Source organism: Peromyscus leucopus, chromosome 19 (genome assembly GCF_004664715.2).
Source record: "Peromyscus leucopus breed LL Stock chromosome 19, UCI_PerLeu_2.1, whole genome shotgun sequence".
Lineage (NCBI taxonomy): Eukaryota > Metazoa > Chordata > Mammalia > Rodentia > Cricetidae > Peromyscus > Peromyscus leucopus.
The window spans coordinates 34,366,842-34,438,930 of record NC_051079.1 but is presented as its reverse complement, the minus strand read 5'-3'; the positions used below and the strand labels follow the sequence as shown (position 1 = coordinate 34,438,930).

The 72,089-nt window shown below is 42.9% G+C and overlaps 2 protein-coding genes and 1 long non-coding RNA gene across 4 annotated transcripts; 2 read left to right on the top strand and 1 right to left on the bottom strand.

Moving 5' to 3' along the window:
- Positions 1 to 26,598: 26,598 nt before the first annotated feature.
- On the bottom strand, positions 26,599 to 36,932 carry LOC114710058 (eukaryotic translation initiation factor 1A-like). Of its 2 annotated transcripts, none has more exons than XM_028894126.2 (2): positions 36,817 to 36,932; positions 26,599 to 28,370 (listed from the first exon to the last, which is right to left on the bottom strand). In XM_028894126.2, the coding sequence occupies exon 2, from the start codon at positions 28,319 to 28,321 to the stop codon at positions 27,725 to 27,727; it is 597 nt and encodes a 198-aa protein (XP_028749959.1). In that variant the 5' UTR covers positions 28,322 to 28,370; positions 36,817 to 36,932; the 3' UTR covers positions 26,599 to 27,724. The 2 variants fall into 2 exon arrangements, with proteins under 2 accessions (XP_028749959.1, XP_028749961.1); XM_028894128.2 differs by lacking the exon at positions 36,817 to 36,932 and adding an exon at positions 35,739 to 36,097.
- Positions 34,366 to 35,404, top strand: LOC119086264. Its single transcript, XR_005089506.1, has 2 exons — positions 34,366 to 34,488; positions 34,901 to 35,404. It is a non-coding gene; the product is annotated as an uncharacterized LOC119086264 (long non-coding RNA).
- A 121-nt stretch (positions 36,933 to 37,053) lies between the features above and the next one.
- LOC114710056 (TIR domain-containing adapter molecule 2-like) lies at positions 37,054 to 69,553 on the top strand. The gene is given in 4 exon segments (XM_028894124.2): positions 37,054 to 37,544; positions 39,474 to 39,719; positions 42,633 to 42,760; positions 68,597 to 69,553. Coding segments are annotated over 4 exon segments (1,230 nt in total). The 5' UTR covers positions 37,054 to 37,337; the 3' UTR covers positions 69,246 to 69,553.
- The last annotated feature ends 2,536 nt before the right edge of the window (positions 69,554 to 72,089 follow it).

Here is a 72,089-nt window from a genome sequence, read left to right as displayed (position 1 = left end):
AAGCAAGAGACTGTGTGTTTGTCTTTTGGGCAACATTTGCTGGTTGGTATGGCACTGCCAGCTAAAGTGTCCTCACTGATGAGGTCAGGAGATTTGTGACCTTTGCTGTTTGGTCCTGTGCTTGTTTGTGATAACTCTTTCCAACCACCTTGCTTTGGAGTAAGATAAAAATGAGCAGAAGGGCTTTGGAGGTCATTCCTTCTCCTTTCAACAGAATCTACGTAATGGGGTTCTGCTCTCGATGGCAACACACAGGACACAGTGAACCTGGGGAAGTACCAAGGCCAGGCCATCGTGTCTCCTTCCTGTGTAGTCAAGCTTCTCCAGAGAAGCAAAACCCAGAGGGGCATGTGTGAGAGAGCAGAGTGGGTAGTCATTGGTTCGTGAGGATGTTGTTCTGCAAGCCCAAATTCTGCAATGAAGGGCAAGAAGGATCATCCAGGAGGAGTTCAGATAACTGTGTGGAGTTAAACGGCAGTCTAGAGATAGAATTGCTTCATCATTGGAAGGAACCCTGCCTGGTTCTTTTGTTGTCTCTCTCTTAAAGCTTAGAGTTTATTAGATGGGGCATACCTATGCTATGGGCAACTGGCCATCAAACTCTCTCATTCCACTGGGCTCCCAGGAGGAGCAGGGACCCCTCCATTGCAGTTTGAAGTATTGTCCAGGCTGTCTATAAGCACTGCCTATGAGGCAAACCCAGGAAGGAGCACCTGGGTTAGTAGTTTGATGACACAGACCAGTGACTGGGAACATAATTCCCTTCTAAGCACTGGCTCTTGGCCCAAGACCATACTGATGACCTGGACACATGAGACCTCGCACAACTTGTGTCCTGGTAGATGAAGAGTTTCAAAGTCTACAGAACAAAATCAGCTATGTGCCACAGAAGGGGAAGTCACCAATGACGAAAGAGGGGAGCTTTGAGCCAGGCCTTTAGAGCACACTCAACACTGGCAAATTCTGGGGTTTGCTTAAAGTACAAATTGGAGACTTAATGGATCCTGTTGAGCTACTTCCTAGAAAATAATAGCAAAAAAAAAAATTCTTTTTGCAATCAATTCTTAGAATAATTGTTATGGTTTTCTCTTTTGTTCTAAGACAATCCCACGTCTTGATCTCCTCATATTTTACAAGTATTTTGTTTCTCTTTTTTGCTTAGTTTTTTTTTTCTTTTAATGAGTGGTGTGTGTGTGTGTGTGTGTGTGTGTGTGTGTGTGTGTGTGTATACCATATGTGTTCCTAGTGCCAAAGGAAGCCAAAAGGGGGCATTAGACCCCCCTGAAACTGGAATTACAGACAGCTGCAAGTTGGTATGTGGGTTCTGGGAAGCAAACCTGGGCCCTCGGAAAGAGCAGCAAGCACTCTTAGCTACTAAACCTGCTTTCCAATCCCAAGTACTTAATTTTGTTAAAAGCTACCAACAAGAATACTTGTATAAAATGCACAGTTATATGTCCTGAGTTTTAAAGTATCTAACAGAAGAATATAAAATTGAAAAGACCTAGAAGATAAGAATAAACCATTACAGCCGGGCAGTGCAGTGGTGGTGCACACCTTTAATCCCAGCACTTGGGAGGCAGAGCCAGGCAGATCTCTGTGAGTTTGAGGCCAGCCTGGTTTACAGAGAGTACCAGGACAGGCTCTAAAACTACACAGAAAAACCCTGTCTCAAAAAACAAAACAAAACAAACAAACTATATATATAACAGTGGTATTGATTCTATATGCAGACTCTCCAAATTAACTGGAAACTTAATCAAAATAATTGGTAGTAGTTACTTTTTTGACACTTTGTAGTTTATTTTAATGTATATACATCATGATACACATTCACAAGATTTACAGTTTATGTCACACCAAACTGGGACATTGCACACACAGGTAACAGGTACTTTAATGATTCTTTTTCCCTCTCTTCCATTTTAAAGACACACTTAACGCCTACCCACTCATATCCCCAGCCACTCTGAACAAATAAACTCTCCAATCAATGGCTTCCCTTGGGAGAATCCTATTGTTGCCTCAAGAACACTGTTTCTCTATCAGCTGCTAATTAACTTGATGTTTTGAGGTTTCAAGCAGGAATTATTCAAGACAAAGCACAGGTCTGATACAGCCAAGCCCATAGTAGCCAGAGGACAATGAAGAATACAAGTAAATATCATGAGTCTCAGCATGGCAAGCTCTTGCACACTGCATGTTGGTAACACAGACGGCCTGTGAGTAGCTCAACATCTGGTTTGAGTTCTGCAGCACTTTGCCTTTAGTTAAAAATAGATGCAATATGGCTGAAGTCTTCCCACAGAGGCAAATGTAACAAGATTCACTCAGCTGGAGGAAACAGCAAGCTGCCTTGACACAATGCCTTCTTTACTTTATCAGCACATTCAAACATGGAGTCTAGTACTTTGAAACCTGAGAGTAGCCAAATAATATGAATTGCAAGGCTCTGCTCTTCTTTCAAGGAACACTAACAACTCTTGCCTCATCCTGTCTTTCAAATTACTTATGAAAATGACATTTGTGGGTTGTTCTGAGTATGTCTCTGAGACAAATATCTCAGTCAGGGTCATGTGACCCCACAGAGGAAGTTCCAACTGTCAAATGGTAAAGTGTTAGGTGGAAAAGGCTGAGCTGGGATGAGAGGAGTTTAACCCCTATTCTACAAGTTCTTCCACACCTAAATACTCAGTGAGTCTTGTATGGCAGGAACCTTAGAGTTCTAGAGTTCCCCTTCCTGTAGGTGCTTGTCTTAGCTACTTTTCTATTGCTATGATGAAATGCCATGACTAAGACAACTTAGAGGAGAAAGGGTTTATTGGGGGCTTGCTTATAGTTTCAGAGGTTGAGACCATGACCACCATGGCAGGGAGCATGGCAGCAGGCAAGCAAGCATGGCATTGGAGCAATGGCTGAGAGCTTACATATTGAGCCAACTGAAATGGTGTGGGGCTTATGAAACCTCAAAGCCTACCCTCAGAGACACCTTCTCCAACAAGGTCACACCTACTAATCCTTCCCAAACAGTTCCACTAGTTCCAATGGGGAGCAAGCATTCAAACATATGAGTTATGGGAACATTCTCATTCAATCCACCACAGTGGTATTTTTTTTTTTTTGTAAGTTTTCATTATCTTGATAACCAGCCTACAATCCACAGCCCCAGAGAAGCTAGGCAACAAAGAGGACCCCAAAGGAACACATGGATCTCCCTGGGAAGGGGAAATAGATGAGATCTCCTGGATAAACTGGGGGCAGGGGGGGGTGGGAACATGAGGGATTAGGTTTGTCGGATTGTGGGCAGGACAGAGGGGGAGAGTAATGAAAGAGATATCTTGATGCGGGGCGGGGGGGGGCGTTTTGGGGCTTAGGGAGAAACCTGGTGCCAGGGTAACTCCCAGGAATCCATAAGGATGACCCCAGCTAAGACTCCTAGCAATAAACAGTGGAGAGGATGCCTGAACTGGACTTCTGTAATCCGATTGGTGACTACCCTAATTGTCATCAGAGAGTCTTCATCTAGTAACTTACAGAAGCAGATACAGAGATCCACAGCCGAGCACTGGGCCGAGCTCCAGGAATCCAGTTGACGAGAGGGAGGAGGGATTGTATGAGCAAAGAGGTGGGGGTCAAGATCATGATGGGGGAACCCACAGAGACAGCTGACCCGAGCTCGTGGGAGCTCATGACTCTGGACTGACAGCTAAGGAGCCTGCATGGGACCAACTTTGGCCTTCTGCATGTGGCCGACAGTTGTGTAGCTTGGTCTGTTTGTGGGGCCCCTAGCAGTGGGACCAGGATTTGTCCTTGGTGCATGAGCTGGCTTTTGGGAACCTATTTCCCATGCTGGGATGTATCATTCAGTCTTGATGCAGGGGGAGGAGCTTGGTCCTGCCTCAACTTGATATGCCATGCTTTGTTGACCTCCATGGGAGGTCTGCCCCTTTCTGAACAGAGGAGGAGTGGATGCGGGGGGGGGGGGGGGGGGGGGGGGGCCGGCAGACAGGAGATGGGGGTAAAGAACAGGAGGAGGAGGAAGGGAAACTGTGGTTGGTATGTAAAATAAATGAAAAAATTTAATAAAAAATAAAGTTTCCCTTATCTCACCATGTCCCACTTCCTTGGTAGAAGTTGCCAGGAGGCCTTAAACTACACAAGCAACAGTATTTCATTACATGTGGTGATATTTTATTTGTGCTCTAATAAATAAAGCTTGCCTGGAGATCAGAGGAAAAACCAAGCCATTAGAAGTAAACACAAAAGTCATGCACTGTTAGCATATGCCTTTAATCCTATCACTTGGGATCTGTCTGGATCTCTGTGAGTTCAAGGCCACACTGAGGACAGAGACAGGCATGATAGCACATGCCTTAAATTCCAACACTATGGAATGTTAACTATGGAGGTCTGGAGGTCTGTATAGACAGACAGGAAGTGACAGAGCTGGGCAGGAAGAGGAAATGATGTAGCTGGACAGAGAGAGTAAACCAGATGGCAGAACAGCAAAGCATGTAAGTGTGGGTAGATATTTGGAAGCTGCAGAGTTGGTGAGGTGAGGTTAGCTATGGCTTTCTCTATTTCCCTGATCTCTCAGGTTTTCACCCCTATATCTGGCTCTGTATTTTTTTATTTAATAAGACCATTTAGCAATTCATCTATAATTACATGTATGGGGGGTGGGTCAAGAGACTGATTTGTTTTGGTGCTTCAAATGATGTAACTCTTTATATTTCGGAATTCTTATTTCATCCTCAGTAAAATTATAAATTGAGACCAAAATCTTACTCAGTGCACTATCATTTTTAACATGCTGTCACTCAGGACTCCAAAAGATGAGGATGAGAGTCTAGCACAGAATATAGATGAGAGGGTTAATTTCATGTGTCAGAGTCACTGAGGATGCCCTTAGAGACGGTAAAACATCTGAGACGTGCCTGAGAGTTCTCCTGCAAGGCCTTAACATTTGAATTGGTAAACAAAGTAAAGAAGTTCCCTCCTGACTACAGATGAACATCATCCAGTCCATCAGGGGCCTGATGTCTCTCTGCGTAAGAGAGGACAGCCAGCTGTGTGGTGGTGGCGCATGCCTTTAATCCCAGCACTCGGAAGGCAGAGGCAGGCAGATCTCTGTGAGTTCGAGGCCAGCCTGGGCTACCAAGTGAGTTCCAGGAAAGACGCAAAGCTACACAGAGAAACCCTGTCTCAAAAAAAAAAACAAAACAAAAGAGAGAGAGAGAGAGAGAGAGAGAGAGAGAGAGAGAGAGAGAGAGAGAGAGAACAGCCATCTTTGCCTGCCCACAAGCACTGATGTTCCTGATTCTGGGGCCTTTAGTCTTACGGAGGAAATCTCAGATCTCTGGTTCTCAGGCCTTTGACTCACACTGAATTATCCTACACTACAGGCCTTATTGGATCTCTAGCTTGTAGCCCCATAATCAGGTGAGCCAATCTCCAGATTAAGTCCTCTTCCATCTCTTCCATCTCTGTGTGTGTGTGTGTGTGTCTGTGTGTGTGTGTGTGTGTGTGTGTGTGTGTGTGTCCTAATGGTCTTGTTTCTCTGAAAAAATACAGATTCTTAGGCAGATAAAGGTAGAATCCATCAGTCCCTTCTCTTCTTTTCCCCAACTAGAATACAAATTAAATCCAAGAGGAAAAAAAAAAATCAACAAGATGCTAGCAAGTCAAATGCCACAGCCTATCATAAGGATTATTCACAGTGACTAGGTGGAATTTGTTTCTGAAATGTAAATACACATAATTTAGAATTATGTACATTGGCCGTTCAGTTCTTTATTAGACCATCAGGTGTTTTACACAGGCACAGTAACACAGCTTCACAGGGTTAAACAAATGCAACATAAACAAAAGTAACACATCTTAAAATAATAGTCTACAACAGTATTAAGTACTTTTCTGTTGCTATGATACAACATCATGACCAAGGCAACCTAAAGAAGAAAGTTTATTATGGCTTGTGGTTCCAGACGACTGCAGTCCCGGATGGCAAGGAAGCAGGGCAGCAGGGAGCAGGCTACGGGCAAACATGGCAGCATGAAAATGTAGGATTGTACATATATACATATATACATATATAACAAGAATAATTAATAGATCGTGAAGTTTTTGAGAGGGAGGGGGGACAGGGGAGGCACTGGGAGGGAGAGTGTGGGTCAAAATTATGTAAATATTGTACTCATGTATGAAATTCTCAAAAAAAAAACAGTAATAGAACAAATGTTATAAATATAAAATTTGTCAGATATCAAGAGAATAAAGAACAACTATGTGATCATTTCAATTGAGGCAAAAATGGCAAATATTCTCTAATGATATATAAAAAAAAAACCACCCAATGTTCTAGGACTAGGGGATTATCGTGACATAATGACAGGCTATATGAGAAACTGCAGCAAAGACATCCAGTGGTGTCAGACTGGCATCTCTTCTTCCATTGGCACTTCTGTCTAGTAGAGCACTTAAAGTTCTAGGCAGACTAATTAGGCAAGAAAAAGAAATAAAAGCCTCTAAATCGGAAAGAAGAAGCAAGCAGCTTTTTGCACAAATGATGTGACCCCCCCCCCATAACCCAAGGTAATCACGAACTCTGTAAAATCCTAGGATACGAAGAAAATCCACAAAACTCAGTTACATTTCTATCTGCTAACAGTGAGCATTCTGTGATGGAATTTACAAAGCAGTTTCGTCCATAGCAGCCTCCAAGGGAATGAAGCCCGATGTGGTGATACATCTGCATAACCCAGTACTTGGGTAGCTGAGGCAGGGAGATTCCAAGTTTGAAACACACAGTCTGGGCTACATGGTGAGATCACACAGTCTGGGCTACATGGTGAGATCCTGTCTCTCTCTCTCTCTCTCTCTCTCTCTCTCTCTCTCTCTCTCTCTCTCTCTCTCTCTCTCTCTCTCGCACTCACGCACACAGAGTTCAGTTGACAAACAATCCATATGTATATGGCTAAGTGACTTTTGACAACCATACCAAGATCATTCAGCATGGAAAAATGGTCCTTACAATGAATGCGGCAGAGAAAATGGATGTCCCCATGCAAAAGAGTAAAATCGGGCCCTAACCAAACACAACGTGCAAAAATAATGAACTTAAAATGGATCAAAGAAAGACCTAATTTAAAAACTTGAAAACTCTTGGAAGAAAATACTGGACTGGATTTTGCAATGGTTTCTTAAATGTGATAGAAAGGGCACAAGAATTTTAAAAAATGGGAAAATTATACTTGATATAGTTATATATTATAATCCTTATAGTTTATGCAATTAGACTTTATATAATTTATAGATTTTAACATTTTGTACATCAAAAATAATACAGGCAGGGTAAAAGAGGAAAGACACAAAGTAGTAGATATTCACAAAGCATATACCTGATAGGAGGTTCATATTCAAAATATGTAGCGAACTCTTACAACTCAACATCAGAAAAAGAAAGAATCCAATAAAATCGGGCAAAAACTTGAATAGATAGTTATCAAAAGGTGTACAAATGACCAACAAAATGTGAAGATATGCTCACTGACTCAAAAAGGCATTTGGGAAAAGTCACTTAAAATGCTAAACTATACCACACCATACCCATTAGGGTGCGCCATCACAACAAACAGCAGACTCAAAGAGTGACATGAGTTGGTAAGGAGGGGAATCCTTACAAATGTAAAATGGTACAGAACATAAAACGACAGGGCTGTTATCACAGTGTGGAAGAGTATGGCGGTTCCTACAGACTTCACACAGAATTACCGTATGTATCAGCAAGCTGCTTTTTGCTATCAGAACAACTGAGAGAATTAACTTATAAGAGAAACATGTTATTAACTCACAATTCTGTAAGTCCCAATCCAAGATCAGATGGTCACGTTGCTTTGGACCTCTGCGGGGCGGTGTTCCATGTTTGGGGAGCAAACTGTTCACCTCAGAGCCAGGAAGCCAAAGTGAAGAGAAAGAGGCAAGAGTCCCAGCGACCTAAAGAACTCCCACCAAGCCTGTCTCCTAAAGGACCCATCGCCTCCATGGTGGTTTGAATGAGAAATGCATCCCTCCCTCCAGCCTTGGGGGTTTGAACATGGTAATGCTGTTTGGGGAAGTTTAGGTGGTGTAGTCTTGCTGTAGGAAGCATGTCACTGGGGTCAGGCTTTGACACTAAAAGCCTCTCACCATTTCTAGTTCGCCCTCTCTGCTTTGTGCCTTGGTTCAAGGTGTGAGTTCGCAGCCTCCTGCCTGTAGCCTGCTCCCTGCTTCCTTACCACCCGGGACTGCAGTCGTCTGGAACCACAAGCCAAAATAAACTTTCTTCTTTAAGTCGCCTTTGGTCATGATGTTGTATCATAGCAACAGAAAAGTACCTAATACTGTTGTAGACTATTATTTTAAGATGTGTTGCTTTTGTTTATGTTGCATTTGTTTAACCCTGTGAAGCTGTGTTACTGTGCCTGTGTAAAACACCTGATGGTCTAATAAAGAACTGAATGGCCAAGAGTGAAGCAGGAGAAAGGACAGGCGGGGCTGGCAGACAGAGAGGATAAATGGAAGGAGAGATCTGGGAGGAGAGAAAAAGAGATGGAGGAGAAAAGGAGCTAGCAGCCAGAGAAGAGGAGGACTCCAGGGGCCAGCCACCCAGCTAGGCACACAGCAAGCCGGAGTAAAATACAGAAGAGAACAGGAAAAGTCCAGAGGCAAAAGGTAGATGGGAGAAGTTAAGTTAAGGAAAGCTGGTTAGAAACTGAGCCAAGCTAAGCCTGGGCATTCATAAGTAATAATAAGCCTCCGTGTGTGAATTTATTTGGGAGCAGGGTGGTGCCCCCCCCCCCAAAAAAAAAGAGTGAAAACAACAACAGCAATTTGGTGCCCAACGTGGCGCTTGAATTTCCATAGTGCCTGAAAAAGCTTAAACAACAATAAAAAAGAAAAAGGACACGGTTCCTATAAGAGGCACTGCTGTTCATCCAGCTCGGGCGGCGGCGCTAAATAAAAATGGCAAGCTAAGTAAAAGCCGCCGGTGGTAGCTCAGGTACAGGCTTCCATAGCTAGGAAGGTTTAAGGCAGGTTTTGGTCACCTACCTGGACTGGAACATGGGATTTAGGTGTGACTTTCATGACCTGAGAAGTGGGCGCCGGAGTCAGCCAAGAAAGCCACGTGGAGAATCCAGGTGTAACTTAGCAGTCTAAAGTTTGCTCATGGGCTCAAAAAGAGAGTAGAGATACACAGTAAAAGAGATCCAGGTGTAAAAAAAAAAACAAAAAACCCTCTAAACAGGTTACAGTGTGTTTAACAACGTGCGTAGGCTTAAGAAAAAGAAAAGGGTATAGTTATAGAAAAAATGAATAGTTTATAAAATTGTCTTTAAAGAGAGAAGGAAAGTAATATATAAAAGAAAAAAGCCATGTAAGATAGAGAATACACAGATCCTGTATGTTATTGTGTTGATTTTGAATTTTTTGATTTTTGAAAAGCAAAGGATAGCTACAAAGAGACTTGGAATTGAAAGATGGACTGTTGAAATAAATCAACCTATATGCTTTAGGAATGCCTTAAACGTTTAAAAAGACAAAAAATACGGTTGTCAAATGGAAATCAAAAATGCTTTGGAGTTTTGTTCCCACAGGAGATGAGAAGCTATGGATTCCTTCAGGGTTAATTTGAATCAGGTTTGATCAGGTGAGACCTCCTGAAATTTGACAGGAGATATCTATCAGCAAAGTTAGTGCTAGTCTTCCCAGGACTTGGTCATTATCTCAAAATTTTCTTTCTGAGACCCTAAAGATACTTTGTCCACAGACAGCAGGAAGAAATATGGAGAAAACTACGTCCACATTTCCAAGAATTGGGGGTTGTGGGTGGCTGTTGGTTATTTGGTGGGTGATAGACGTTTGTTATCATTTAGGGAAATATACAATATTGACACAAATTTAAAGTTATTGTTACACTGTATATATGTTCCTCTTTTTGTTTGAGGTATTGTGCCTATGCAGTTCATTTGGAAATGTAGGGTGAAGTTCTAGTTTTTGAAAGTGATTATTATAAACGATATAGGATAATCAGGAAACATAGTTTAGTGATTAGTCATTTATAACAATCAAAATTGTAGATATGTTAGGTATGTTTTCTAGGTTAAATAGATATATTTTAGATAGATGGTCTGCAAATACTTCAAAGATCCATAGAATATGGCATTTAAAATGTTTTGTTAATTTAAAGTTTTTCATGACAATGAGACACATCTGCTCCTGGCAGCACCAATTTACTTCAGAGAAGATGATGGACATTGAAGAAACTCCTTATGGAGCTTGCCTTCATTGTGGCAAGGTTAGCCACTGGGCAAAGAAACTGTTCTTGCCTTTGACTGCTGATAATATGGTGTGCAGACTGGACATGTAGGACACACGGGAGAAAGAACTGTTGAAATTTGTCAAAACAAGGAAGGACAGCCCTACAAAATTCTTGCCTCACAGAAGAGTCTGCCAGATATTCTGCAGGACACAGAGGAAAGTGACGGATGAATTTTGCTAAAACAAGGCAGGACAGTCCAAAATTTCTGCTTCATAGCAAAGTCTGCCAGATACTCTAGACCTGTAGGCTGAAGATGAATGCCCCAAGGTTGCAGAGGAACTCTGGGTAACTGTCCAAGCAGTCAAATGTCTCTGTTGTTAGATAATATTACATTCTTCTGGGTCTTTGATGGAGTTGAAGACTAAATAGTTATAGTTACAGTTTTTCTTTGTTATAAGAGAAAGTAAGTTAGATGTAAAACTTTAGATTAAGATAAGATAGATAATGCATTGTTTTCTCTGAATATGCTAACTACAAATGGACAGAATATTGTGAATGTAATCCTTACTTGATAATTGTTATTGTAGATAGTCTTACTATATTTAAGTTAAAACCGTTTCATTTTTATTTAGACAAAAAGGGGGAAATGCATTATTTTAAGGTGTGTTACTTTTGTTGATGTTGCATTTGTTTGTCTAACTCTGTGAAGCTGTGTTACTGTGCCTGTGTAAAACACCTGATGGTCTGATAAAGAGCTGAACGGCCAATAGCGAGGCAGGAGAAAGGATGGGTGGGGCCAGCAGGCAGAGAGACTATATAGAGGGAGAAATCTGGGAGAGGGGGGAAGAAAAAAGATGGAGGAGTGAAAGGAAGTAGTAGCCATAGAAGGAGGAGGACTCCAGGGGCCAGCCACCCAGCTACACAGCCAGCCATGGAGTAAGAGTGAGATTTACGGAAGTAAGAGAACAGGAAAAGCCCAGAGGCAAAAGGTAGAAGAGATCATTTAAGTTGAGGAAAGCTGGCTAGAAACTAAGCCATGCTAAGGCCAGGCATTCATAAATAAGAATAAGCCTCCGTGGTGTGTGTGTGTGTGTGTGTGTGTGTGTGTGTGTGATTTATTTGGGAGCTGGCGGACAGGCCCCCCAAAAAAAGAAAAAAACCCAACAACGTAATACACCCTCTCAATAGAGCCCCCCTCAGAGACAAGTCTTTACCACATGGACCTTGGGAGGACAGTTATAGAAACCACAGCACTGTGTGGTCTGCAGATTCTATTTCTGGACATGCTTGAAAGATTCAAAGAGGCTCACAAAGAGATGTTCTACACTCACAAGCATAGCATCCTTATTCATAATAGACAATGGACCGACAATGGACCGACTATCCCAGTCACCCATCTACAAATGAGAAAGCAAAATATGAAACATGCCCGTAATGCAATATCATTTAGTATTAAAAAGGAAGGAAATTCTGGTGTGTTCTATAACATATCTGGGTCTTGGGACATTACACTAAGCAATACAAGCCAATCATAAATAGACAAATACTGTATGATTCCATTTATAGGCGAGTACTGAGATATTCATGTGAATTCAACCAAGGACTACTAGCATCTAGAATATATAAAAAGAACAACCCAATTAGGACATGGGAAAAAGACACAAATAGCATTTCACTGGAGGAAGGATCTCCAAACGAAAACTAGCACATGAAAAGACCTTCGACATCATTAGCCATAATAAAAATTAAAACCACAGTTACATGTCATTACACGTTCATCAGAATGGCTAGAATAAAGACTAGTGAAAATACTGAAAGGATGTTGAAATTGGGCCGGCTGCTGGCAGGAATATGAAATGGCCCAACTACACTGAAAGATATTTTGATAATTTCCTACAAATTAAACCTTATGACCCAGCAATTGTACTCTTGGGCATTTATTTTGAAAGAATGGCAACTTGTGTTTACACACACACACACACACACACACACACACACACACACACAAGATGAGTATGTGCAGCATTCTTTCTTCCAAAAAGCCAGAAAACTGGATGTGTGGATAGTTAAATAAACCATGGGATATTTACACCAGGGAGTTAGTTCTATGCATATACACAGTCACTTGGATGACTCCATGAAATTACACTGAATGAAGACAGGCCAACTCCAAAACATTAGTCATCATGTATTTCCACTTACATAACATTTTTTAAATGGCTAGGTTTTAGGAATGGAAGACAGATTAGTCATTACCAAAGCCAGAGGACAGGGAGGGACTCAGAGAAGAAAAATATTTGGGGAGTACAAACCTTTCTTGTGCCTAGTTCAAGCTTTGCTCAGTACTAGGTTTCCTGAAGACTCTGGGACCTCTGTAGGGTGCTGGGCAACCTCTGGGAGGTGAGTGTTGCCATGACGATTAATTTCAGCACCTCCAGAGCAGAAAAGAGGTTGGGATTGTTTTTCTCCGCAGCACCTCTCTTCAGAGGTTCCTCAGATTTCCAAATGTTGTCCGAGAAGGTTTAAGAGGATGCACTTAACAGCTCCTGTACACAATAACATCCTATAATCACTACCTTGGGAAGGGAAACTGAGCTATCAAACAATTGCTACCTGATGATAGCATAAGTACTGCAAGGATTTCTCCAATGACCCAAACAAATTCAGACGCAAATGAAAGCCAAGCAGAGGAATCACAGCATTCTGGCCGTCCACCCTTCAGTGTTATTTATGAAATCCAGACATGATCTTCATGAGTCTAGAGATCTGCTATGTTGGTTTCGCCCTCGGCACAACTGCATTCCATCAGTTCACAGCTGTCACCGTTTTGAGACTATCTGGAGGCCGCTGCTAAGGGTCTGTGAAATGCTCTCTTTCTCAAAGGCCACAGGCTACTTGACCCTGGACTTGGGTGTTTACAGAACCCTGAGTGCAGCTATTAAAGCCCATTGCTGTCCATTTATACACTGACATTGTTTTGATTTTTTGCCCACATACATATTTAACCTCTGTTCGCTGTGCAGGGAAGAAAGAGATTATTCTCTCTCCTTTTTCTTATTGAAATTTCAATTGCTCCCTCAGAGAGATCTCTCTGAGAAGTCACAGGAAATAAAGGCACAGTAACTCATACCCAGTTGCTCTTACTGTCTGTGCTGAATGTACATGAATTCTTCTCTTTCCTCTCTAATCTCGATTGACTGAAAGTAATGAGCAGTTACGAGGTAACAGGAAAGCTACGTGGAAACCAGAGGCTTCAGCCCCTTACACCTCTCCTACCCCTTGGATCAAAGATACTCAGAGCTTAAAACTTAAAAACAAACAAACAAAAAAAACCCTAAAATTCAAGATCAGATTTAAAATACTGAAATCAATATCATACTGCTGTTTTGTTCAGAGCTATTTAACCATTTATTTTTCTACCTTTTTAATTTTTTAGATAGAGTTTTACTATGTAACCCTGGCTAGCCTGTTTTTATATAATCATTTAACACATGGCTCATGGCTTTCTTTGAAAACAAGTATTACTGGCCTGTGCCCTAGGAAAATGTGTATGTTTACAGATACATAATATTTTGCTTTATGGTTTCAGGGAGTCTCAGACCAGCTAGACTGCCTCAGCTAGCCTAGGGACAGGAGCTGTGAGATAGAATTAAAGTATTAGGTGATCAAGAGAAGGAAATATGTAAAACAAAGAAGTTTCTGTCTTGTGCTCGATTTCTAGACACAACAAAAGATGATTTCAAAATATTGTACCCCAATGTAGAAATAAAAGATTAATTTCAAGCTGGGCATGGTGGCACACGCCTTTAATCCCTGCACTTGGGAGGCAGAGGCAAGCAATCTCTGTGAGTTCGAGGCCAGCCTGGGCTATGGAGTCAGTTCCAGGACAGCCAAGGTTGCACACAAAAAACCCTGTCTCAAAAAATTAAAAAAAAAAAAAAAAAAAAAAAAGGAAAAAAAAGATTAATTTCAGTGAACTACAGACTGGATTTTTTTCAGAAAGTTGAAGAGCCATATTCCAAATGACCTGGGTTGCTGTAAAATGCATTCATTTTCAGCTGGGTGAGAGTTACTAAGTACCAGCGGGTAACATGTATATATTCTCTCTGTTCTCATGACCAGCCAGCCTGAGATGAACATTGTTACCTCACCCTGCTTGGTAGGGCTAGATCTCTGCTTATGATAGTGGTGACTGTTTTTATCTGCTGGCCTAGGAATACATCGAGTTCAAAGTGGCCTACCATTTGGATCAATGGAACTCTTGGTGTATATATACCTTTACAAAATACTTTGATTATCCTTTAGTTATCAGGAAACTTAACACTTGAGAGCCCTGAGTTCCCTGGAAGAAGACCCCTGTGTGTCATTGGGGGTGATGGTAAGTGGAGTCACCTTTCTTCTAACCTGCTATGGTTTGGAAATATCTTAAGGATACCCCTCTAAGTATTCATGTGTTCAAAACATCCTCAACGTGTGATGTAAGAGGTAGTGAGACAGCCTTGCAGGAGGTCTTCAAGTCATCAGGAATGTATCTTTGATGGGATTAATGGAGTCTTTGTGGGACCTCAGTCATGCCCTGGCTTCTATTCTCTCCATGTGAAACCTCTCACGTGAGCTCACACCATGATGCTACCTGCCACGAGCTCCTCATAACAACTGTGCCATGTTCTTTGAACTTTCAGCCTCCGGAACTGCTAACTAACTAAGCATCTTTTCTTCATAAGGTTTACGGTTTCTGATATTTTGTTATAGTAATGGAAATGGATGAACACACACACCTTAGGCATCAGAAGCGTATGCTTCTTACAGGGGAACAGATGGCACTGTAGAAAGACCTCTGGTTTAGTCTTTACACCGTGTCTTTCAGGATGGCAGCATTTCTAGGGCAGTGTGTCCGGAATGGCACCTCAATTGTATCTGTATCTGATGATAGCAATATTGTGTAATGTAGGGAACTTTGAGATGGTGCTACCTATGATACGGTATGAGTGGATTGCCCCGTCATCAGTCCACACTCACACCTACTTTTCTGTGAAATGGGTTCAGGCTGGATACTATGTTCTGTGAACTTATGCAAGTCACGCATTCCGTAAGTTCCCAGAAGGTGGTGCTGGCTGAGAAGTTCAACAGAAAAAAAGTAATTCTATACTCTAAACAGATCTTTTCCCTACAAAGCTTAACTGCTGACCCGTCTAGAATGGAAAGGGCCCTGCTTAGTTTTCTTTCCATCAAGTGATGGGTTGACCTCAAGGTAGAGTGTCTTTCAGCCTGGCCTCTGATGACGGCGGGTTAGACATTAGTAAAGGGCAATGACTTAAATCAGCTTTGATGATAGAAACAACATTAGTGAGCCAGTGCATAGCCTCTGTCTCAGCTACAATTCTCTCCTCTCTTCTGGTCGTATTGATTGCCATATGGGCTGTGAGAGATGTGAGGGACACCACTATAAACATGAGGGAGGCCCCAGGGACACCAGAGTGGGAGAGTTAGCCCTGCCCCTCACCAGCTGCAGCACATCCGACCTTCCCCTGTCTGCCATGTGGTGGCGTGGATGAGGGAAAGATGTCCTCCCACTTTTGCCCCTTGCTAGCCGTGGCAGTGAGAGAGCTAGTCCCAGGGTCGTGAGAATGGGAGAACTAGCCCTGGTCCTCTCCAGCTGCAGCACCCAGGAAAGCAGGCTCTGCACCCCACCTGGAGAGCACACTAGAGCTGACCCTGTTGCCAGGGGGTGCAGGTGAATCAGCCCAGAGGGTGTGAGAGCAAACCCTGCCCCGCCCTGTATGCTCCCCCCCCCCACCAATCAGGAGAGAGGGCCCCGCAGCTCCCCTGGGAAAGACAGTGGAGCTGGTCCTGGTGGTGTGACTGTGGGTGAGCTGGACCTGAGGGTCCGAGAGCAGGAGCACTGGCCCAGCTCCTTGCTGTAAGGCTGCATTGGGTGAGCTAGCTGATGCGGTGCTGGAGAGCTCAGCCAGGTAGTGATGATGAGGGAAAGCTAGCCAGCTGACCAACCCAGCTACCAGCCAGGCCCAGAACCTGGGCTAGGAGTTAGCCCACCTCAACATCCACCTATCTGTGAATTGATGGAGGATGTGAAGGGGACAAACCTACAGATCTAAAACAGCAGGGTCTCCATGACACAGGACAATGGGATATCCCCACAGAGAGCCCATGATTGGTGGTGTAGCAGAAGCCAGAGGCCTCAGGCCAACCAATGACTCATGGCAATGAACACTTGCAAGACTAAAGGGTTAACTGTGTAACTCAACAGGCCATACTACAGCTTCCATGACAAGATTCTCCTCTCTCTCTCTCTCTCTCTCTCTCTCTCTCTCTCTCTCTCTCTCTCTCTCATTCAGTTGGTTGGTATTTGGCTTTTCTTTTATATTTGGTTTTGTTTGGGGAGTTGGTTGTAAGGGCAGAGGGCAGATGCAAGGGTTTGGGGGAGATACATGGGATTGTAATGCATGATGTAAAATCCACAAAGAACCAATAAAAGTTAAAAGAATTAAAAACAAACAAACACTGGGGAGCCGCAGGCACTGGGGCTCTGGCATCTTACTCATGGTCTCTGATCTGACTAGGTTTTGTCTGAGGTATCGATTACGATGCTGGTGTATTCTGTTTAATGATTTGGGTGGTTCTAAGAAATCCCAGCTCATAACGGGCAATCCTAGATGCATGGTCACTTGGTGCTCTGTGATCAAGCTTTCTCCCTCTAATGAAGCCCATGAACATTCCGGAAATCAAGTTCTCATGAGGATTCAAAATCTCTGCTGCAAATGTTCCAGACATCCAAAGGCTTATAACTTTCCCACGTTGGCTGGCCACATTGCAGTGTCCCCATCAATGACATCTTCAACACCACAGGGCCTCCTGTATCACATGGCCATGGCATCAGAGCTCTGTCACTTCCATTAACACTCTGAGCCCCAGTCAGAGCTGGCAGTGTTCGGCATCACCCTGTGGACTAGAGAAGGTTTACTAGATGGGGAATGGACTGCTTCAGGGCCCTAAATGGCTCACCAAGTACACGTGCCTCTACTTTTGTAGAAAGAAAACAAGAATCGCAAACTTGTCTTTTCCTTCGGAGAGGATGCCCTAGCTGTCTCCTGACCACTTCTGCAACTTTACTCAAGTGCTGATCGCTGGGTTTGTCTCTCATGCCGGGTGTGCCAAGGCTCTACCTATCTCGTACCCAGTGTCCGTTCAGTGTGGTATCTTCAGTGTAAATGGATCAGCGCCGTTTCCCATTCAATGTCTACATCTAAGAGCATGATCGAGGATAAAAGGATAGAGCTGAGTGAAAGGTGCAAGTGAAGATTTGGGGCATTTCCCACCAGGCAGAAACGGTGTGGTACTAGCCAGGCAGAGGCTGGGAATGCTGAAGGGTGTGGCCTCTGGGGCAAGCTGGGGTAACTCTCTTGGGGTGACAGCTGGAGGCTGTCAGTTACAACCTCTGCCCACAGTAACAGAGGTCTACCCCTCCCATGGCTGCCTCCGTAAGTTTCATAGAGGGGTGCTATGTATCCCGTTCTATGTGCTTTTCTGTACTCTCCAGATTTCCTGAAGTAAACATACATTATCTCTGATTTAGAAAAGAACAATCTAAAAATCATACACCTGTATTTCAACAATGGTTTTGGGAACCACACTATTTCACAGTGGCATTCTGTTGGTGTGTTAGTTTGGAACTGGGGATTGGACACAAGACCTTGAACATGATAGGCAAGTGCAGTATCACTGCTGTTACATCTTAGTCCTGAAGTGTCTGTAACAGACTGTTCAACAAGTCTGACAATTAAGTCTTTTTTTATTTTTAATTAATTAATTTATTTATTTTGTTTGTTTGTTTGGGTTTTTTGTTTTGTTTTGTTTTGTTTTTTAGAGACAGGGTTTCTCTGTGTAGCTTTGTGCCTTTCCTGGAACATGCTTTGGAGACCAGGCTGGCCTGGAACTCACAGTGGTCAGCCTGGCTCTGCCTCCCAAGTGCTGGGATAAAGGCGTGCGCCGCCGCCGCCACCACCTGGCTTTTTTAAATGTTTTATCTAGCTTTTAAATGTATGGGTGTTTTGCCTGCATGTATGTCTATGTGCCATGTGTGTGCAGTGCCCACAGAGGCCAGAAGAGGGTGCTGGATCCCCAGTAACTGGAGTTAACAGTTGGCTGTGAGCTGACATGTGAGTGCTGGGAATGGAACTCTGGTCCTCTGGAAGAGCAGCTGGTGCTCTTAACCACTGAGCCACCTCTCCAGGCCTAACTCTTAAGTCATATAAAATGATTTTGTACTATTTTAATCTTGTTTACAATTTCTAGTGCTGTGGTTTGGGAGAGGTTTTAGTGTTTCGTCTCATTTTTCCCCCAGATTGTGTAAATACTTCGGGCAGTGAGGTGCTCAGTGGGTGCCTGCTGCTGAGACTGACAAGGGAGTTGGATTGATGGACCCCACATGATGGGAGAACTGGTCCTGAGCTCTGTGTCCTCTGAGCTCTACAGGTACCTCCTCCTAGAATAAACTAAAAAGAGAAAATATGGAATATTGGATATTTTATGAAGAAATAATTAAGAATGATGTCCTTAACCCTAACACCCTTGGTCAAATGTTGCTAGTATTTTGGAATACTTCCTGTCAGGTTTCCACCCCTTAACTACTCTCCCCCATTCCCCCTCAAAATGTTAAGATCAGGGGAATTCTGCTTGGTCCAACATTCCTTCTCAACCTATTGCACTGAATGGGGTACTTTTATTTAGAAGAAGTGCCACTAGCCTGGAAAAGGAAACAGGTATGGGCCTAGAAGTTATGAACAGACATTGAGGCCGGAGGGTAGATCTGTTAAGCAGTGCAAACGTTGAGATGGGAATCGTGTGTTCAGGGGACAGTCAATGGGAACAGGTGACTCACAGAGGAGAAAACAGTGACAGCCCACAGTTACACTGAAGTCCTTCCTGTTTAAACAAAGGACATGCTCACCACAGTGGATGGAATGTGAGGGTCTGTGTCCGTGTACATATCACACATATATGTCTATGCGTTTAGAGAGGTTTTTTTTTCCAACATTCATTTCTGAGAGCCAGGATCATGTTATGGCTGGTGGTGCTGTGTACTAACAGCAGAACATGGTCTACTCAGACTCTTTCAGACCCTCAGTACAGGGCTGGTGAGTGAGCCCTGGACACCCCCAGGCTTTCTGAAGGAGGCTAGCCTACTGAGAACAAAAACTAAACTATTCTCACCATGCCAACACTGGAAAAATTAAGGGCTCTGCTTCCTTCCTTCCTTCCTTCCTTTCCTTTCTTTCTTTCTTTCTTTCTTTCTTTCTTTCTTTCTTTCTTTCTTTCTTTATTTATTTATTTATTTATTTATTTTTAATAACCACCAATCAGAGGAGGGAGTTCTCCAAGCCAAAGTCAAAGCATTTGACTGTGCCTTCAAGCAGTTCTGAAGTATGGGAGTTACAGACTGAATAACTTTGGCCTTGTGTCAATAATTGTTGGACTGAGCGATAAAAATATTGTGGGTTTTTCCCATGCTTTGTAAGCTTAACAATTGCATAATTAAGACCGTTCCATCTGTTTGTAGCAATTTTATCAGCTCATAACTCGTGAGCTCTGGGCCATTTTATCTGTTTGGATCAGCAGCTCATGTCCAGTGTCTAGAACAATCCCTCCCTATGCCGTGCCTGTTTGTCAGCCTGGTATACATTAATGTCTTTAAACAGAGATTCCAGCTTTCCGCTTCCTCCTGCTCAGCGTATGCGTGAACCTCGATGGATTGGAAGGTGAAGTGCTTCTGTTGTGGTGAGTTCTCCATTCCTCGTGAGAAACCTTAGTGTAGCAAGTGCCCCATAGGCACCGCAGTGGCAGGAGAGGGCAGGGTCAGGGACACTGGAGAGGAGCAGAGCACAGCGAGTACACTGGACTCACCCTGGGCTCACCCCCAGCCTCCTCTTCACCGAGGGCTGCCAACGTCTTTTGTGCACGGATCACCACCTGTACTCTTGACCAAGTATCTCAAGTCCTTAAAAGAATGCTGTTTCCCAGCCGGGGCTCTCTGAAACATGTGTGGTTCTCATGGATTAGGGCACAAGTATGGCACTGAGTTACTCTGGGGTTAATAATTATCATCTCAAGGGAAAGACACTAGTACTTCAATGTCCCTTAGGCAAGTATAAATAATATCCATTGTTCTCATTTGCTGAGTATTTACTAATATGAAAAGCATTCACATAAAATGTCTCACAGCACTCTTTGTCTTTTTTTTTTTCCAGAGCTGAGGACCGAACCCAGGGCCTTGCGCTTGCTAGGCAAGCGCTCTACCACTGAGCTAAATTCCCGACCCCTCACAGCACTCTTATATTCCCATTTAAAAATGAGAATCTTGGGTTAGGGATGTAGCTCCGTTGGTGGAATTCTACCTAGCGAAGACTCTCTAGAAGTTAGGAGTGGACACTGATTCCTAAGTCCCTGGGTGCGACAAATGAAAATACTGAGCTATTTTGCTGTGGAAAACAGGATAGCGGTGTGCTACCTAAGACATGCCTATGCTCCACCCGACCTCCGCCATTCCTTCGTTAAAGCCCCTTTCCCAGTCGAACATGGGCATTTAGAAGGTAGGTCGTGGGGCTGGACCCCTCTTGAACCGAGTTAGTACCCTTGTAAGGAGAGCCATGAGAGAGGGTTCCTCTTTGGGCATCTGAAGACACAGCTAAGCAGCTTGTCTGCAAACCAAAGGAAGGCTCTCAGCAGGAACAGACTAGCCAAGCATTGATCTTGGAATTGACAGCCTCAGGGGCTGTGAGAAGTGCATTTCTGACGTGTAAACTACCCACTTTATCATATTCTTAAGAACAGCCCGAAGTGATTGAAGGGGAAGGAGAGCAGTGAGTATTTCTGTTGACTGACTCAGTTCTATGGGCCTCTTTCCTCTCTACCTGTCTTGAAGAACCAATGACCACCTCTGTTCTGGACTCTCCAAGAACGTTTGTGACGAATAATCTTGGATGACAGAGATCATAGTTTTCCTTAAATCAAAAGATGGATTTATTTACTCTCCAGTAAACAAGATGTCTCCATCTAGAACAAAGGTCAGGTGGACTTACTGGGCCTTTACAAAGATGTGGGTTCCCCAAGCTTGGGGTTCTTTTCCTACAGCACTCTGCTGCCACCTCTGCAGGCATGGGCAGGCTCTCTCTCTATCGTCTTGCGGGAATTGAGATAAGTATGCTGATGCGCATGTGTGCTGTAAATGATAAAGTTTATTGTCTTTAAAAAAAAGAATCAAACAGCTTAGCCAATCAACAGGAGACCTGAACAACACTGGACTCTGGCTAGACCTATCTCACAGTAGGGCAACATACATTCTTAAGCACCCATGAAGATTCTTTTACTAGAAGCCATTTTTGGCACCACAAACACACTCCAATACAGTCAAAAGGATGGAAAAATTTAATTTCTTAATCAGGATATAATGAACTTAGAAATGACCAGCAGGGGGACCCAGGTGTGGTGGTGTACCCTCTTAATCCCAGCACTTGGGAGGCAGAGACAGGAGAATCTGTGAGTTCGTGGCCAGTGGGTTAAAATGGGAAATCATTAAGGGAACTCTTCCATATGATTAAAATGATGATATAACACATCAAAACTTGTAGAAGACCACCACAGTAATCCTTTGAGGGGAATTTGTTGCTGTAAATGCCTGCATTAATAATAAAATCTCATCTACACAACCAGAAACACTCAAACCACCTCCCATCAGTACAGTACTTTAAGGCATGTAAGAGAAACTGAACTTACAATACAAGAAACAGTAAAAGGTGGAAGTGGAAATTAATGAAGCTGAGAATGGAAACCCCACTCATCTAAAAGTTGGTTCTGTGAAAAGATTCCCAAGAATTGCCAATTCTTTACCTGATAAAGGTAAAAGAAAGAAAAAAGACTCAAATGGCTAAAACCAAGAGTGAGCCAGTGGCCATCACCTGTTAACCCTAGAGACCACAAGAAAGTTCCACCGGACCGGAATGAGGTCGCCGGTTTTTCCAGACTCAGACTGAACACAGCCTTCCCATCCTAGCATCCACTGGGCTATGTGAAAGACACATTAAAAGGCTAACAACAGCATTACCAAAATGCCCGCACTTAGCTCTTTTCAACCGCTAACCCTTTGGCACGGAAGCCTAACCATGCCTCACCAAGCTGTTTCCATCTCCACAGGAGGAACAAAATTGGTGCTAAGAGACTAGAGAGAGCCACAAGAAACACAGTGACAATGCGGCAACTCTACGGAACACAGGCACACACGTCTACAAAGGTGGCATCACACCGATCAAGAACGGAGGAACTAAAACACGATCCACTCAGGCCGGGGCTGATGATGCAGACCGGTTCAGCCTCTGAGAAGGAGGAAAATTCTGGTCTTTCTGCGCATGGCACTTTGGGAATTTTGTAGCACTCTGCAGCAGCTAGACGCCTTATTTAAAGTCTCTCCAGTAAACTCTGGCAAGCGACTAATTTTAGATTATGAGCACTCCATTTAGGGACCCTTGGGTATTTACTTAGAAAAATACGGCTGTAAAATCGTACATTAGGGACCTGTAGGGATGAAAGAACTCCTGCCTTGAAAAGGATCCTCAGGTGCCATTAGTGCTTGGCAGCCTTATTTTAAGTGTTAAGGGGTGCCTGTGGTCCATCATTGACTGCTTGAGAGTACAACACTGTCAAGGGGCTACTTTCTGTCCTTTTATGAATTTTAGGAATGGCAAAATCAACCTAACCCCCTGTGCTGACTATCTTTAGGTCAACTTGACGCAAGCTAGTTGTCTGAAAGGAGGGAACCTTAACTGAGAACATGCTTCTCACAGATCTAACTGTAGGGCACTTAGTTAGTAATTAATGGGGGAAGGCCCAGCTCACCATGGGTGGGGCTACCCCTGGGCTGTGGTCCTGGGTTCTTCAAGGAAGCAGGCTGAGCAAGCCAGTAAGCAGCACTCCTCCATCGCCTCTACATCAGCTCCTGCCTCCAGGTTCTAGCCCAGCTTGAGTTCCTATCCTGACTTCCTTCAGTGATGGACTGCAATGTGGAAGGGTAACCAGACCCTTTTCTCCCCAACTTACCTTTGGTTGTGGTGTTTCATCACATCAATCGAAACCCTAACTAGCAGAGTCCCACTCGATGTCTTCTGGAAACCCAAACTCTACCTCTAATGCCTGTGCACTCAGGGGCTGTATGCAGGCGCTCACCTTCAGTCTCCCCAATGCGTTCTTCCTGGGATGAGATCATCAGGCAATGCAGACGTGAGGATCCCCACAGAAAGTCTTGTGCAGACGTGTGAGACGACAGAGGAGTGGCACCAAGTGACACACACACACGCTGGCTAACGAAGAAGCTTCCTACTTACCAATGTCCTTCCCTTGAGTCTCTTCTTTCCACCTGCCCCCCACCCCAGTCTCAGGGTCTACTTTCTGCCCAAGTTTCAACTATCCTCCATTCTTCTTGCCCCTTACTGAGTGTCAAGTGTTCTTCTCACAGCTGTTTGGAATAACCCTAGTTCAGGGGAAGAGCCTTAGCTCTTCTGGAGACAGGGCACCTGTGAATGACTCTCAGGCCCTTGGGGTCCAGCCTTCAACTCATCCCATGTGATGCAGGATTTCTGCCTTGAAAAACACCTGTGACTGGCACATAAGCTTTATTAAGAGATGATGCTGAGTCAACCGTTGTCTTTCCAGGGACAGCGATTCCCTGAAGGTGCACAGGATGTGGTTTCGTATATTTATATAAATGCTCATTAAATATTCACTAAAGGGGCTGCTCGGTGGTGCACGCCTTTGATCCCAGCACTTGGGAGGCAGAGGCAGGCAGATCTCAGTGAGTTTGAGGCCAGCCTGGTCCACAATGCAAGTTCCAGGACAGCCAGGACTGTTAACAGAGAAGCCCTTTTATGAGGAATGGCATAATTAATACCATTCAAATTTATATTTTGCCATTCCTCATAAAAGGATTATATGGATTACATAAGAAATAAATGTATATTCACTAAGGATGAACCAACAAAAAGCAAGTTATGGGAATGAGGATAATGAATAAAGATCTTCAGGTTGGGTGGTGGAAAAGTGAGGACAAACAGCCCTTTTTAGGAAGGAGGACGCCTCTTCCTGGGATAGTACAAGTGACAGAGATGCAGCTGGGCACTTGTAGGAGGCTGGGGGAGGGGTCAGTAAGAGGTTTGCTCACGCAATGACTCCCATTTGCTCAGTAAAATCAGAAACAAAGTCCTTTGCTGAACAAAGGCAGGGTTAGGAAGCCCCTCTGCGATGTGGTTGGGGGCCTTCATTCCGTGTTCCCAAACTGCATGTGGTCTTTTCCACCACTTCACTTGCCTTTGATCAGAGAAATGGGCTGGTGTGGATCCTAGACTGTGGCTCTGTGAACAGAACAGAACAGACATGAAGACAGAAAATTCAACTGACAGAGTCAGAGGGGGAGATAAGGACTGGAGTATTCCACAAATTTGCACATACATGTTGTTCACAGCTTAGTGTCTGGACACTAATGTTTTGTTTTGTTTTTTTTCCTGCAATGCTCCCTGCCCCCCAGATCCAAATGGTCTTGGAGGAGCTCAAGGCTGACACTAGCAGACACCAAACTCAGCGTTTCAAGAGGTGTGTCAGCCTGGATGTTCAGATGAGGGGAAAGAACAGGTGAGGAAGAAGGGAATCAATTCCACAACAAAGGACATGGCTGGTCACCTGACCAGTGGGGAGGTCAGCTCTGAAATGATCGACGGCCGTTATGTCCAGCTCTCCCGTTAACATGTGGTTCTTTTAAGGTCTTCATTTACTTCCTTCTCAGACTGCCAGCTCTGAGTAAAACACAACCTTCTACTCGTGTCTGTCTATTCCATTGGTATTTGTAATGACAGCACAAACCCCAGTATTTTCATTAAACAGGAGTAGAACGATGTACCACCTAAGGGGAGGTGGAAAATAGAAGGGGCACTTCAAAGTGCACAAGCATAAAACTGGAGGTATTGGGTATAAAATATTACACAAGTACAAAAAAATGGCCGACTAAGGGCATACTGTTCATGTTTAAGCTACGACTTAGAAATAAGCTTTAAATCATGTGTGAGCAGGGCAGGGTGATGCTAAGGCAGGAGCATTGCTATTTCAAGGCAAGCCTGGGATAAATAAGTGAAGATATTTCATCCTAGGTAATGATCCACAGAAATTGTTTCTGTGATCTGATAAAAAAAACACTGGCACTGAGGGTGGGGAACCCTGAAGCTAGAATATCTAATCAGTGATCTATCTACAGGGAGAGTTTGGTGTTTTCATTGTGGCCAGCTAGGGAAACTGAGGAAAGCTAAGAGCCACAGGCTTCTTGAGAGAGTGACCTCCAGGAGGCTGGAATGTGGTGTAACAAAGTTGTGGGAAAGGAGTACTTAATTTTAATTCTAACACTGAAGTCAACATCAATTATAATAAACAGCACAAATCACTCATTATTAAAAAATGTAGTATAACAACCAGGAGACAGGAAATGTGAACACAAGCTCAGTGTTTGCCTCTGATGGTTCCAAACGAACAAGGTATGAGACTAAAGCCTCAAGTCCAGATTTTGTGTGTGTGCTGGGTCAGTGGACAGTGTGTCATGGACAGTTGTGGGGGTTAAAGGACACCTTCAGGTGCTAGTCCTCACCTCCTAACTGGAGACAGGGTCTCTTGTTTGCTACTGAATACATCAGGCTAGCTGGCCCATGATCAAGTTTCCTTCCTGTATTAAAAATGTACAGTGGCCATGGGATAAATCTCAGTTAACAGCATATTTAGATATGCTGTGTAGAACAACACAAAGCTTCAGCAACGTGTTCTCTTTCTAGAAGACACACTGTCCTTCTGGGGAGAAGGACAATGCCTCTTATCTGGCACTGTGTCTAGCTTCATTTTACAAAATTAGCCTTTACAAAGAACAGCATATCTATCTAGAAGAGATCCACCCATCAATGACCAACAAAATTGTGTTTGCTTTTCTTTCTTTCTGACTGGGGAATTTTCTTAAGCTACATTATGGGATAACTGGAAAAAAAAAGTGAATACTGTTATTTTCATGTTTACAGGTGTCTGGAACAAAGAAAAGGAACTATTCTTTAAAAATAAGACATCCTAAGACGGATAGACAAGGTTTACACTTACTTCCCAAGCAGCAAGGGCTGAACTGCAGACTACCAATACCAACATCACTTAAATGAGCAAACAGTAAGTATATCTTAAATGCCAGAGTCTAATTTAAAAGAAACAAAAGCCTCTCATGATGAACTAGAAATCATCCAGTCATTTATTTTGTTCCATACCAGGGATATAATGAACATATTAAAGAGAAAAAATGTTTTTATATCAATATATTTTTATTGTGTTTCTACTTCTGGACCCCTCCACTCAGAAAGCAGGAACTGACTTTTCATTAAGCTGTGGCTCCTTTCCCTTTAACATAAGCTTAGTTTAAGGAAGGCTTCATTTATACAATTATCTAATTAATTTTAATCTATACACAGCAATTAAATCAAAGCCTCAATACAGTAGCTAACTTTTTGAAAATAACTTTTTTACACAATCTACTTTGCAAAGTAAAAAAATGTTTTGTGTTATTAACAACCACCTTCTTTGAAAATTTCTCTATGTAAGTATCAGAACATATTTATTTATTTCTCTTTATTTCCTATTTTGGGGAATGCCTTAGAAAAGTAGAAATTACATATAAACATTGTCAACTATTGTATTTCTAAAGTCAAGATGATTATCTCCTAAGTGTTTAATTTCTGCAATGACTAATTTTTAAAACTCAAAATTGCTACCCATGTAATTTAAAAACTGCACCGTGAAATGCCTGTTTATGGTGGCAACAACATAAAGGCTAAAATCAATGTACAGAACAGGAAAAGTATAAAATGGCACGGCTCCATAAATACAAAAATAGCTGCATTCTGTCTGACTCCAAATGCAGGCTTACACTACCTGTAAATCTTTCTGAAGTCTCAAAGCACAGCCAGATGATTAGAACAGAAAGGCCTGAAGCAGATGTGCTGGAAGTAGGGCAGACTTCGGCCCATGATGCTCAGCAGCTCACGATGCTGACACAGAACACTCATGTGTTAGCAATGAAGCGTCACAAATGGAAAGGCAGCCTCAACAGTGCACACTGCTGTACCCCTAAGTTCAATTACATCTATCAGAACAAAGTGTTAACATGTCACTTAGGATAACTCAACATCTTTGGTTTTCAAAGAAATATAATACTTTAAAAAATAGAAATACATCAATCTACTTTAACAAGTCATACTCATGCTAGAAGTTTTACTTAACAGCTGAAGGTCAAGATCCCAATTGTGCAGAACTAGCTTCAGAAAACTTGGAGTGTAACATGCTTAGTTCAGCTTAGATATCATCAATGTCTTCATCATCATCTCCAATATCATCAAACTGGATTTCGTCATCATCCCCGGGACCAAATGTGTCCGTCTCATTGATTTTCGCATGCTCTGGAAGTTCTCCATACGCCTTCAGACTTCTCGCTTCATCTGCATTGTACTTCAAGATGACATCAGCTTTGTTGTCTTGATAGTCTCGGAGACCGATCAATATAATGTCTGAGGTATTTATCCAAACCTTTTTTCTCAGCTTGCCTCTGATGTGGCACAGCCTCCGTACGCCGTCGAAACACATGGCTTCCAACCGTCCGTTCCCCAGCATTTTGATCACCTGTGCATACTCTTGCCCGTCTTCTTTAAACACCAACTCTCTTTTTTCAGATTCATTTTCATTTTTACCTCTGCGCCGGTTTTTGCCTCCTTTGCCTTTATTCTTCGGCATGGTGGTAAGGGCAAGCACAGGAGTTGGGGTGGGGGAGTCCTTGCTGGTGCGGGCTGACTCCTCTCCACGGGCTGCTCCTAGGATGGGCAGCAGGAAGTGTCTTAACAGTGGTAGATCTGAAGCAACTGTAGCTGCTGGAGCTTCCTGGTCAACTGTAAGCATAGAAGATCCACAAGCAGCAAACAGTGTTCCAGAGTCTGGGTTCTGCTAGCTGCAAAAACAAAACCAGTGTTACTGTGTTGCCTGGAGTATTAACTTTCAAGCTCTGCCCAGCCACGGCCTGCTCTAACTAATGAAGCAACAGCCCTGACCTGAGCTACTCCATTTTCAGTCAAAGTGCCCAGAAAGAATGGCTCCACATCTTGTTTACACAAGTAAACATCACCACTGCCAGCACATCAGGAGACACAAACTGGTATTTTGTGCCAACAAATAATGAAATCTATCAGAAAACAAGACACATGAACACATGAACTTACCAAGCATATAGACAGGACCACTCCCCCCCCCCGCCCCCCGTACCTGGGACTGTACCAGAAGGTGCACCCCAAAGCCAAATGCAGCAGCATGCTGACTAATCCCTTGGTCACTTGTCTCAAGTTCATCCAGGAATCCTGGCACATACATAGCAAAGGCCCCCAGCTCCAGTACAGCTTCTCCAAGCTGACACTCGGCCCCTTCAAACTGCCTCTCCAATGGTCTGCCACCCAGAGCTGTACTAGATGGATGTCTTCCCACTTGAACAGCTATGGTCTGGTGCCCTACAGGCCTGCCTCTGCTCTTGCAGTAGGTCTTTGCCTTTAGGACAGCTCCTCTACAATCTGAACACAGGCAGGCAGCCTGTTTGACCCTTTTTAATGAAGATTCTGCAACCCACTTATATACAGGAGGTGCAGTGTATGATCTGGGAGTTAATACTAGTAATTAAGGTTGGAATAAAAGAACCTATGATTCTTTTATTCATTCAGTGATCAGCTATCAAGCAAACCTGGATTTCTTACATCAAATAGAACTAATGTGAGTTTATGAATTTATTGTATTCAATAAATTCTGACATTGTATAAAGACACAAACATGTCCATCTACGCTTCTGACAAAACACAACAGATACTCTTGACAGAAAGATTGTTACTAAAAAAACTCAAATACCATACTTTATGCTTGTTTCAAATTTGAATTACTCGTGTGTAGAGGCAACACATGACCATACAAGCATGTTCACGTGGAGGCGAGAGGCCACCACTGGGTATCTTCCTCAATCACTCTCCATCTTGTTTTTGAGGCAGGGTCTCTCACTGACCCAAAGTTCATGGATTCAGCTAGAACATGTGTGAGCAAGTCCTGGGGATCCTCTTCTTGTCTCTGCTCCCCAGGGCTAGGCATGCTGGTAGAGTAAGCCCAGAGTGCTGGCATCAAGCTCAGGCCCTTATGCTTGCCCAGCAAGTACTTTACCAACTGACCCATCTCCCCAGCCTATTGTTCAGTTCTTTAGGGGACTTCAAATATAATGCCTTTGTTTTTGTTTGTTTTGTTTTGAGCCTGGGTCTTGCTATGTAGCTAAGGCTTGCCTGGAACTTGTGATCCTCTTGCCTCCATCTCTTTAACACTAGTTTATAGGTATGATAGAGTGTTCAAGTGTCATTTTATTCTCCATACTGATTTCAAACTGATCTAACACCATTTATCACAAAATATCTGAAACATAATCCTTCCAGTAAATTGCAATGGTATTCCTTTTTCAGTCTGTTTCTTGACTAATTTGTCCCCATGCCAGACTATTTGAATGAAAGCTTTGTGGTATATTTTGGAATGTGTAGTCTGTGTCCTCAGGACCGTTTTTCTTCTGTGAGATTGATTTGGCTAGTTTAGAATTCTGCATCACAATAAGCATTTTAAAATCAGCTTGCCAATTTCCACAAACAAAAAAACCTACTAGAATATTGACTGGAATTATATACCATCCACAGACCAATCAGATAGAAATAACATTTGAGTCTAAATGCCTTTAAATGTCTTATTACTCCTCTTACGTACATATATATTTTAAATTTCTCATCAACTTTTTTTTGCAGAATTAATTTCTAGATTTTTTAATCTCTCGAATTACCCAAAAATTGTCATTTAAATATTTGAGTATTCTGCTATTTACATAGAGATGTCCAGTGCTTTCACTAAACTCAAAATTCCTATCAGTAGTGGGCCTTTTGGGGGGAGAGCGGGGCAAAGAGTTTGGGTTTTACAAATAAACATCTACAGATAATAATCTTCTCACTGGCTTTTCAAGCTCTGTACTTTTACTCTTCTTGCCAGTGATATGCTAATGACTTTTCTGTCATTTGTTTTTAATACCAAACGAGTTTTTCTGCTTTCTTTTTATGGTTTACAACTGCTGAAAAAACCAACTGTATTAGCAATTCCTAGTAATTTATTAAGTCTTACTTTATGGCCTAGTACATTTCTGCAAACACATTTGTTTTGTTACTAGATTAATTTAGCTGCTCATTTAAGGTACATACCACAATGTATGAAATAGCCTATGAGCATGCTTTCTTAGAATTAGGTTATCAATGGGCTATTGCATTTTCAGCAATCCAACTGCTTTATGGAGATGGAACACGTGAGACTAGTGAAATCTGGGGGCGATGCACTGGCAACTTCCTTTGGTATTAGGTATGCCTCCATTCTTGATTCAGTATCCCACTCATTTCCTCTAAGTGTCCTTACATTACCATAAGCAACCACACGGATGTGATGGTTAACTGGTGCTACAATCCTTACAACCCCACAGCTAGATCCTAAGCACAGTGCTCAGCCATATTGTCCTGCAACTACAGGCAATAAAATACATTTATAGCCATGGCTGCTCATGAAGTCTGGCTATTTCATGTCTCCTTTTCTCTACTTATTTTCTCTTGGGTGCCATCAAAATAACCCACATGACAGGATATTTTAAAAATAACCCACCGAGACAATGTTTTAAAAAGCATTATCACTGCAGTGATCAAGTTCCACAGCTACTTGATTTCTTAAGACCTTGTCATTCCAGGTCATCAGTAACGACAGTTGAGCAACAGTGCCCATTTCTCCTGTACTCCTCCAACATTACACAACACAGCCTGGGGTCTGATGCTGGTTCAAAGATTCAGCTTTGATTTCTGGGACTAGTCACAGCATCACAACACTGTGCCAATCAGGGGTGCACTGGGGGAAAGTTGGTGCCGTCAAGTTGGGTAACTGAAGAGACAGAAGCAAACCACACCTTTATGTTCTTTATGAACAGTGCAATGCCCTGTCAGGCGGTAGTGGCGCACACCTTTAATCCCAGCACTCGGGAGGCAGAGCCAAGCGGATCTCTGTGAGTTCGAGGCCAGCCTGGGCTACAGAGCAAGTTCAAAGACAGCCAAGGTTACAGAGAAACCCTGTCTCGAACACCCCCCTACTCCCCACACAAAAGAACAGTGCAGTTCTCCAGGACTATAAGCAATAGTTTTGTATTTCATGAAGAGGAACAGTAACTGGTGCAAGGTTAAGACATTTGGGCAAGAAACCCCGACACCCTTGCTGACACTTGTTTCTTGGCACAACTGCCTGTAGCTATGAGGCTTCGAGTCCAGCCTCTCAATTCTGGGCTCTCTGTGGATCTATAAGTCTATCCTAATGCCAGTAACAAATGCTGTGTAAATTTCTGCAGTAAGTTTAAAAATTATGAGGTGGCCGGGCAGTGGTGGCACACACCTTAAATCCCAGCACTCGGGAGGCAGAGCCAAGCAGATCTCTGTGAGTTCGAGGCCAGCCTGGGCTACAGAGTGAGATCCAGGAAAGGCGCAAAACTACACAGAGAAACCTTGTCTAGAAACAACAACAAAAAACTATGAGGTGTGACTCACTAAACTTTGTGCTTTGGCTTTTCTTTTTTCCCCTCCTTTCTGGCTGTTTGAAGTCTTTCTATGTCCATATGATCCTTCTGTCAATTTCTACAAAGATAACTGAAATCTTGGTAGAAAATGCTAATAAATTAAACTTTTTCATATATACAAAATATGTAGGTCTCCAGGGCCCACAAATATAAGGTTATGTCTAACATTATTTACATTATTATTTGTGACATTATTAACAAAATTTCCTAGTATCACATTGTTGGAAAATGACTACTGTAACACAAATGTTAAAATGGTCTTATTAATAAAAAACTTGGAGCCAGAATATTAGAGTAAATGCTGAAAGATGAGAGAGACAAAGGAACAAGCCACAGCCACCACCTCTGACCACACCAACTCCTCAGCCTGAAAAACCTCTAGTTCCTGTCTCCCCATGCCTTATATACCTTTCTCCGCCCAGCCAGCACTTCTTGGGACTAAAGGCGTATGTGCTTCCCAAGCAGAGGCATGAGATCCTAAGTGCTGGGATTACAGGTGTGTGCCACCACTGCCTGGCATCTATGTTAGGTCTAGTGGCTTGTTCTGTTCTTCAGGCAGTTTACTGGGGAACACAGTAAATCACCACAGACTACTACAACGGAAAACCAGCTTTGGTATGTCATGCTCATGTCCCCGTTTTCACAGTATCACACTACCTATCTTTATTAAAACCCTGTTTTCTTACATACTCTCTTCACGTAGCAAAGGCTGTGTCCATCAGGAGTGTAAACTTACTGTCTCTGACCTGATGTCATAGCACCCCGTACATTGTAGCTCTTACTACATGCCTGGGTATCTGCCTGATGTAATGAGAGCTTACATCCTTAACTTGACTCTAGAAGCAGTTAGTGGTTTTTGTCCACTGCCCAATCACTCTTCATCCTCCCTTTTGTTAGTCTGCTGTCTTTAGCAAGTTCTGCTCAAATGTTTCAGCTGTGTTACTTCTGTGAGCCTCAGAAAGCAGACAGTGCGGCTTCTGGGCCAGCGGAGAAATCTGAAAAGTGAACAGCACCACCTGGTGGTCACAGGCTCTTGGGGCGATGAGGTTTTCTGAAAAGAAAGGCACGACCTTCAATTTCCACTGTGTTACACAAAGCCTTCCAAATGTGGATTTAAAATACTGGCCCCAAACATCAGGCTTGTAACCCCAAATCTTGTGTTGAGGAACTTGCACAGGGAGATGAGCAACATGGTCTACTATACTTTCTGACGAGTTAACCATCCAGTAACTGACTGGATTCCCAGACTCTTTCTTCCACAGCTTCCATTTCAGGCATTGGTTGGTAGCTTCTGAAAAGTAATGGCTTCCTTGAGACAAACGTGACGTGTGTGACAAAGCAATGTCTGACAAAGCAATGTCGGGGTTTCCTTGTAGCTTTGTTCTCTATTCAGTATCAGGCTGTCACACTCTCATATCACACTTTTAATTTCAAATATATTGTAGCGAAATTACAGGCTGTAGAAGCACTCAGAGATTTAAGAATTCAGACTCCAAGCGTCTGTCTTGTGTGCGTGCATGCCTGTCTGTCTGTCTGGCTCATAAGCCAGAAATTATGAAAAGGGGCTGGGTTGGTGGCCCCATTGGTAAAGTGCATGCTGCACACGCGTGAGGAGCCGAGTTCAGCTCTGCAGAACCATAGAAAAGCCAAAGGGTGGCCTGTGCCTAACCCCAGAGCTGGGAGACAGGCAGGAAGAGCCCTGGGGCCTGCTAACCAGCCTATCTAGCCCACTCTGAGATCCTAGATAACATGTTTCAAAAACCCGAGTGGAGAGCAAGAGGAGGCGGCACCGGATATCAACTGTTGTCCTCATGTCTGCATAAGTGATAAATATTGGATCCATTTGATAGTCTCATAATTATGAGATATTTGACAAGTTTACTAAAGAACAATCCACCAAATTCAAGAAATATGTTCATGTCTTTTACACCTTGTAACAAAAAACTACAAACTCAGTGACTTAAAAATAATATAAACTTATTTTCTGACAGCCGAAATGAAAGCACTGACTCACTCTGTCTGGAGGACGACTATGGACAAGCTTTGGTGTTCCCCGGCTTGTGCACACATCTCTCCAATCTATGTGCATGCCTTTATGTTCTTCTATGTGTCTTTAACCTTCTCTTCTACCAGGTCACCATTCACTGCATTTAGGGTTCACTCTAAATTTAGGATAATCTCTTCTGAGGATTGCTGTGGGATGTCCTGTGTGTTGTGAATATACGTTGCTATGATTGATTAATAAATAAAATATTGACTGGTCAGTAGCCAGGCAGGAAGTATAGGCGGGACTAGCAGAGAAGAGAATTCTGGGAAGTGGAAGGCTGAGTCAGAGAAGACACTGCCAGACGCCAGCGGCCGCCATGACAAGGGAGATAGAAGATACTGGTAAGCCGCGAGCCACCGTAGCAAGGTATAGATTTATAGAAATGGGTTAATTTAAGATATAAAAATTAGATAACAGCCGGGTGGTGGTGACACATGCCTTTAATCCCAGTATTTGGGAGGCAGAGGCAGGTGGATTTTTGTGAGTTAGAGGCCAGCCTGACCTATAGAGCGAGATCCAGGAAAGGCACAAAGCTACACAGAGAAACTGTCTTGAAAAACAAAACAAAACAAACAAACAAAAAAATTATATAACAAGAAGCCTGCTGTGGTCATACAGTTTGTGAGCAATATAAGTCTCTGTGTTTACTCGGTTGGGTCTGAGCGGCTGTGGGAACGGTGGGTGAGAGAGATTTGTCCTGACTGTGGGCCAGGGTAGAACTGGAGAAAACTCCTGTTATAGGGCAGGAAAGACACTGCTGTATATTTTATAAATCTAGATTCATCCTTCAATCTGCTACAATATGATGTTTTGACTGAAACACATCATGAAAAATCCAGCCACAAACAACTACAAACCCTCTGAAAGATTTTCAGAAGCCTCCAGGTGTCTTCAGAAGATTCTCTGAGAATCACTACTTCAAAATAAATAGTCTAAGGTATATGTACAGTATGGTATAAAGTTTCAGAGGTTAAGAGGTTTCAGAGGTCCTGAGCTCTATTCCCATCAACATGGAGGCTCACAATCAACTACACTGAGAACATTGTATACATAATAAATAAATCTTTTTTAAAAAATTATGGAAAGTGAAACTGCCAGGCCATAAAGATATATATTACATAATATATATGTATCTTTCATTCTATTACATATTAGGTTTTCTCCAAAGTTGTTGCCCCCTTCTACATCTCCACAAGCAGCATACAACAACGTCTAGCATTGTTATACTTTTAAAATGCTGCCTGTTTGGTGACAGTTTTGATTAAAAGTGATACTGCACTGATTTTTTTATTATTTTATTTTTGAGATTATAGTTATATCATTTCCCTTTTCCCTTTCCTCCCTCACAAACCCCTCATACTGTAGTGAGATTTTTAATCTTATTCCTTCTTTCCTGTTTATTTGTATTGTCATGAAGAAAGAAGGTGATCTGTCCCCCTGCCCTCCACCCCTACATTGCTAAGGATTCAACGCTGGGCCTTGGACATGCTCTGCGGGTGAGCTACATTCCCAGCTCAGAGGCTGGTTTAAAAGAGTTGCTATTACCTGCCTAAGATCACAGTCAGAAAACAGAACTTACATTTTTCACCGTCAAATTCAGTTTTACTTTCACTCACCAACAAAATAGTTCTGTTTCTAAGGAAGGTGTAGTCTCTCCCCAGTCTAGATGAAACCAAGGCTGTGACCTCTGGCCTCCATTCCTTAGGCCACTGCAGAAGCTCAGGGCGCCCCAGGGCAGGGAGTAGACTTCCGGCTCTTCCTCTACAGGCCCTACCGCATGCTCACTCAAGGCCGGGCCTCACTCCTACCTGCCTGCTATTTCTTTCTCATAAAAACCCGGTACTAATTCTCGGCAGCCTAAAGCCCACCTCTGCCTTTTTCTTTTTTTAAAAAAGGAAACAAAACAAAAACACCTGACTGTAACACGGAAAATATATTATGAGAGCCCTTTAAGAAACGCCATCTTGGCGGGGCGGTGGTGGCGCACGGCTTTAATCCCAGTACGCCGGAGGCAGAGCCAGGCGGATCTCACCGAGTTCGAGGCCAACCTGGTCTACAGAGCGAGATCCAGGACAGGCACGAAATCTACACAGAGAAACCCAGTCTCGAGAAATAAGAGCAAAATAAACAAAAAAGAAGAAGAAAAAAAAAACCACGCCATGTTGACCACAGGCAAATTAGTAACTTGGCTGTTGTTGGCTCCTTCACTCCCTAATCAATCAGTACAAGAGACATAATGGCCACTTGGCCACTTACTGGTGGAAGGAGCCTGATAAGGGGTATACAATAATAGAGGCTTGCTTTTATTTAACCGAAACTTAAACGAGAGCGGACCACGTGCGGGCCACTCTTCTAGACGCCTTTCCCAGATCATGGACTCCTGTAGCAATCCGCATTTATCTTAGGCAGTACTGTTAGCACTCTTTAGACTAAGGCAGGGTTTCAGCATCCAGGCTGAGGTCAGAGGGGCCGGGAGGTAAAGAGCAGGGACTGGAAATTCTAGCCTTGTATTCAACTCCGAGAACACGCGCTTTCCGCCTCAGCGGCCTCCTCCCATGACTATTATAATCTGAGTCCTGCAAACTAGACACCTCTCTGCCACCGGCGATTAGTAAACTCCCCCCTCCCCGCCCGCCCCGCCGCCAAAACGAGCTCTCCAGAGTCCCTCGGGGAGTCCCCAAACTCCGTACTCACGGTGACAAATCACAGCGGAACCCCTCCACCGCCGCAGCCCGGCGAGCAGCAAGACGACGCGCCCCTCCTAGGCAACGGCCGGCCACGCCCCTTCCTGCGGAGCGCCCCCGTACGTGCCCCGCCCCTCGCCCTCGGAGGTCCGCCCACGTGACGCCGGGGCCTCGCGCGCTTCCACGTCCCCACTCCAACGCCTCGCCCCCCCCCCCGGATGTCACATCCGGGGCGCGGGCGCCGGTCCCGCCCCGCCCCTTCCGCTTCGGCTCTCGCCGCACTTCCGGTCAGCGAGGCCTCTTCCTCCGCTGGTCCGCCGGCTGGACCGCCACCCCCCCCTCCTGCACCTCCCCGGTTCTTCAGGTCTGGTCGGAGCCCGCCGGTCGGGCCCTCAGCGCGTCTCTTCGGAAGCCCGCGCTCGCTCCTCGTCCGCACGCGTCGCTGAGGCTCGCGGGGCCGGTGGGGGCCGGGCCTGCTGTGCGTGCGCGTCGAAGGCCCCGCAGCTCCGTTGAGGCCGCCGCGCCGCCGGGATGCCGCGGCCGGGGTCGGCGCCGCGCTGGGCGGCCGCCGCGGGCCGTTGGGGATGCAGGCTGCTGCCGCCGCCGCTGCTGATGCTACTGCTGCTGCTGCCGGGCCCGAGCGGCGCTTCCGAGATCACCTTCGAGCTGCCCGACAACGCCAAGCAATGCTTCTACGAGGACATCACTCAGGGCACCAAGTGCACCCTGGAGTTCCAGGTACCACGGGTGTCTCTCCCCCCCCCCCCCCCCCCCAGCCACTGTGGTTGGCTAACCTAAGAGTCGCCTCGGTTGCGGAGGCAGGGCATTTGGCTTTTCTTTTAGGAGCTTAGAGAAAAAACAAAAAAACTAATTTGTGAATTCCAGAAACACTTCCTGTGGCTGTGACATTCTCCGGTGTCATTCATTGAATTTAAGCCCTATTAAATAACTTTCTTCTTTAAGAAATCATGATTTTTTTTTTCTTTTAAAGCACACAAATGCCCAGCTCCGTATTCCTGTAATCCACAACTCCAGTTAAATCGGGTTTTTATATAACTCCATGATCCTTTCGGGTCTTTGAGGGTTTGGGTTTGGGGTTTCTGTTTTTGTTTTTGTGTGACACCGGGACTCTTGGTTACTGCAGGATTTTTAAATACCATTTGTCAAAGGTGTTGTAAAAAAAAAAAAAAAGTGATTAAGGCGTTGGTGGCACACACCTTTAATCCCAGCACTTGGGAGGCAGAGCCAGGCGGATCTCTGAGTTTGAGGCCAGCCTGAGCTACAGAGTGAGTTCCAGGAAAGGCGCAAAGCTACACAAAACAAAACGATTAAACAAGAGTGCCAGTTTTGGGACAACGTAAAACAGGAACTTTTTTCATCAGTGTGATTTCTTTAGTCTAACACAGTCTACCGGTTTTGTTAATAGGCTCATTTAAAATTCCAGCAACTCTTGAATGGTAGGTGGCTCGGACACCTGTAACTGGAGCTACAGGGAGATCCAACACCTCTGGCCTCTGCAGGCATCCTCACTCATATGCACATACCCTCTCCCAGACACACCCATACACATAATTGAAAATAAGGAAAATATTTTTTTAAGAAGCAATAATAGCTTAGACTAGGTTAGTATTATTAGTGCAGAAGGAGAAAACGCCTTTAATCCCAGCACTTGGAAGGCAGAGCCAGGCAGATCTCTGTGAGTTCGAGGTCAGCCTGCTTTACAGAATGAGATCCAGGACAGGCACCAAAACAGAGAAATCCTATCTCGAAAAACAGGAAAAAAAGAAAAGAAAAAGAGAGAAAGTGTTGTGATCATGTGAACAGATGGTGAAAGCTGAGTTTGAGATGATAGCCAATCCCAGTTGTAGGTGACCAGACAGGTTTAGAAGAGGTACTATTAATTAAAATGAGGTTGCTGGTTTAAATTTAGAAGAGCTACTATTAACTAAAATCAGGTTGCTTGTTTTAAGTTTTGATGCTAATATGGCTGGTGATACATTCTGGATTTTTTCCATTTGTTTTATTCAGAGTACTGTGGTAAGGTATGGAATACCTAGATATATTAGAATGAAGGCATTTTTCTCTTGGAAGAAAGGGTATTTAGAGAAGGGTAAATGCCTAGATTATTAAATGCTTTTTAAAATTGTAGCTTCAAAATGTTTTATCTGGCCATGTGTGCTAGCACACACGTAGCCCCAGCTCTTATGGATTACAGATTTGTGGTGGGTTACAGATTTGTAGTTGGCCAGGCAATGGTGGTAAAAGCCTTTAATCCCAACACTTGGGAGTCAGAGTCAGGCACATCTTGTGAGTTTGAGGACAGCCCAGGCTACAGATCTGAGATTCAGGACAGCCAAGTGCTACAGAGAAATCCTGTTAGGGGTGCCTTTTTTTTTTTTTTTTTAACTTTATCAAAAAGTACAGTTGTCTGAATGGTAGATGTGATTGTATTTCCTCTCTGCTGTTAGGAAGAAACCTCTTCACTTTCTATAAAGCTTTAGTTGAGCTGAAATTTTAACTCCATGTTTAATCCACTGGTGAAAATCAAGGTGTGTGAAGTTGTGATAGGAAGACCTCTGTATACAGTCTTATTGTCATTTTAGCAAGAAACTTGGTTGATATTTTTTCAAATTTGTTTGCTGCAGTAATCTCTGAACTCTCTTACAGGTGATCACTGGTGGTCACTATGATGTAGATTGTCGATTGGAAGATCCTGATGGTAAAGTCTTATACAAGGAGATGAAGAAACAGTATGACAGTTTCACCTTCACAGCCTCCAGAAATGGGACATACAAATTCTGCTTCAGCAATGAGTTTTCTACTTTCACACACAAAACGGTGTATTTCGATTTTCAAGTTGGAGAAGACCCACCTTTGTTTCCCAGTGAGAACCGAGTCAGTGCCCTTACCCAGGTAAATAAAAAGAGCAGATGAGCATTGATTAAGAGGGGGAGGAGTACATAATTTAACATTATGTGTTTACTCTTTAATGAACATTGAATTTTGAGACTATTTAAAAATCTAAATTCTTGCAGATTAGACATTTGAAAGATAACTTGAGACTTCTGTGATGAAACCCAGGGATAAAAGATTTTATGAACCCCCTAAGTGTAAAGAAAGGAAGAAGCGTTGACTTAGGTGGGAACTCACAGCTCGGTTTCCATTGCTGGGACAGAGAGCTTAAGAGAGTCAACTTAGCAGGGGGGAAGGTTTATTTTGTTAATGTTTCAGAGGTTCCCAGCTCTGGTCAGCTAGCCTGTGGAGAAGTAGAAGACTCATGGCTGGGAATGCTCAGTAGAGGAAGGTTGCTCACATTCACACCAGCAAAGAGAGAGGAGGGGCCCAGGATCCTAGTGTGCCCTCAAGGCCCTGCCCCCTGTGGCATAACTCCTTTCCAGTAAGCAGTGTCACCTAACGACCTCTCCTCCCATCAGTGCTGTAGGCTTGTGGCCAGTGCTTTAGCGTGTGGCCCCAAAGGGACACTGAGGATCCATACCACAGCAGCCAATGAGGTGGAAGCATTAGTTGTACAGAAAAGTGGAAAGGCTAAGCAGTTCAGGTGTTCTAAAGCATTTTCTGTCAGCTGTGGAAGAATGTTGCTGCTGTGTCATGGAATGGCTTTAAATATGGGTGGAGAGTTGGTTTATCAGTTAAGAGCACTTGCTGGTCTGTAGAGGACTCAAGTTTGGTTCCCAGCATCCAGATGATGGCTCATAACCATCAGTAACTCTAGTTCCCCAGGATCTGATGCCCTCTTCTGGCCTTGGGCAAAAAACACCATGGTGGGCATATGTACATGCAGAAAAAAAAAATCTTAAAAAAGAATTGCTCTAAATCATAGAAAAATAGAAATAAAGATGAAACAAGATCAGCTTGTAGTTGGAAGTCTTCCTGTGTCCCGCCTGGCGCACGATTGGGACAAATCTTTCACCCACAGTTCCACAGCCTTTTATAAAATAATCACACAGAGGCTTAATATTAATTATAACTGCTCAGCCATTAGCTTAGGCTTATTACTGACTAGCTCTTATACTTAAATTAACCCATAATTCTTACCTATATTTAGCCACGTGGCTTGTTACCTTGTCTCAGTTCTGCCTTGTCATCTTACTTCCTCTGTATCTGGCTGGTGACTCCTGACTCAGCCCTTCTTCTTCCCAGCATTCTCCTCGTCTGCTTACCCAGCCTGTACTTCCTGCCTAGCTACTGGCCAATCAGCATTTTATTTATCAACCAATCAGAGCAACACATATTCACAGCATGCAGAATGACATCCCACAGCATCAGCCCATACATTAATAAATATTGATATGGGACTCAGTTTTATTCTTTGGATAGATGTGAAAATTTTCACTTTAAGGGCTTAAAAAATTAAACCTACATCTCAAAAATTCTAGGAATGAATTTTACTTAATTTCAGTAATTTTCTCCATTATAACAGTTCCCTTTTTTTGGTTGTTTTGAGGCAGCGTTTCTCTGTGCAGCATAGGCTGTCCTGGAACTCACTTTGTAGCCCAGGCTGGCCTTGAACTCAACAGCAATCTGCCTGTGTCTGCCTCCTGAGTGCTGGGATTGAGGGTGTGAGCTACCACGTCCATTCGAGTATAACAGTTCTTACTTCATACTCCCACGTATTAATTGCTTATCTTGCCTATCAAAATGTCTTGTTCTGTAGTCCAAGCTAGCCTGCAACTCATCACATAGTCCAGGTTTGTCTACTTGAACTTGGATCTTGCCATAACTCGCCCAGGACTCATATTACAGGCATGTTATTAACTAGGTTATTTCCTAATGTCTGTGTACCTTAATTACATTTAAGACAGAGTTAAATGTGTCCTTTAAATTTTTCCTCCATGGTTTGTGAGATAAAATAGTAATGAATCATGTATTTCTTCTTCAGGGTTAGGTTTTCAACAGTATAATATTAAACCCTGCTATATTTTTTTAAAATGTATAACCATTTTAAGTCAGATGATAACAATCATACAAAAAGTAAAGTACCATCCAAATGGAGGATCACAAGCCAATTATCAGAGATACTGAAACTTGAATGTACTGGGCATATACATAATGGTTTAGTTCTTGGCCTGATGGAGATGTTTTTATCGAAGAGATAACTTTTAAAAGGTGGAGGTGGAGTGATGGTTTAGCAGTTAAGAGCACTTGTTGCTCTTCAGAGGACCCAAGTTTGGCTCCACCAGCACCTATGTGGTGGCTCACAACTGTCTGTAACTCCAGTTCCAGGGAATCCAGTACCCTCTTCCAGACTCCTGGCACCAGGCATGTAGGTGGTGCACACAGGCATGCAAAACATTGATACACATAATAAAAAAAAAGAGAGAGCACTAAAAAAATGTTAAGGATAAAGGACATTCTCTTACCACTTTCAGATTCAAAATAGCTAAAGATGTTGATAATGCTTAATGCCTATTTAAAGTTTCAGATAACTTGATTAGTTGCATTTGGGGTCTTTTCATATTTGGTTTAGAGTATGTTGGCTGTGGCCTCTCCTTCCATTATTGGTGAACTTATTAACCCACTATTGCATTCTTCTAGTTCTTAAGAACCTTCTTTGGAAATTTAGTAGCCACTGACCTTAACTGCAGCATCCTGGTTTGGGGAGAACAGACCTGTATCAGTAGTTGTCCCAGGGGAATGAGTAGAAGAGCGTCGTTGCCAGAGCAACTGATACGAGTGAAAAAATGATTGCCAGTTCACTACAACAACGTCAAACCAGTGAGAAATTGAGATAAATATAGCAGAAAAAAATGTGCTAGGTACAGAACTATGAAAGATGCTAAACTAACTGAAAATGTTTCTGTTTAGATGGAATCTGCTTGTGTTTCCATTCATGAAGCTCTGAAGTCCGTCATCGACTATCAGACTCATTTCCGACTGAGGGAGGCTCAAGGCCGAAGCCGAGCAGAGGATCTAAATACAAGAGTGGCCTATTGGTCTGTGGGCGAAGCCCTCATCCTTCTGGTGGTTAGCATAGGGCAGGTGTTTCTTCTGAAAAGTTTCTTCTCGGATAAAAGAACCACCACAACTCGTGTTGGGTCGTAACTACGCTTTCAGATGCACCAGTGCCACTGCTATAGTCCTGTCCTCCAATTTTAGGTACTGAAGAACTTAACATGGCAACATTCTAAAACCTTACTTGTTGGGAGAGATGTACAGTGCAAATCCCCGTGGGGAGAGGACACCTTTTTATTTGTAAAGGTGGAAAAACTTTGGACCTTAATGCAGCTATTCATATGAAATATCTAACAGCAATGATCTATGTTTTCTTGGTTTCTATCTACTCTTCATATACTAAACTTTGGTATTCTGATTCCTTTAAACCATTTCAAAGTACTTTTCTTAATAGGTAGTTGATACTTTAAAAAAATCTTAGATTTAATGTCTGTGTATTTCAGAGGAAGAAAACTGCCTTTAATTGTTTATAGTGAATAAAGTTGTGTTTTTAAGAAAACCAAATGTGATTAACTGTAGCCAGGCCCTATTCTGCACTGCTTAATTTTATGGGGGAAAATAATCTACCATAGAACTATTAGTTAATATTGATACAATTTTCACTGATATATCATGATATAATTTATTTCTTGCTAGTTTGAAAAATGTACAGGTTTTTTGGTTCGTTTGTTTTTTTTTTTTTCTCATTCTATGATTTATAACTAGCTATGTTATTAGAAGTGTTATCACCACTCAGAAAAATAGCATAATAGACCTTAAAAATCAGACAGTTGTAACTGTTAGGATAAAGAATAAGATGAGACACTACAATGTGGGTAAATGAAATAGAAACAATTTTAGCGAGTTGTCTGTGACATTGCATTTCTGAGGCTTTTACAAAGAAAAGAGGAATCTGAGTGGTTTGAACATTCTGGTAAACTAGTTCTTGTCAATCATTCCCAGCCTAAGTCGACATTTGTGATCTAGTACCACATAAGTGCCATACATTTTATCCTCACGATGTGATGCACTGAGAAGTTCATTTTTATCTCTTTACTTTTGTCTTGTTTCTACAGTCTCTTGATTAGCAGCCCTAAAGTTAAAAATTTAGAATGCTGCGAATGTTTCCTATTTAAAAATTTGTAGAATTGGTTTGTACTGTTGGTGTCTTACACCTTGTGTGGATTAAGCTGATTGAAATGAGATTTTGATCCAAGTATTCAGAATAGAATACATAATGATGGAAAATTGTATAGATAAACAGGCTTCTCTGCTGTTTAAAAAAGAAAAACCATGGCAGTTGCTTTTCAGCCATGCCTCCTCACCACAGGTGATGAGAACTAAATGAGTCTGGGTTGTGGAGACTTTAACATGTGACATCGCAGGATAGCGACTGACTAGCCATTCTAGTCACTTAACCATTACTGACTAGAGGTGACTCTTAATTCTAAGCCATCTTAAAATGTACACGCGCACACACACACACATATATATGCACACATACGCATGCAAGAGCAAAATGAATTCAAGTTGTCTTGCTTACTAATTTCAGATGTCCTGGTATAAAAGGAATAAACGTGTTTCCACCTTTTAGGATTCCTGAAGACCAGATCACTATTCCTTAAACAACATTTACAGATTAAGAAGAGTTTAAGGTTTTGCAAGCTTATCCTTTTGAGATCTTGTATTGAAATTGTCCTGCGGCTTTTTAAATGGCCCATCTACTTAGCTGTAAATGGTTTAAGCACCAATGTTAATGCGATTACTAAGCATGGGCACATGTAAAACGACATATCTGGTTGCTGGTGGGCTCTTGGATACTGTAATTAAATGGAGTCAGGTATAGATTTTGCCAGGTTTGACATAAATCATTTAATCTGTGCCTCTCAAAAATGTCATGATAGTGAACTATTGCTATTAATCATTTTTAATGAAACCATGAGTCAAACTTGAAATCAGCAAGTTACCCATTGTCAGAAATAGTATGAATTTAGTTTCATCTCCCAAAAGCTGGCTAAATTTTGACAGCTATCTGTTCCATCTGGTGTGAATATATAAAACATACATACCCACACATAAATGCTGTGTGATTTCTTTTTTCTCTGACGTAATTTGTAGCTTGTCTTTTTTTCTATAATCCTTATATAAGTTATTGCAGGAGTTTGAATTTCCCAAATATTTTTGTTTGGTCATATGACTACATATTTGAATATCATAATTGTCTTATTTTTAAAGCAGAGTAAATAATGGAAAGCAACTTGATACAAGAGTTTATACTAAAATTTCAACTGGGTGAGGTTAATGTTTTAAGATACTGCTTTGCATAATTTAAATATTCTTTTGTTCTATTAAAAAAAAACCATAGTTTGTGGCTTACAACTTTTCCTCTGGGCTCAATAATCACTTTTGAAAATACAGTTTACTGAAAGGTTTCATTTATGTCTCTATACTATCCATCTTTTGTTTCAATTTCTAAGTGTAACATTTATAGTTAAATAGGATAAAGCTGACTGAGTTTTGTTTTCAAAAAATTAGACAAATTAATATATAAATAATTCAAAGGATTTTTGTTTACTTTTGAAAAAGAATTTTCTCTAAATTAAAGATGGTTCCACAAGATTACACCAATCAGTTTCATGTGAAATAAAAAAAAAAATTAAAAATCACGTGTTTCTCTCAGGATTTAATTCTTTCTAAAACTCCTTAGAAATACATAGCTCTTAGTACTGATGTAGGCTGGACAGTGTTAATAATGTGTTAAATGGTTTGGGGGGTGGGTGGGAGACAGACGTTTGGAGATTAGCCAGTGTATAGAAACTAGCCAGGTGGTGGCACACACCTTTGATCCCAGCACTCTGGAGGCAGAGGCAGGTGGGTCTCTGAGTTTGAGGACAGCCTGGGCTACAGAGTGAGTACCAGGACAGCCAGGGATACACAGAGAAATCCTGTCTCAAAAAAAACCACACAAAGAACAAAAGAAATGCACAGCTCATAGTACTGTTCTGCAACAATAGTGTTTATTTTTCATTTCATAAAGGAGGACATAGGAGGAACTAACCCAAACAGGTTAATAAAGAAGGGTAGAACCACTGCTTCGTTTTCCATCTTACAGTCCTTAATGAAAACGCTCAAAACAGCATTAACTCACCTCCACTCCCCATAGAGATGGAAAAGGCGTCTGGGTCCTGGGCAGAACTCTGCAAAAGGGAACTTACAGTACCTACAGACTGCTGTTTACTGAGTTCTTACTCTGGGTTGTCATGGACTGAAAGTTTTGTGTCCTCTGCAGTTGCCCTGTGAACTAGGAGATTTATTTCTACTTTCAGACAAGACAGAGAGTCTAGGAAACAGCTCATCTCCTCCAGTAATTAGTTTCAATGTGACCCTTGGCAAGCAGACCCTAAACTTTTGATGTAACTAGGTTAATCATGGTTCAGTGGTTTGGCTTTGGAATCCTTGAGCTAAATCAAGATTCTGTAACCTTGCACAAGTGATTTCATTAAATACTGATTTCATCAGTATTTTGTATCTCCTATCAAAACAAATAGTATTTAACGAAGCTATTTATCGCCAGACATAGTGACACACATTTAATCTGAGACTGAGGCAGGCAGATCTCTGAGTTTGAGGCCAACTTAGTCTTCATTATGAGTTCCAGGATAGCCAGGGCTACCTAGAGAGACCTTGTTTCAATACATACATACATGCATGCATACATACATACGTATAAATATATATGTATAATATACCTAAATATATTTTACATAGTACTTATATAAATTTATATATATAATATATAAAGTCCTGCATGTATTTAAGTACTATATATCATTTTATCCACCTCAGTTCTGGTCTCTTGGTCTTCATTCTGTTCTAAAGATTTTACTGTGGCATGAATAGAATCTGACTCTCATAGTATGTTACAGATATGAAAGCATGTAAATGTCTTGTCACCAACATAATTACCTGCTAAAAGTTTGAAAAATTAAGATAGTCTCACCTCCAGGAACAAAACTATTAAAGCAGTGAACTCAAGGTACTACAAGAAGAGGATACATAGGTCAAAGGTTTATCCCTAAGGAGTTGGACCTTGTTTTCCCACAGTGGACGCCCATGGTCTATGGCCATGCTGGTAACGGAGTGATTTCATTTCCTGTTCAGGGACATATGGCATGACCCAGCCCTTGTTGCTACAAAACTGAAAACTATTTTTTAGCTTTGCTGAGAACAAAGGCAATATTTGATCTCCTGAGTGACTTCATCTTGGAGTTTATACATTTGGGAAGAAAATACAGATAGGTATTTTTCCTGAAGAAGTATGTGAGTAAGATCTCATGGTTTATTTTGCATTTCTCTGGTGGTTAATGATGCCAAACTCCTCTTTTGCTGTTAACCATTTTTTATTTGCTTGATTGAAGGAAGGGGAAGAAAGAAGACTGCCTATTTTTTAAATTAGATTATTAGGGGGTGCCATCTTCAGGTGAATGCTTTGCAGGTGTTTTCTTCCCATACATGGGCTGCTTTTTCATTCTGTTGAGTGTGTCCTTTGCTGTGAAGAAAAGCATCTTAGCCTGATTTGCGTCTTCTACTTGTTTATTTTTGCTTTGACTGCCTGTATTTGTGTTCACTAAATGCCTATTAGAAAGGAAGAAAGGAAAACCTCAGCTTCCAACTAAATAAGCAGAGAGAGAACAAGTTCAACATGAAGCAGAAATAAATTAACTAGACAACAAAACACCAAAAATCTATCAATAAAAGATGATTTAGCTGGACACAAAGCACTCACAACAGATCTCTGATCAGATGCTACCAAGAGCTCCAAAAGAAAAAAAAAAAAAAAAAAAAAAAAAAAAAAAAAGATGATTTAGTGAAAAGATCAAAGTTGACAGATTTCCAGGCAGGTGTGTCAGGAAGGAAGATAAAGTGGATTTAAATTACCAGTCCCAGAAAGGGAAGTCATATAACATCTACTACGCTTCTTCAGCTACTAATACTACAGCTATTAAAGAATTAGTAAGAATGTAAACATCCTTGTGACAGTTCAACAACGTAAAGGAAATAGAACTTAATTTCTAATTAAAATTAATTTCTTTTTTTCAGTTATTTCAATTCCACAGGAGTAAAATAATTGAATGATTTAAGTTGCTTGAGAATCATGCTATGGTCAGAAAAGAGTCCATTTCTTATTCGTGGTTCTTGTTAGGTGGAATGCTTTCTAAATGTGGATGAGATCAAGTTGGCTGGGAGAGGTCAAGTCTACCATTCCTGCCCAGTTTTTACTTGCTTTTATTATTATTATTATTATCAGTAGATTTATTGAAAAGTACTCAAATTGCCTTCTGTAATACTTATGGATTTGTATATTCCTCTTGCAATCTATCAGGTTTTGCTTCATATATTTTGAAACTCTTATTTGATGCATACATGTTGAGAGCTGTTGACTAGCTGACTCCTTTATCATGGCTTGCCCTTTATCTCTATGATACTAACAAAGTCAATCCAGTGTGGTCTGGCTAGTCTTAGCATGGCATATAAAAAAACCTTTCCTGGGGGCTGGAGCGATGGCTCAGTGGTTAAGAGCACTGACTGCTCTTCTAGAGGACCCAGGTTCAATTCCCAGAACCCACATGGCAGCTTACAACTTTCTGTAGCTCCAGTTCCAGGGGACCCAATACTCATGGCAAAACACCAATGCACATAAAAATAGAAGACCTTTACTGAATTTTAACCAGTTGAGTCCATGTTTCCAAAGTAATGTTTTGTGTTTATTTAACTTCATTTTAGTTAATAATAAAAATTACATACATTTATGGTATACATGTCTTTGGTTTCCAAAGTCAATTTTACTGGAAACTGTTTAATAAGATTCTCTTTTGTGTATACTTACAATTTCATTATTGGTCATTCCTTTGTAAAGGTCTAGACTTCTGCCTGCTGTCAGTCTCTCTCTCTCTCTCTCTCTCTCTCTCTCTCTCTCTCTCTCTCTCTCTCTCTCTCTCTCTGTGTGTGTGTTGTGTGTGTGTGTGTGTGTGTGTGTGTGTGAAGTGCTCCCTTAGAGTAACAGGCTCCTGGTATACAGCATGTTTATCTCATTTATTCTCCAGGATTCTGTGAATTTGATCATGGATGTGGTTGTTTATGTGTCCACTATTTTTATTTGATTCATTTGCCCCACCCATTCATGCATGCATGCGTGCACGCCAGTATAGTGCACGTCACTATTCTGCCAGTATAGCTTAGTGGTCAGTAGTGGTAGATCACAGGCTGTGTTCAAAACACTTCAACATTGTAAAACTACTCTGGTGAATATGTGTATGGGCTGAGAAATGTATCCAAAACTCTGGCTGTTGGTCCAGATTTCATCTCAACATATGCAGTGTCCAGTGATGTACAGAGGACTATAACTCAGTTCTCTTCTGCATAAACATAGCCTTATGACTAGCCAGGGGTGTAGCGAGACCTTGAGTTCTCTTGAGCCTTCCTCGTATGTGTGCAGACTTCCTTCCTGTCATGTAGAGATACTGGACTTGACTGAGGTCTTCAGTGGCTCTCATTTCTAACATCTCCCTCTTAATTTCTCAGCCAGTCCATTGATCAGATGCTCACTTTGTGTCAAATCGTGAGTCTAGATTCACATAGCCTTAGGCTGTCCCCATTTATTCCTCTTAAATTTGTGATTTTTTTTAAACTGACAGTTAACACTATGTGTTGCTATCCAAATCAGGTTAGCTTGGCTTCCAACAGAATACTTCCTGATTTTTATTGTCAGTCCATGCTAGTGATAATGGTGAACAGTTTTGATCAGTAATCTGTATGATGGTATCTTCACTGGACCGTCACTAAGTCTCACTTACTTGTGGGATTTGTTTTTAATCTTACACTAATAAAGTAGCCTATTTCCCAGATACTGGCAAAAGACACAGAGGTCTTGGACCTGAGACAACGGGCTTTATCTCCTGGGAAAACCAGCAGCATCGCTCACTACCAGCATTGTTTTCACGGGTTCCTCTTGCACACAAAGTCCACGTAAGTGATACAAGAACCCGTGGATGAGCCTGCAGTGAGCCTGGGGAATCTGCTACCCTTAGAGCAAGCGCTAAGCTAGTGGTCTGTCTGTCCTGGAGGGAACCACTAGCATCCTATCTCAGGATTACTCAAGTAAACACTACCTCAAGAAAATGGTGGCCTGCGACTGGCATTGTTGACAGCTCCAGTGAGACATGTAGGAATGCAAAAGGCCCAGAGACGACAGCGTGTTTCTCTTGAACAGTTTATTGGAATGGAGCCAATATGTTCTATGTTTATTTAGATGCCTTATGGTCTTCATTGATATCTCCTTTTTATATCCAGTACTGTTATTTATGTCCTCTCTGTCTCTCTTAAGCATGCCCACCAGCAGTTTATTTTATTAGTCTTGTTCAAATAATTATAATTTGTTCTTATTGAGCCTATTTTATTTATTTTTTCTTTCTTTAAATTCTGGTTTTATTTATATTTTTATTCTTTATTTGAATCCATGCCCTCTTTTTTTTCATGGGTGTGGGTGTTTAGGTAGTTAATTCTCAGACTTTGTTTCCTTTTTTTCTCCTTTTTAAAAACTTAAGTTTATGTGTATGTGTGTATTACCAATTTAACATTTCCTTCAAGCAACACCTGTATGTATTGTGATGATTAATGCAACAACATTTGAAGCAATTCAAAAGAGAGTGGGAAAGGCTGAGTCAGTTTACCGTGGATGTTAATGACTTCTAGCTCACTGGTGCACGTGGTGTCAGTGTTGAATGGGGAAGTAGATGTTTGTTCAGTCTGTCATTAGTAGTTTTGGATATTTGGGAGGAGTGGCAGGTAAGGCAGTATTTATTGATACAGGAGAAGTTCCATGGTTGATAAGAGTGGGAAACTAACTGTGCGACTACCTGCATCCAGCACCTTCATCTTCTGTCAGGAGAAGGTGAAGTCACTGACAATAGATGGCATTGCTTTCCCTTCTCAAATGACCTTAGTGGTCTAGCCCTTCCTACTTGGTTCCTAAATGGTAGCCCAACAAATGATCAGCCTCACAAAAAAAAATCACAGAGTAGCTGTTATTTTAACTAATCAAATTGCAACAAAGATTGATTAAAAACTAAACTTGCTTGTTCTTCATTGGGGAAAACTGGGGACATTCTGCTACAGAGGCTAGTTTTCCATTGAAAACAAAAGCAAAGGTTTGCAACATTGTCTAAGTCACCACAATACAGTTTCAGATCCCGCCTCGGGGATTTAGAGATGCTGGCCTTAGTGCTTTCTCATCACAAACAGGAGGTTCTTTGAATTTCTGGAAATAGTTAGGAGAACCAGAGAAAGAATACTGACCCAAACCTCAATGTATGCAGTTAGACTGATGATGTGATATTCATTGTATGTACACGTAAGTAGTTTATATTTTGCTTTACTGTGGCAGAAAAAATGGAGGAGAAGAAGGGGAAGGGGGCACTGATTCTAAGAACTCCCAGAGGAAGAGGGGCAAGCAAAGGAAACCGACAGAGAAGAGGTAAGAACAGCACAGGCCAAGTGTGCCAGCGCCCAGGCAACGCTGGAAAAGACAATGGTCAACTTTGATAATGGCCAGAGAAAGATGGGGCATTGAGGAGCAGACAGGGTTCAAGATACCAGCCACAACATGGCGGCAGTTTGAGCAGTGGCTGTCTACTAGCTCCCAAGGTCAATGGTACGTCCAGCCGGCTGCGTGGAGAGGAGAGCAACCTGGAGCTCTGTGCAGCACGCCTCTGAGACCAGGCCCAGACTTCCAAGCCCAGTTTCCTATCCGTGGGCTTCCTGGTTTGGGTCAAGTTCCTTTCCTCGGCAGCCAATGAAAGTTGTCAGAATTAGCCACGGCATGGTGGTGCACACACTTGAATCCCAGCACTCGGGAGTTAGAGCCAGGACCTCTAAATTGGAGGCCAGCTTGCTTTATGCTAAGTCTCAACCCTGGCACAAATGGCTGAGGTGTCTGTTTAACATATCAAAGCAGACCTGGATGCCGGGTTCTCCCAGCATCCTTGGTTACACCATAGGGCTGGCATACCCCGCCCTCTATCTATCCCGAACTCTCCAGCCCCGGGACTGGCTGCCTTTACTCCAGAAGCATTCCTATATAATGGAGACATTTTGGTTACTCGCCCTTTCTTTTTATCTTTTGCTGTCTTGGTTGCTGTACCTGGGTCCTCTCTCACCCGGGCCCTTCCCCCTCCCCCTCTCCTCACAGGGCTCAGGGTCACGTCCACTATGGACTCTCCCAGATGCTTCTGCCTCTCTCTAATTATGCCCTCTCTCTTATCTGCAATAAACTTTCTCCTCCACCGTACCTAGGAGCAGTCATCCTTTTTGTTTCTTTTTTCAACTTATCATACGAAGTGAGTTCCAGGACAGCCAGAATTTCATAGTGAGACCCTGTCTCAAAAATCACCAAAAAATGTCAGAATTAAAAGGGAGAGAGACCTAACTGAACTTTTGAGGTATGACCAGCATTGCAGCCTGAGTTAAAAATCAAGTTTGGGGACTCTGAAAGGTTTGTAGCTTTGCTTGATTTTTGTTGTTGGTTAGTTTGGTTGTTTTTTTGTTGGTCTTGGGCCTTACTTGGACTGTAAGGAACAGACAGAAGCCAAATTTCTTTCCGGGCTTCTCCTAGCCTGGAATTTGGGACTTAATTTAAAAGGAAGAAAACAAATGTAAAAGGAAGAAAACAGAAACCAGGGAGCCAAGCTGGCATTTGCCTGGGTGGCAGTTCCCCCACGGCATTTCCCCTCCTCCGCCCTTGGCCATCTGCTTCCTCCTGGGGACAGTGCACCCCACCCTCCACTCGGTCGTCGGTGGCCCCACAAAGCAGGACGTCCAAAGTCGAAGTCCACCGCCCTGAGGACTCCGTGGACAGCCAGCCCAGATCTTCCACGCTGCAGGCTCAGTGGGCGTGGCGTGCCGAGTCACAGTGGCTTTGGGACAAGATCTCTGGCAGACGAGTCCTAACTTTCAGACCTCTGCAGCCAGTCACCTGTCTACAAGGTCTTGCTCAGTGGGAGAGGAAGACTAAAAGCTACGTGACCGCGCAGCACCCACACCTTCCCAGGCAAGTTGCGAGCACGGGGGAGCGGGCGGGCTGGGAAGGAGGACTGGGGAGTAGTGCGCAGCCCAGGTCGGTCCACAGTGTCTTGGGGCAGGCCTGGTGCCTCCATCCGAGGGCTGCCTCTTTCTGAAGGGAAAACCCTGCGCACCTCTTTGCCAGTCATGTGTTTCGTTTTGACTAGAAAACTTTTTTTAAAGACATGTAGTCGAGGCTACTAGCCTCCATCCCTATGTAGCCCAGGCTGGCATAAAATTCCAATCCTATCCCTCTGGGGTTGAAAGACACGCAGAACCATGAGCAAATAGCCCAGCGTCTTAAGTGACTTTTAAGAGCTCCGCGCCAGCTTCAGCCAGCCACACAATGCAGAAAGTTTTGTGGGGGCTAATTTGAAATTGCATGAGTTAGAACCACTCAGGTTTTCTAGAGCAGTAGTAAACTTTTTTAAAAGTATTTTAAAATATTACCTTACTTACCTAACGTTTTAGTAGTGTGATGGACATAATTGAAGTTAACTCCATTGTATGTTATTTATATCAGAGAATAGATGAGCACGTATTGAATAATGAGTTATATTTGAGTCAAAGTCAGTGTTAGTGTATGGGACTTGACATACAAACCACGTTTCTATTGTACAATCACATCTCATTTGCTCCTCATTTGGTGGACTTTTTTATTTTTAGACATCAATTTAACAAACGTGTTAAATTGTAATGTTAAATACCACCTTTAAATAATACCCCCCCCCAAGCCAAACGTCCCCTTTATTAAACAGCCTCTTGGAAAGGCTTGCCTCTGGGCCTCTGTTCTTACTTCTCCTATTTTTCCCCTTGCTGGCTCTGGGTGACATCAGGGATGGTCTTGTGAAATCTGGTGTCTGCACACTTCTCACTTCTCATCTTCCCTGACCAGTCAGTAGCCACTGTCACAGACATACTCCGCCTTAGTAGCCTTTCTTTCTCCATCTGACCTGCAGCTTATTGAATTCCCCCGTGTCCCTACCCCACTGGTCACTGAGGCTTCTCAATCACTGAACGTTAGAGTGCCACAGGGTCCAGGTCTTGACCATCTTCTTTTTCTAGAGATGCATGCTCCCATGATGATTTCTACCTGGAGTCACTAGTCCCTGGCTATAAGTAACATCTATAAGATGATGGCTTCCAAATTATAATCTCTAGCTTTGCTTCCTTTTAGGTTCACAAGCTTACATCCAGCTCTTTATTGATGTGTCCAACTAGCAATCTGACAGGTGTTGTCGTTTAGTATATGCAAACAGAACTATCGATGTCGCACACAATGCACTCGGCCTTCTCTTCTGCTTTCTTTGAGTAACCTCCCATAGCTCGGTAAAAACTGCTGCCGTTCATGCAGGTCACAGTCCAGGAATGGTTATTTTCTGCCCGCATCGGGGATTGAGCCTGTGTATCACTGGCAAGCGCTCCACCTCTGAGCTATGGCTCCAGCTCTAGGACTTGCTTTTAAAAGTTGGTTGGGTTTTTGTTGTTGTTGCTGCTGTTTGAGACAGGGTCTTGCTCTGTAGGCTGGGGCTGTCTTAGAACTCACTGTGTAGACCAGGCTGGCCTCAAACTCACAGAGATCCACCTGCCTCTGCCTCCTGAGTGCTGTGACTGGGGGTATGCATGACCACACCAGGCTTGACTTCTTTTCATCTGAGACCCCCACGTAAGCATCCAACAAACTCTTGGACTTACTCACTGCCCTCTCCCTCTTAAGCTAAGCCATAGGAGATGTGTCTGCTGTGGCTTCTCTAGAACCATCCTCCAAAGAGAAGTGAAATTTTTTTTTTCTAAAAATTTATTGATTTGTTATGTATACAGTGTCTTTTAATTATGTTTACAGGTGCTCTGTCTGCATATATCCCTGCAGGCAGAAGAGAGACCAGATCTCACTATAGATGCTGTGAGCCACCATTGGTGCTGGATTGAACTCAGCACTCTGGAAGAGCAGCCAGTGCTCTTACCTCTGACCATCTCTCCAGCCAAAAATTTTTAAGATATGTCAAAATTTTTTCCTTTCTTCAATACCCTCTCGTAGCTCCTCATCAGAATGATTAAAAAGCAAAACAAACAAAACAACTTTCCCAGTGTGTTAAAGGCTGGAATCTAGCCCCTCACTCCCTGATCTCTTCAGCCTCCCCTGTCTGCTCCAGTGACAGCACCCCCTCAGACTCTACTCCTTCCCCCCTCCTTTCCTTCTCACGCGCAGTTGAAGGGCATACTGTCCTGTTATAGCAAGAACCTTTTGCCACTGCCCTGAGAGTGAGCTGCTAGGGACTGAAGCTGCTCTATACAGCAGCCGGCCTTTATCCCATCAATCCAGCGGGTTCCTGAAAACCATATGAAAATGAGGGGTTTCTCCATCCCTGCAGTGTGGCTTAATTTATCAATTAGGCATAGAAAGAAGCTAGTAACTGCTAAAATAGAACCATGATAACAGTATTCTGTAATAAAATTGCCAAAATAAGGGTTACCTGATACACACCCTCTGACAGCTACCTGGTAGTCTACATAGTGACTGCCAGGAAGTAGCACACACAGCACGGATGTTCTATATAGTGACTGCCAGGAAGTAGCATACACCCCGCAGATATACCAGACAGAAGGATGACTTGGGTCCAGGTGGGACACTGCTCAGAATAGCAAGACATTAAAAATAAGAATTACATATTTCTGTAATTTTTCCATGTAATATTCTTGGATTGTGGTTAAGCCCATGAAACTGAAACTGAAGAAAAGCGACCGTGAGTCAGCACAGACTGTTGTATCCCGTGAAACTGTGATATCTTTGAAACATCTGTCATTGCTGCTAATGTTACAACAGTACAGCCATCTTTCTTTTGAGCATCGTTTGGACTCTACCTTTCCTTGAAATCAATTCTATTTTAAAAAAACAAATCATCTTCCTTGTTTAGAGGTTTGTTTTTTATACAAGCTCTCAATTTGTCTTCTAACTATAGAAAATGCAAGAAATGAGCTGGATGGATATAGTAGCACTTCTGTATAACCTTAGACCTTTGAATTTGGTACCATTATATTTACGAAAAAGAACGGCAATAACTTGGCAGAGGGTGAGAAGGAAGTCTAAAAGACAAGATCTCCAAGATAAAAAAGTAGATACCCAGATGAAAATCAGTTTTTCACTTCTGCTTTTGGTACTCTGACAGAGGCAGTTTTTAAAATAATTAAGCATTTGCACATAGAGGTCTTCCTCTATGTGCTATGGCGATGCTTAGAGTCAGGTGACCAAGCAGTATTTATAGCTGTGGAGGAGACTGAAGCAGCTCTGGGAGCTGGCTTTGTTGTGGAGTTAGCAAATCCATGCCTTTGTGAAATCTGCATACATGTAAAGAGAAGATGAGACAGAGTTAAATCCATGCCATTGTGAAATCTGCATACATGTAAAGAGAAGATGAGATAGAGTTAGATATAAAGGTGGCTCAACCCATGCTATATGGACATTGAGTTAACGTGACCTGCATTTTAGAAGAACTTGTAGAAAATGTTTTCATATATTAAGCCCCCTTTCTTCATATATGTAATCCTTGTAAAACACACATACTTATGTGTGTTTATGTATGTGAGGAATATTTATGTTTTCTTCATATATATGTGTGTATACATATATATGTATATGTAAACATATATGAACAAAGAATAGTTCCATGTCCTTGTATATATACCTAACATCCACAGATAATCATTATTAACTTTTTGGTATAGTTTTTTTCCTGTCTATTTTATCTGTATTTTGCATTAAAAAGCTGGGGTCATCCTATATATACTATTTTATATCAACTAATTATTACAGAAGGATTTCGTCCTGTCACTTCATTTATTCATAATATTCATAAACATGGTTAATGGTTTAATAGGATTCTGCCATGGGAACAGATAACACTTTACACTGCTATTCATCAGAGTGGGTTATTTTTGTTTCTTGAGTACTAGAGATTGAACCCCAAGCTTTTCACGTGATAGACAAGTACTTTGTCACTTGGTTGCCCTCCCCCCCCAGGCCTTTTTAATTTTTGAGATAGGGTCTTTGTTAGTTGTTCAAGTTTGGTCATGAGCTCACTCTGCTGCCCAGGCAGCCTTGAGCCTGTGGTCTTCCTCCCACGTAGCTGGGGGTATAGCTGTTCCCCACCATGACTGACGTGTGGCATTTCAGGTGTTTGCCCCTGTAGTAGTTACCTTACCAAACACCTACAAAAATCAACCTAAGGGAAGACGTGTTCCGATTCAGAGGACTTCGGGGCAGGTATAGTGTCAAGATCCTGAGGCAGTTGGTCACATTTTGCCTACAATCAGGAAGCCAGGAGAGATGAAGGCTATGCTCAGCTCAACTTTCTTCTTCTCTTCTTTCTTTCTTTCTTTCTTTCTTTCCTTCTTTCTTTCTTTCTTTCTTTCTTTCTTTCTCTCTCTCTCTCTCTCTCTCTCTCTCTCTCTTTCTTCCTTCCTTCCTTCCTTCCTTCCTTCCTTCCTTCCTTCCTTCCTTCCTTTCAAGATTTATTTATTATGTATAGAGTGTTCTGCCTGCATGTATGCCTGTATGACAGAAGAGGGCACCAGATCTCATTACAGATGGTTGTGAGCCACCATGTGGTTGCTGGGAATTGAACTCAGCACCTCTGGAAGAGCAGCCAGCACTCTTAACCTCTAAGCCATCTCTCCAGTCCTTGGGGTGCTTTCTTAATACCAAAGCAATGCTACTGTTTCTGTGTATACATGTGTATGTATGTGTACATGTGGGAGCATGTGGGTGTGTTGTACATGCACATATATTCACATATATTGTGAAAGCCAGAAATCAACCTATGGGATTGTCCCTTAGGATGGCCACCCACCTGGATTTTTGAAGCAGGGTCTCTCACACTGGGATTTGGAGCAAGCCAGTTCAGCTTGGCTGGCTAGCAAGCCCCAGAAGACCTCAGGTCTCTTCCTCCCCAGCACTGGAAAATCAAAGCGGTGGGAGCTTGAAATAGCATGTTACATCACCTCACAACCAGGAGCAGAAAGTGATGGATACATGCTCAGTTTACTGTCTCCTTTTTATACACTCCAGGATCCCAATTCAGGGAATGGCGATAACCACATACGCAGGCCTTTCCACCACAGTGACCTAATCAAACAGTCCTTCACAGACATGGCCAGAGACCAAACTAGGTAATTCCTGATGGATATGCTGGGATGCTTGGCTTCTGAGTGATTCTAGAACCTAGTTGGCAGTTAACACTAACCATCATGATGTCACCTTTGTCAACGTCACATGCAAACACATCATTTTTAAGCCGTAACCTCTCACTCTTTGTTCCCATAGGCTCATAATTGTTAATGGACAATAAATTCAGCCCAATGTCAAAAGAGCTCAGAGTCATTAACAGTTCCTATATTTTAAAAGTCAAAATTCTCTTAATTGTGAGTTCAGATCAAATTTTAAAAACAAATCTCCTACTTCTAACATACAATGGCACCAAGTAAACATTTTTTTTAAGATTTATTTTATCTTTAATTACATGTATGTGGAGTGTGTACTCATGACTACAGGTGCTCTTGGAGGTCAAACGTGTCAGAGCCCCTGGAGCTGGAATTATGGGAGGTTGCGAGTCACATGACTTGTGTGCTGGAACTGGACCTAGGTCCTCTATCAAGAACAGTATGTCCCGCCAGCGGTCCATCACCCTCCCGAGCGTGGAGGGTCCCCGCCGTGCGTATAAAAAAAAAAAAAGAACAGTATGCTATAACATACTTTTATGGCTATAACAGTATGCTCATAACCTCTGAGCCATCTCTCCAGCCTCACTCCCAGAGTTAGCATTCTTATTCCAAAGAGAAGAATCTGAGCACGGCAAGGAATAGTCAGACAGAAATCAAACCAAGATCCAGCAGGGCAAACACCAAATCCTGCGGCCAGTGTCCCGAATAGAGAAGGTGGTAGTACTGTCACAATTCAATTGACCAGGCTCTTGAGCGCACTCCTCTCCATACCCATGGGTTCCCATGGCAGACATCCCACAGTTCTGCCATCACCAACATCTCCGCCGGAACCTGGACCGCATCTTCACAGTTTCACACAGTGGTCTCTCAGCACTTCTGGGCAAGGACTCTAATCCTGCCACTTACTGCCTGTCCTCAGCTGCTCTCTGAAACTGGGGGGCAGGACTCCATGATCCCTCAATTTCACATCTTTTATGCCTCCAAAAGCCAGGACCTCGGGGATGCTCTGCTGATGGTTTGGGACGTGCTGTGGGATGCTCTGTATGTCCTGTGGGAGCCCATTCTCGGGTTCCTCGTGGCTTTATGCATAGAGTATGATTAGGACCACGGGCCTGAGTGCAGGTGTCTGAGATAGTCTGCACCTGGCTGTGCTGGGGGATGGTCTGTATGTCAAGTTGCTCTGATTGGTCAATAAATAAAACCTGATTGGCCAGCCACCACCCTGACAAGCAGCATGAAAAGATACCAGTAAGCCACGAGCCGTGTGCCAGGGTAGAGATTTGTGGAAATGGATTAATTTAAGCTATAAGAACAGTTAGCAAGAAGCCTGCCACGGCCATACAGTTTGTAAATAAAATAAGTCTCTGTGTTTACTTGGTTGGGTCTGAGCGGCTGTGGGACTGGCGGGTGAGAGAGATTTGTCCTGACTGTGGGCAAGGCAGGAAAACTCTAGGTACAGGGACGTGGCCTGTTCACCTTGGACTACAGTTTCTGTGTATGGATATTTGCACTTGAGTATAGGAGCTCATAGAAGCCAGAGGAGAGAATTGGATCCTTTGGAGCTGAAGTTATAGGCAGTTGTGAGCACCCAGCATAGATGCTGGGAACTGAACCGTGTGCCAGGCTTTTTCTTTGGGGCCACCAACCAGCTCCCAAATCATGACACAGAGACTTACTAGTTTTGAATGCTCCACCTAGCTTAGGTTTGTGTCTGGCTAGCTCTTTTAACTTCAATTAACCTGTTTCTCTTTATCTATCTTTTGCTTTGGGGCTTTTTACCTTTCTTTCTCTGTGTCCCGTTCTGTGTCTGCTGGCTGACGGCTGCCTGGCCCTAGGCGTCTTCCCTTCTTCTCTCCTTTTTTTCTTCTTCTTGGGCCTAGATTTCCCCTCGTTTTTATTCTCTTTGCCCGCCATCCCCACCTGCCTACCTAGTGGCCATTCAGCCACTTTAGTAGACCAATCAAGTGTCTTAGGCAGGCAAGGTGAAACAAATGCAACATAAACAAATGTAACACACCTTTACACAGTTAAGGTAATCCACAGCATGAACAAATGTAACACATCTTTACATAGTTAACTATTCCACAACAGAACCAACTTCTTAGCAAGCCCAGTATGAATGCTTAATTACTGAGTCATCTCTCCAGATCCCTGAACATATTGTTTGTTTGTTTGTTTGTTTGTTTGTTTGTTTGTTTGTTTGTTTTCCAAGTCAGGGTTTCTCTGTGTAGTTTTGGAGCCTGTCCTGGAACTCACTCTGTAGATTAGGCTGGCCTCGAACTCACAGAGATCTGCCTGCCTCTGCCTCCTGAGTGCTGAGATTAAAGGTGTGTGCCACCACCGCCCTGCTGAACATAATACTTTTCAGTCTCTTCTGCTCTTAATTTCCCCACCCTTCTCTCTTACCTCTCTTCTCCCCCTGTATCCCACATGTGTGGACTTGAACTCTAGAAATGTCTAATGCAAAATGACCCCAATGTAGTTGGGCCTCTGGTTCCTGAGCGTTTCTGAGAACCATGTGCTCCTGGTCCCTGCTGTGGGTGGCCCTCCTGAGTGCATTCCTATCACCTGGTACTCTGTATAAAGCAAGAGTGCAGTGGGTCCTAATTGTCTGTCTGTCTATCCTAGCTTCACATCCTTCAAACCCAGCAAGTCTTGGTATAGAATAACTTTCCAACAAAACCTGTAAATAACAATAAAGCATTTATTTATTAATAGCAAAACATTAGTTGGACAAGAAGCTGTTGACTTAACATATTTCTGCCACAAGGTGGTGCTGTTCAAATATGAAAGAAAAAACCTTTCTCTGACTCAAGAATCACAGACACACTAGGATTTTAAATGTGTTAAATTTCAAAAGGTACTTATTTGAATATATAATATTTTCCCCTGATAAACACACAGACTGAAAGTTTAATGTTTATATGTTTTTATCAGATTATTATTGGTTATTATTTTACTCATAACATTTGAGAGCCCCGCTAACCAGGTGGTGAAAATGTTTTTAAAAGATGAACATTAACTTTTACCTTAATGACAGGAAAATCTTAGGTGAGCATTCTATCAGCTGAGCTACATCTCCAACCTCCCAAGGAAGACTGTATTAGAATTCCTTTTGGAACAACAGGACCAGTATGAGATAACCAGAGTCCAGGAGAAGGATACATTTAAAGATTGGCTTGCAGGTTGGATTGGGCTAAGTAGGGCAAACCAGACTGAGAATTGAGAGAGTGCAATCCTGGGGTCGGGGATGGAATGTATCGCAGTGGTAAATGTGATACCTCAGTAAAACCCCCCACTCTATCCCCTACAGACAGAAGCTTAAACCAGGATTCCTAAGTGTAGATAAGAACTTAGACCCCTTTTCCCCAGGTGGCTGTATCTGCTACAGGGACTTTGGAAAACACAGTCAGGATATTCGACCAAAAGACTAAAATGGGAGGCGGGTTAAAATAAATTATATGGTCTGTGCCTTTAAGAACTAGCCTCACAAAGAAAGGGGAGTGCTCCTTCCAACCTCCCTGCTGTGAGTGAGAGATTTGGAAGAGCCTCCCTGGAGGCTTGTAAACTTAGAAAACACCTTACTTTTGCATTCTGTACCTAAAGTCTCCAGTGGTGGCTTTGGGGATGAGATCTAGGCACAACAAGACCCTCACTCTATTGTCTCAAAAAGGGGGCCTTAGACCAAGATATCTCAATATAGATAGACCCAGGCCAGTTTCAAGTCCCCAGAAATGATGGCGCCAGCCCCAGGAACTCAAAAGAACAGAGTCAGGATGTCTGATGGTAACCAATTAACCACGAGATGCCCCTCTCCAGAGATAACATGACCAGACCCCGGAGATGAGTTGTAAAACTCCTGACAGGGCAAACAGATAATCTAGAATAAGATAAAGTCCAGGCCCGGGAAAAACTGGACCAATCAAGGATGGACCCGTACTAACCTCCTCCCCTCTAAGAAATTTTATGGGTTTTGCCTATAAAAACTAACTTCCCCAAGAAAGAGGAACTCCTCCCTGCCTCACTTGAGATGGCTTGAGATGAGTTCCCTGTCATGACTTGCAGCAGAAGTAAACCTTGCTTTTGCATTCTGGTATGCTCGTCCTTGGTGGTCTCTCTGGGGGTTACCATTTGGGCACAACAGTAAAGTGCCGCCCTAGCAAGTGTTAGACGCTAGGTTCAATCTCGAGTCTGGAAAAACAACAATAACAACAACAACCAATAACAACAACAAAAAGTTGATACATTTTCCAGTCTAAAGGTTGTGTTGCCTTCACTGGCAGAATCCCTCCTCTGGACATCCAGCTGGTGGGATGTGGCTCATCTACATGATGAAGGCTAATGCCATTCACTCCAGGTTTACTGATTTAAATGTTAATCAGCTTCACAGATTGGCATGGGCCAACCCCCTGGCTACCAAGACCTAGGGAGCGAACCTGTGAAGTTAACTGTCACAAAGAGCTGAATGGGGTAACTAAACTTAGCAAGAAGGGGGTGCATACACTGATGTTTGCATCTTTAGTCATGGGCATGGCTTGCAGCTGGAACACTGCAGAGGGACCTCTTGGGACATTTCTGCAGAAACCTGCTATCCTTCCTTATACAGACGTCTTCTGGGAAGAAGAGTAAGTCTGAGGCTCATCAGCTCTGGGGCTGCACAGGAATAATACCATGCAGACATTTCTCCCCAACGGGCACCGCCTGTTACATTTCAAAATGAGATCTGAGGCAGTTTGCAGAAATGTCTCCATTCCTATCTTAGTGGGAATGGTGAAGAAGAGACCGTCTGCAGAAGCCACCAATCCTCCCTGTACCCTCCCCCCCACACACCACACACACACACACACACACACACACACACACACACACACACACACACACACGGGTTTTCTATATCGCTTTTTTCTGTCTTCTTTTTGAACTCTCCCTAAGTGGTCTTTTCCATCCCTCCCCGCTGTGCCGAGCCTACTCATCTCATGTTCTCTGTGTTTCTCCATGCTCCTCCCCGTGGCCAATCATAAGCATTGGAAGGCGGTTAAACAGTCTTGAATTTCTTCCCTTGACATCGGGGGCAGCACAATCCCCTGCTTTCCCTCAACACCCCCACCACCCCGGCTCCTCTGCTGGCTCTTTCTGTTCCTGCCCTCCATAATGTTGGAGTGCCTAGGGGCTCAGCCCTGGGGCACTTCCTTTTCCTGTCTATACTCTTTCCTGTAATGATCTCACATGGTCTTAGGTTTTAAACACAGTATGTATGAAGATAAATGCCAACTATGCATCCCCAGGGTTAGCCTCTTTCCCAACTCCAGAGTATCCGGTGCCTGCTGGACACCACCAGTTCCTTTCAGTTCTGTTTTCAAAACATGTCCCTGATCCAGACACCTGCTCTGCGGCCACTCCATGTCAAACCACCATTATTTTCTGCTAAATTTCTAGGACAGACTCTCATGAGTGATCTTGCATCTTGCATTTCACTCTCTTCATTCTGTTCTAGTGCAAGCATGGAGTGATCCTGTGAAATCAGGTAGACCAGGCTGCCTCTCGGCCTTCTCGGGCTAGCTCCTCCTGCCCAGCTCACAGCTCAGTTCAGTCTCCACCCATATCCCCACCTCTCACACCTTCCCAGATGCCAGACATTCAACAGCCTCAGGACCTGTGGGTTTGCTGCTCTCTTCCCAGCATGCTTTCCTTCCAGATACCGACACGGATCCTTCCTGTCCTCATTAATTTTTATTCTCCTCGTTATTCCTCAGCAGACTCACTTAAACACAGTGTCCACCAGCAGTTTTTTAACTCATTTTCTCTGTCCTCGTTTTTCCACAATTCTTTTTTTCTTTTTCTCTCCCACAAGACATCCTGACCACTCTTTCCCCCTCCTCCACTCCTAGACCTTTTCATTTATTAGGGCCTGCGGTAGGCAGGACCATCCCTGGGCTTACTGGCCAGCAGTCCAGCCAAGCAGTGAGCTCCAGGATCAGGGAGAGACTCTGTCTCAAAAAGTAAAGGGTAAAGCAAGAGAAGAAGACACCTAACATTGATCTCGGACCTTCACACACAGGTGCACACAAAAAGGCACAGACAGGTACACACACTTACACACAAACACACAAAGGGGGATATGTAATGAACCTTTGATATGGAAACCCCGTTTGATGGGACCATTCTACAGATAAGCGTCTACAATGTGCAATGACTTTTCTTTGAAGTCATTTCATAACAGAAGCATTCACGGTAGTAATAGACTAAAAACAGCCTGCATGTCCAAGAACAGGGAATGACTACGGTGCAGCCACATGCTGGAGCATTACGCAGTTGGAAGGAAATGAGGAAATTCTCTAACCCGGAGAGAAAATACCGAGGGGAGGAAATTAGGGAAAATACACAGCAGTGTCTACCCACTGCTTTCGTACATACGTGAATGATAACACTTGTTGGAAAAGTAATACAAAACTACACTGGTATTCAAAAGGGCAGTGGGAGGGCACCACAAGAAGTAAGACAAGGTCAATGGGAACAAGTGTGGGGGACACTTTTCAGTCACTGTGTGTTCAAATCACTGATATTTTTTTTTACTTCGATAGAAGATAGATTGTTTTCTCACATAGTTTATCCTGATTACAGTTTCCCCTCCCTCTATCCCTCCCAGCTCCTCCTCACCTCCCCTCCCATCCAGATCCACTCCCTTTCTGTCTCTCATTAGAAAACAGGCTTCTCTAAGTGATGATAATATAAAATAAAGTAAGATAAAACAAAAACTGACACATCAGAGTAGGACAAAACAAACAGAAGGAAAAGAGCCCAAAAAAGAAATGAGAAACAGATACAGACACAGAGACTCATTCATAAACACACTCAGGAATCCCATAAAAACACTAAACTGGAAGCCATAATATATATGCAGAGGACCTGTAGGGGAAAAAAAGAGAGTATATATATTTTAAATATCTGTATGTTGTGTGTATACATATATAATAAAATAAAATTTTAAAATGAGATAATTTTTTTTTTTTTTTTTTGGTTTTGGTTTTTCGAGACAGGGTTTCTCTGTGTAGCTTTGCGCCTTTCCTGGGGCTCACTTGGTAGCCCAGGCTGGCCTCGAACTCACAGAGATCTGCCTGGCTCTGCCTCCCGAGTGCTGGGATTAAAGGCGTGTGCCACCACCGCCCGGCGAGATAAATTTTTTTAAAGAAGGGAAAAGCCCTGACATTATGAGACAAGGAACCTCCCTCCAAAGACGCCATTGAGTGTGTTCTCTGCTGGCCATCTACCGCTGGGCATGCAGCCTACCCTTAAGAGGAGGATTGTTTCCCCAGTGAGACTCTCTTGGAGAAAAACTAAATTTTCATTTGCAAGTATCTATTAATGGGAGGTAGCTTCTGGGTTAGGGAGGCGGCCGGCCATGTGTCCACTTCTCTTTTCAGCCCGAGACCCCATTGGCTACAGACCCACGTAGTCCCTGTGCATGCTGCCTCCGTCGCTGAGAGTTCCTGTGTGTGTGGTCATTGATTTAGAGGGCCTTGTTTTCTTTTGTCCCCCAACTTCTCCGTCACTTCCGCTCTTTCCAGGTCCTCTTCCTGCCTCCTCGTCCACGGGCTTCCCTGAGCCCTGAGGGGAGGGATTTGACAGAGGCGCTACATTTAAGGATAAGCGTCCCAAGTCTCTCACTCTCTGCATGAAGAAATGTCTGGTTGTGGGTCTCTGTATTTGTTCCCATCTGCCGAAGAAGGAAGCTTCTTTGATGGAGGCTGAACAAGGCTCTAACCCATCGGTTCTCAACCTGTGGGTTGTGACCCCTTGAGGGGTTGAACAACCTTATAATCAAGGGGTTGCCTAAACTATCTGCAAATCAGATATTTACATTACAATTCATAATAACAGCAGCAAAATTACAGTGATGAAGTAGTAACGAAAATAATTTTATGGCTGGGGTTCATCAAAACAATGAAGAACTGTATTAAAGGGTTGTAGCGTCAGGAAGGTTGAGAACCACTGATCTAATCTATTAGTATTGCAAAATGCCATTAGGAGTGATTTTATTGCTGTGCTTTATTATTATTCATGTATTTATTTTTAAAACTGTGGTATTTAGGTTTACCTTAGGTCCCTAGGCTAGCTCAGGTTCACGGTCACCCATGTATGGGTTCATCTTATGGAGTGGGCCTTTTAGTCAGATCAGATAGATATGGGGTATTGATTCCCACAAGCTTTGTGCCACCGTTGCACTAGCAGATCTTGCAGGCAAGACAGCATTGTAGATCAAACCATTAGTGTCTGGCTTGGTGTTGGTGTTTCTCCATTGGCAGCCTGCAGAGGAACTTGCTGTACCAAAGACACTAGCACATAGCGGTGAAGGCTCTGTGTAGGCACCAACTCTACTTCTCCATGTTCAATGAGTTGTACAGGTGTTGCCTTTAGCAATGGGAACTTGCCATCAGTTTGTGGAGAGCAACCTATAGTCTGCAATAGCCAGAGTTGTTTTGAGGGTCCCCGTGGGACCCCTTTGACCAACAACTCAGTTAGATGTAACACAATCCTGGGACTTGAAGCTTCATTTGGTGACAATGGATGGCCACCTGGGGCTCTGTCTCCCCCATTATTTGGCTACTTCATTTAGCGCTCCTTCATTTATGTATGTATTTTAGGAAGCTCTGCTGTATTAGGTTTCCATACTATTCCTCAAATGGCCCTTAATTTTAGGTGTCTCTCCCATATTTCCTCCCTCATCCTCCTCTTTCCTCTCCCTCCGCTTTTGATCCTCCTGTTCCAGCCCCCCATCCATCCATTTCCCTTTCCTGGGGACATCTGTCTGCACCCACTTACTCTATACCTAACTTCTGTGGATTGTAGCTTGGTCATCATTGACTTAATGGCTAATATTCACATATAAGCAAATACTTATTGTATCTGTCTTCTGGGTCTGGGTTACCTTACTCAGGATAACTTTTTCCAGCTCTATCCATTTACCTGCAAATTTCATGATTTCATTTTTTAATGGCTGAGTTCCATTGTATAAATGCACAACATTTTCTTTTATCTACTCATCTTTTGAGGGACATGTAGATTCTTTCTGATTTCTGACTATTATGAACATGGTTGAGCAAGTGTTGCTATGGTAGGGTGAAGTGTCCTTTGGGTATATGCCTGAGAGAATCACTGTCTCTTTTCAAAAGGTAAACGAAACACAGACACACGTGGTGAGCAGCGACCTCGTGAGACCCTGACCAGTAACAAGAGGCAGCAGTGAGTCCTAGCTAGTGAAGAATGGGCAAATCAATTAGGTTTTATTATTTGCAATGTATGTGGGCTACATTTTAGAGTGGCACTTTAGACTACTTCTTGGTCAACTAGCACCTTGGAGCCAGCCTTAATGTACAAATACCACAAATGATAACCAGTGGCCATCCTTCACTAACCAAAGGCAGCAGCAAGGAATTTTATCCTGTCTATGCATTAGAATGAGATTCCAGGTGTGGTTTTCCTAACAGTGACACCACTTCTTCTAAATCTGAATTATGTGGGACCTTGTCATTGTATTATTTAGGTCATTGTGGATGTGACTGTATACACATATATGCTGGTATAAACAGAGAAAGTTAATTAAAAAAGAGAAAGACAGCCCCAAGAATGTGTGCAAGCTGGGAAAACACATAGGCTCAAAAGCCTAGTTTATTTTTGAATCTGGTCTTTGATCATAAATAACAAATAATATATCCCGTTGCTTATATATGCAAGTAGTAGTCATCTATTCTAAACTGTCTTTTGATAAAAGAATTTCCCTTGAACTTAACATTGCCAACATCTTCTGAAGTTATTTGAATTCCACTCGTGTGGATTACTTTTCTTTCACAACTGGTCTAAGTCTTCTAATTCCAGAATTTCGGACCACAAAGGAATGAATGGAAATTACGTCATCCTCAGTTGGCTAAGCTGGAGAAAGCTGGAGAGCTTAGTTCCTAGATTTTGATCCAAACTGAGATGTTAACTTAATTCGGGTGAATGTTTGGTCTCTAACATTCCAAAGACTACCTGGAAAAAGATGTTTTTTGTATATGGTAATGTCTTCTCTTTCCGCTTCCACCACCACAGGAACACAGTGGATCCTGAACACTGACGTTTCAGATCTCTTGGTGCTGACTCAGGAGAGCAACTGTCAGTCATCTTTGGGATATTTGCATCCTTTGTATCTGTGTTTGCTACCAAAATGTTTCTCTTGTCTTTGGCAGCCCTTGTGAAACTCACAAAAGCCTAATAGTTTGGTTTCTTGATTGGCAGCCATTTCTTTCTTAGGTCCTTTTTTTATTTTTTATTTTTTTTTATTGGGGGGGGTTGAACAAAAGGGTTTTTTAATCTTTTGATTAAACATATAATATTCTGCTTTGTTATTCCCTTTTTAGATTGAGAAGAAATGTTGAGACTCAAATAAAGCTCTCTTGTATGCCCCACAAGTCCGCCATGGGTGTTGGGAAGTCTAAACTAGATAACTGCCCCCTTTCTTGGCATAAAAGACACAGTGTGGATACAGATCAAGACTGCCATGAGTCAGAGACCGGGAAATTGAAGGATGTGTCCTTGCAGGGTTTTGTGGAGCATGGCAATAAAACAGGGCAGCCAGCAGGAGAGCAGGCGGGAGCTGAGGCAAAGGGAGAGATGCCTGAGGAGGACGCTGAAGAAGAAGTGTTCCTCAAATTCGTGATACTGCATGCAGAACATGACACAGAGGAGGCCCTCAGAGTCCAGGATCTACTGCAAAATGACTTTGGTATCAGGCCAGGGATAATTTTCGCCGAGATGCCGTGTGGCAGAATGCATTTGCAGAATCTAGATGATGCTGTAAATGGGTCTGCTTGGACGATCTTGTTACTGACTGAAAACTTTCTAAGAGACACCTGGTGTAACTTCCAGTTCTACACTTCCCTGATGAATTCTGTGAATCGGCAGCACAAGTACAACTCCGTCATACCCATGCGGCCCCTGAACAGCCCTCTTCCCCGGGAAAGGACTCCCTTGGCGCTACAGACCATCAATGCCTTAGAAGAAGAAAGCCGAGGCTTTTCTACGCAAGTGGAGAGGATTTTCCAGGAGTCTGTGTATGAGCGGCAGCAAGCTGTATGGAAAGAGACACGGAGTGTGTTGCGAGGACAGTTCCTTGACTGAGACGAAGCACACACCCGGCTGGCTCCTGTTCTGTAAACAAAATGATTCATCCTCACTTGAGAAAGCAGTGTCTCAGAAATGCTTCTATTTGAGTGGGTCTGCTTCCAGGAAATCTGTGGAGCACAAGAAAGGTACATTTCTGCAGGCCTAGGATTGTAGAACTCTCTGATGGTAAACTCAAGATGGTCAGTTTCTAGCACTTTTTTTTGTAGTTTTCATAGTTCATGAATATTCTTAACTCATTTCTTTTGTTGAACCGTGAACAGGTGTGTATGATAGACATTTTCAAAATACCAAGTTAAAAATCCTAAAAAGACATGAAGAAAATGGCTCCAACCGTGAGAGGTCTGACTACCTTCCTTCCTACTTCCATCGTGAATGTTACAGCAAAGCATCCTGGTGCTGCCACCCAGAAACGTGGATGGCCAGATTGGGACATGCGCAGTGTGGATGCACACAAGTTGTAGATCAGAAGCAGACGTCAGAACGGTCAGGCTTTTGAAAATAATCCAGCCACGTGTGGTTTTGTTTCTGCTGGAGTTTGGAACCAGTTCCCGCCACAAATTAGCAATCCTTTTGAGAGTGTGGTAGCTGGGGACTCTGTGGAGCTGTCCCCTGACCTTGTTAGTTGCCATCTGTAACCAGGGTTTTATTTGCAGAGCTTGTGAATGGTATGTGATTCACTAGCTGTTTGCTTTTAAAAATCAATAACCTCTTAGGTTAGCCTTTGACTTGGGGAGGCTTATCTAGGGTGGTCGGACTGTGAGTGTGTGTGTGTGTGTGTGTGTGTGTGTGTGTGTGTGTGTGTTGTGATGTGTGTGTCAGTGTGGTGTGTGTGTGTGTGTGTGTGTGTGTGTGTGTGTGAGTGTGTGGTGTGGTGTGTGTGTGTCTGTGTCTGTATGGTTGTGGTGTGTGTGTGTGTGTGTGTGTGTGTGTGTGTGTTGTGATATGTGATGTGCATATGTTGTATGTGCAGAGACTATTTTTACCAGCTTCACTTTTAGGGCCTAATGTACCTAACAAGCCAGGGAGGCCCCATGAACCTGTACCTTTCCCTCATGGAACTTCAGCCCATTTGAGACGGAAACAGTGCAAACAAGTACAGACTGAGCATGTGGCTAAGGGTGAGTCATGTCAAATAATGAGAAAGTGCCCACTGGGAGCCAGGAGACCTACTTGCAAGCCAATCTCTGCCACTGAGGATGAATGTGCCAGTGGGCAGCTATTCTCCTTTGTCTACGAAATGAAAGGGTTGGATTGATGGATCTCTAAAGGCTTTTGTCCTCTCCCAGGATGGGAAAACTGGAAGCCAGAAAGCAATAAGCAAAGCCTTAAATGTTTATGAGGTGATACATAGTGTGATCGTTGCAGAAGACATAATGCATGCTTACAATGAATGGATAGGTTTATATATTTGCATCACAATTGATTTTTAATGGCAGTCACAGAAAAGAATCTATATATGCTTATTCAGGTTTTCGGTTTTCTTTTTTATTCAGGGTCTCACTGTGTAACCCTGGCTGGCCTGACACTTGCTGTGTAGACCAGGTTGGCATCAAACTCACCGATCTACCTGCCTCTGCCCTTGAAAGTGCTGGATTAAAGGTGTGCATCACCCACCACATGCAGCTACTCAGTTTTTTTTAAAGATGTATTTTTTTTTATGTGAACCCATGAACAAAGACATTCTTCCTAGTTCCTGTGTCTCCTGGTCCTCACTTCTCTGGATCCCCGACTGCCGCTGTCCACTTCTTTATAGCCACAAGCCACTGTGCCCCACAAGGATCCTGCAGATCAGTCAGCTCTCGTGTTTGGTTCCCAGAGAAGGTGATGGCCTTCATGGAATTTTCTCAACCTTCTTTGCCATGGTAACTTACTACCCACTTTTCTTTTTCAGTTTTAGTAAGTATCCCTTTATTATTATTGTTATTATTGTTGTTGTAATGCTTTCTATATAACAAGTGTCATGTAACAATAAAACATTAACCACCCACCCTTCGCATGCCTGCCAAGCTGCAATTGATGCAGGGTGGCATTTCTTAAATGTTTTTATTCTTTATGGTTAACTAATTGTCCTTCTCATCTCCAGTGAAGACTGTGGGAAGGTATTCAGAGAAATAGCAATCTTTATTCCTAAGAGAGCATGGCACAATGTCCCAGTAAGCCTGGAATCCAGCTTTTTTTTTTTTTTTTTTTTTTTTTTTTTATGATGAAGAACTAAATGTTAGGTACTGAGTAATTGTAGGTGTTGAAATTATGATCATCAAAATAACTAATGGTAAAAGGAGGCAGAGGTGTGGGCCTTATCAGGGGTCTGTGTTTATGTGCACATATATAGCTTTAGATATAAACACCAACCATTCTGAGAAACTCTGCCATATGCCAGCAAGTTGTCATCCTGGGTGCCCTGTGCCACCCACCTGGAGCTGCTGTAGAATGATCTGAGGTATGCCTGAACAAGCACTTCTCCATGACCTAAAGAAGAAGTATAATTTGTCACCAGGCATGGTAGTGCATGCCTTTAGTCCCAGCACTTGGGAGACAGAGACAGGCAGATCTCAGTGAGTTCGAGGCCAGCTTGGTCTACAGAGTGAGATCCAGGACAGCCAGAACTGTTACACAGAGAAATCCTGTCTCGAAAAACCAAAAAAAAAAAAAAAAAAACCTCTGACATATGCTAAAACATAAATGAACATTATGTTTAAACAGAAAAATATTGTATGATTCCATGTATATGTGGTAAATTCATAGAGACCCGGTAATAGAGACAGCGACAGAGGCTGTGAAGTGAGAAATAGGATATTTATTTTTCAATAGCTAAAGAGTTTGGTCTGGAGTAATGAG

What these genes read in the sequence shown, in the direction of transcription:
- LOC114710058 (XM_028894126.2), bottom strand. Translation starts at nt 28,321, where the DNA reads ATGCTTACAGTTGACCAGGAAGCTCCAGCAGCTACAGTTGCTTCAGAT.